This window comes from Glossina fuscipes, unplaced genomic scaffold (assembly GCF_014805625.2).
Source record: "Glossina fuscipes isolate IAEA_lab_2018 unplaced genomic scaffold, Yale_Gfus_2 86, whole genome shotgun sequence".
NCBI classification, from domain to species: domain Eukaryota; kingdom Metazoa; phylum Arthropoda; class Insecta; order Diptera; family Glossinidae; genus Glossina; species Glossina fuscipes.
In genome coordinates, this window is record NW_023998440.1 from 2,168,538 (window position 1) to 2,240,626 (window position 72,089).

Consider the following 72,089-nt stretch of genomic DNA (forward strand, 5'->3'; position numbering starts at 1 on the left):
ATATCACCAAAAATTTTGACCTGTAGGTTGAACACCAAAAATTTAATAGATAGACATCAGACGGACAAACGAGCGGATGGATGGACAATAATTTGCAATCGATCGGTATTGCTTTCGGAATCACTTTGTGTATCGACCGATATAATAAAAGGTAGATCTGTAGCAAGTCCATCTGGGTGTTACAAACGTCCGCACAAACTTGATATACCATGTACCACAAGTGATGCAACGTGTAACAAACTTAATAAATCCTCTGCGACAATATTCACAGCTTTTGGTATAAAACTTACTTTGAATTCGCTTGTTCGAAATTCTTTCGGGTGAAGCGTGGCAGAGTGTTTTTCCTTCTACTCTACCCTTGTTAATAAATAGCAAAATTTGTTTCGAAATGTCCGTATAACATTACTGACTAAATGTAAAGAAATAATTTTTTTTGTTATTTTTACCCTGCAACAATAAAGAAATTCATTAAGAGAGACCACAATTATATATGTAAATGATTCACTGCAACTTAGCAACACCATTTGTGTTCCTATACTATATGTTGAACAATTAACTATGTCTTATATTAATTAATAGCTGGGAAACATTTGTGGTTGGCTTTCAACGAATTTTTAACATTCGACAAATATATAGCCTGTCTTTTTAGATCAAGCACGGACAATAGCCCATTGTACAAACACGGTCCACTATTAAATAACCGACACATATCCAAAAGTTATTCATATAACTTGTTTTCAAAATAAGGAGTTGTGTGGGAAGTGGTCAAAAAATGCTTCGATCCGAACTATTTTCAATAGCATTTCGCCCTTGGGCCAAGACATATCCTTGTACGCGATTTCATCAAAATATCCCCAAAACTTGGGACACGTAGATTAAACTCAAAGACACAAAACGGGCAGATGGACAAACAAGCTCACTTTCTGAATCGATCAATGTAATAAAAAGTGAGACTATCTGAAGTCTTTATGTATACATCCGCACAAACTTAATACACTCTTGTTGTATCGAATTGTCAATAAGACGGTCAAATCTGAAAAACTTTTATGAAAAACACAGCAGAAGTAGAGAATGCTTCTAAATTCCAATGGTGACATCATTGTCAACTTTACGAAGGGCTAATAATAACATGGGTGAATTTTTTAAGGCATCATTATTATTAAAATATTATAAACATTTATGATTAATACTGAAAATGAAATTATAAATAATATCACAAAAAGGGAAGTCATTTTCTTCAACAGTGCAAAAGTAACTTTCGCATGTACGTAGACTCTTTGTCAAAATGAGAACGCAAATGTTGCACAACCCGCTAAATTATATACATAGCTAAGCCGTTCGAAATGCAAAGCGATTAGTTTACGCCTTAAACTGCAAAGACCTTTCTTTAATAATTCATCTTAAGATACTACATGATAACAGTTTTCGGGCCGTTGAATAATAAATGTTTTTTTCACAAGAGAGAGAAAGAGAGAGAAATGCATAAAAACTGCTCAACATATATATTCTGTCTCTTTCTTTTATCGTTTAATACCAGCCCATTTTAACGTGTTGTACGAATAACTTCATAATAAAGTAAATGCATATCATATTTCCGTCAAAAAAAAAAAACATAAAATCTAAATTTTTTTTCGGCGAGTATTATTTTAGCATACTCTCTTGCCATTTTGATGAAAGTAATATGTCGAAGAGAGAACACCCAAGGAACATTGCCATGTATAAATCGGAACAATATCAGATAGATACTTTCTTTTAAAATCGGACTAAATATAGATGTATTATTAATGATAAATTTCGGTCAAAACTGGTTACATAGAGTTTTTTCTTTATCGATATGTCGTATAATGGCCTTGATATCGTTCACCTTGAAATTTGTAATGCCTAAAGATAATTTCATTATATGTTCTGGTGAACGAATGCCTATCAGCTCTGTGTAACGAAACTAGTAACAAAGTTAGCGTAGTTTCAAGTGGTTAATTATTGAAAAAAATCTTTTTAAAAATGCTTATAAAGAAAAAATTTATGCATTTATAAAAACTAATTGCACGAGTTTTTTCTTACTGAGTTTTGCCGTTTATGTGCTTCTTTGAAAGTATCACTATAACTCTTGTAACAAACAATCATAAATTTAGCTTTAAACAACAGTCAAGCTCCACCATAATTTGTTATACTGATTTAAAGCTTCTTGTAAAATAATAAACGCAAAAAAAGAAACAAAACAAAATCGTATACGAAACGGAAAAAAATTGCACTAAACTCTTTCTATGTATAGAAAAATACTTCATTCTCTCTCTCTCTCTCTCTCTCTCTCTCTCTCTCTCTCTCTTTCTTTCTTGCTCGTTATGTATATGTGTGTACAGATGCAATTTGCAACATGAAATACACAGCCTATACTGAACTAAACAAACACGGCCACTATAGCTAGTGTATATATATATAGAGATATTGTGGCAAAAGTTAAATATGGCCGCCGTTATAGCCACCAACACCATTAAACAACTAACTAACCAACCAAACAACCAACAACAAAAGCTTTGTGCTGCGAAAACGATAAAAAAAAGAACAAGAAACAAGAAAAATAAAAGGAAAAGTAAAACATTGTAAAATAAAAATTGTGATAATAAATGTGTTTGCTGGCATTTTATAGTGTGATATAGTTGGAGTGAAAGAAAATAGCATACGAGTGAGTATATCCGTAAATGAACAAGTTTCCCATTTCTTTTTTTTCTTTTTGTTTCTATTTCAACTCTATTCATGGTCAAGCAACTAGGAATAGAAATAAAATAAGCTGTGCCAAGCATTTCCGGTTTAGGTGATATATGGGCAGAGTGTTTATTATAAAAAAAAAAAACGTACCGTACGCTCATACAACAAACTACAATATAATATGTAATGGGAAAATTGCATGTGTGTAACAAAAAAATTGTATATGAATGGTATATGAAATGCGTATATTTGTCGGTCCATTGTGTGGTGCAAGTCAGGGTCATTTATGTTCGTTATTTGCCATGTTTTTTTTTTTTTTTTTTAAACCGGAAATATTAAAGGATCACTTTTTTTTCTCTCTCTCTCTTTCTCTCTTGTTTTTTATTTTTTTTTTTTGAACGAAACAAAGTGGAATTACAAGCATTTCATTACTTACGTACAATTGATTTATATGAATGAGGGAAGACTTTGGAGGATTTCATCTGAAAGAAGAAAGAAATTGATAAACGTAATAATTGATACTAATTTGCTTTAAATTTTCATTGAAGTGTAAAAAGTTTATAAGTAGAAAAATAAGACTACAATACTAATAGTATGAACAAAAGGAGTAAATGAAAGTATTGCGGAGTTTGTGACAAAAGTTTTTCTCTCACGACTATCAATAACTTGATTGATTCATTTGGAGCCTACGTGCAATTCTTTTTCGCCATAACGAAGAAATCCATTCATACAAATAGAGTCGAGAGCAAAGAAATCGCACACCCCCTACGTTTTCACTTCCAACCTAAATACTTATTAAATTATATTTAGCTTGCAACCATATTAATATAATTAACCTAAAGTATACTCTGTTAGATTTTGAAAAATACTTAATACCTACCCTCCATCTACAAAGTCATTACAGCAGTGATAAAACAATACAAATACCTAAAATCAGCAGATATAGAAGGAAAAAGATTGATAGAGATGATGTCATTTGCATACTACCACGCTGTCTGAAAGATCCTTTGTCGAATACGAGACCTTTCAGAAGAAGAAAATCGAGGCCATACCGGTAGTAACGTCTCACGTGGTTGCACTAGTTGAGACTAGGCACAGCCAAAGCCAAGTGGCACGATAATTAAATTTAAGCCCACATGCTATTCGGCGTGTTTAGCAGTAAGTTTGCATAGATCATCGCCAGAACCATTCCAGGAGTGGAATGTTTTCTTTTCTTGACAAAATTTCGCGTGAGCATCTCATTAGAAAAGAGGCCGATGAGTGTCGAACAAGACATATCTCTCTATCCCTACTCTAAGACTCGCATTCGTTAACGACCGCGTTATAGTCAAGGTAAAATTACGCGATTATGGTTACGCCTCGTCCGATACGCAAGAAAACGATTGCGTGTACGACATCATCAAAATAGGCGGAGGACGCCTGCATAAAAATTTTTTATCACTGACCAGTCGACTATTACGCCGGCATTTCATTAACAGTCCTGATAATCTTTGTAGTTCCTCATGGTCTTTTTGTAAGTTTTCATGTTTAAATGGTCACCCCGGAATTCAAAATATAAATTGGGATCGAAATAGTGCTACAAAAATACGGTATGGAGGACATTGAAAGTTTCACCCTCTGCTTCGCCTTATGAGAAAACTAACTTTAGCCTATAAAGAATTTTGGGTAAATTTGACTTTTATAAATCATGACATCTCACCCTTATAAAGATTAAATATTTTCTCGTATCAATTAATTAATGTTTAAAATCATTGCTTGGAATTCCTTAACTACTAAAAATCGTGCGCTAATCCTCCTGTGAACCTTAAAGTGCTTATTAATTGAAAAGCGAAGAGTAATCATTGTTAAAAGCTTTATTTATTATTATTATTATTATTACTATATATTAATAAAATTTAATTTTCTTAATGGCTTTTCTTATCATACACTGTCGATATATTATTCGTCTTACTTTCACCTGGATTTCAATAGTTTGAAATTGGAAAATCTTAGTTAAGAATGAAATTCATTTAAACCTCTCTTCTTTTATTATAGAAATGTTTTGCCATTCATTCGACTCGACTTTCTTCACTTAACCTTTTATCCGGCGAATTCAGTAAAGTAGACAAATATTCATTGCATTGATATGAACGGAAGGTATGGATAAATAGCACGAATGCAATCATGTGCAATCGAAATTGTATACTGAGCTGTGTTGTATGGTTGAATTGCTTTATGCTGATAAAGCTTATTTTCATCTGCACACTTTCAGGCGTATAGATGTAAAAATTTTTTTTCTCTCCTTTTATAAAAATTGCTCGTTATTTTTTAAGAAATTTGAATACATTTTAGACGAACCAGACAGCCAGCCAGCCAGCAAGCCAGCCAGCTATTCAGTTAACTATAACAAATGACTAAACAAATTGTAAAAAAGATGAGTAAATACAAAATACGTCAATTTGATACGAATCATGGACACCCATCGCTTATAGAGACACACTAGAAGGCTCTCACTAGAGAAAAAATAAAAGACTCTCACTAGAAAAATATAGAAAATATCGATAACGTGAGATAGCAGGCAAGCAGAACGCCTTGTTTTCTAATAAGACATCAGTCAAACATTGTTTTTTTTAACACAACAGTTAACTTTAGAGCCTGTGCACAATTGATGTTAGTTGAGGTTCTCAAGGATGTGTGGACATCATTTTCATATTTGATTTATCTAGTTGGAAAAGAAATTGTTTTGGCAACGATTCATACATAGCCTTTCGCTTTCCACAAAAAGATTACACTCAAACCGCTTATTTTACACCTCTAAAGACGAAAATATTGGAAAAGCTGAAGAAGCTGCTCCTAGCGCTGTATATACCTCATTGTGCAAGCGCCTGCATATAAGCGAGGTACTTAGTATATGATTATGATTACGATTAGAGTATAGAATTACTATTATACTAAGCACTGCCACTCAAACGCAAGATAATCTTCTTTAGCATTTTTCTTCTCTTGCAGCTAATAAGCATTTGCATAAAATTGGTGGAAATATTGTCAAGAAAATTGTTGCTAAGCTTTGATTATATAGTAAATGGCTTATGAACTTAATCATGTATTAAAGTTTTTTTTATGAATAGATTTACTAAAAAAAAAAAAGGAAGAAAATTAATAAACACTACTTCTGAAAAGTTTTTTTTTATTGCGACTTCACTACGAGAGAACAATAGACAATCCTCCGGTGTTAAATGCAGAAAAGTAATAAAACAAATTTTTTTGCCTTCTCTTAATGACGCTTTTTATGCACAAAGTTTTACAATTATTCTTATTTCGCTGCGAACGTATATATTCATATTCATATATATTCGTGCAAGCGAGAATGAAATGCTATCTGTCCATTACTTGATTACCACAAAGTTTGTGTAATGTTTTACGTCTTCTCTTAAGAATATGTCACACTTAATAGTTTTCCTTTATTCATATTTGTTCCGACCTTAAAATAGGTATAACACATTCTTCTCTTCATCTCTCATCTTTCCTACACACCTCCCGGTAACAATTGTTTGCCAGTTTTAAACTTCCCAGCAATGACATAAATGTTTTAAGCAACGCAATAATCCAATTAAAAAGTTTTCCATTCAATTTAAAAGTTAAGAAATAGCAAAATAACAAAAAATTAAGAAAAATAAAAATATTATATAATTTCATTACGCCATCTATGTGGAAAGGAACATTCAAAGTTAAGGTAAGAACGGAAAACGGTCATTTAATTTCTTCTTACAATACACCATTAACCGAAGATCACTTTATTTTAAACAGTAACTGTCCATACTACAGCCAATGCAATCAAAGTGCATTAAAAATCAAAATATAGATAAAGCAGAAATATTTCTGCGTTGTCTTCTCTCGATACAAAGGTAACCATGACAATGAAATTCAACACTACGAGAATGATATACCAAAGGCTAATACCGAGTACTAAAGTAAACTTATGGGCATCTGTGTTTGCCAAAAAAATACAAATATCGCGTATCCTCATCGTGTGATATATATTATTTGCTTATTCATTTTACGTTGTTGTCCAAAATTAGTATTCTCGAAATCGTAAAAGTTTACGTAGGTATTTGCAAAATACCTTCTAACTGGACGGCGACTATGTTAAAAAACGTACGTATATACATACAAATAAGTTTTTACAGAAACAAAAATTTGCAACATCGCTTAAAAAATATATGCAGCAAAACTGTTTAAAACTTAAACAATTATTAATTTGAATGTTGTTTATAGTACAAAATTTCGTCAACGTGACTTTTATACTTATATTACGATTAGCAATCAATATCCCATATGGTCTAGTGGCTAGGATATCTGGCTTTCACCCAGAAGGCCCGGGTTCGATTCCCGGTATGGGAAGCTGTGTTTATTGCAAAATTTTTTTTTTTTTATGACGAAATTGTAGATAGATTAACAATTCGATCAGTGATAATAAATTTGTGCCGAAGATTTTGTTGCTGGGCTAACATTACTTTTAACAGCATTTTTAACAAAAACACAAAATATGTTTGCCAAGCATTTACTGTTATTAGATACCACATGTTCGTATCTACTATTTCTTATACCGTACATGATTGGTGGCACAAGGTAGATTAAGTATTTGTCGACGTACGTAACACTCAGAACGACTTGAAAGCTAGATCCGTCCTTTATTACATCCACTGATCAGTGTCATTTTCTGAATCGATCTAAGCTTGCTTCTCCCTCCGTCCGTCTGATGTATTTCCATGAGTTTTAGGGGTCAATCCACAAGTCGCAATTTTCGAGATATTTTTGCGAAGTCGTTAAATCGTTATTTGTGAAAATAGTGACGCAACAAACACTCAACCCATGACCATTATCCTAAAAAAGATAAAGAATAAATTTTCATTTTCTAGGACATAGAGTGGAGGCGGCTGGTTTTTTCTATTTTCAAAATAAAAGATTTTGTCGTATAGATGCGTAGGCGTTGCAAGGCCACTTTAATTCGGATAAACATTCATTTACAAATTTGTACCACAGATATTAAGCAGTTGCGCAGACAGACAGATCGACAGACGAACATATAGACGTATTTAGATGTATTCGAAATTTGAAATTAGCCAAGAATTTATATACTTTACTTGGATTTTGAAGCTTGTCCTTTCGCGTTGTAAAAGTGTTGGAACATAAATAAATTTTGATGCATTGTAACATTAAGTATACGTAGCCAATCAATGTGCGGTACTGTGGGCGTGTCCTTCGACCGATTTGGTCCATTTTCAATACGAGCGTCCATGCGAGAGTTTCGAATGCTTCTATCAAATTTAAAGGCTAGGAGAATTTTTACAACAGCCACTACACAGACGGACAGACGGACATGCTTAAATCGATTTAGAATTTGATACTGATCAACTGGTACTCTGTGGGGTCTCTGATGCTTCCTTCTGGGCGTTGCAATCGCTTTGAAAAAATGAATATACCTCTCATTATTCGCTGATGGCTATAAAAATATTCGATGACAAAAATACTAATTTACCTCAATTTTCAATATTATTAGTAATAAAGTCGAACTTTTGCTGCACTAACATTTGCTTGCCTACCATGTTTTTACATTCTAAATACAACTTAACACGGTCACCACCAATCTTAAAACTATTATTAATCTCGACATTTTGATGAAATTTGGTGGACTGACGTGTTTTGACCCAAGGACGATAGCTATTAAAAATCGTTCGGACCGGATCACTTTTTTCGCTCACTCCCCATATAACGCATTATTTTGATGACAAAAGTCCTTTAATCAAAGAAGGTCGGCATTCTAAATTGATATGAGAACTTTGGATCGAATGTGGCATTTTTTGACCCTCTTGCGTATAATCTTTTCTGCTGAAACTGAATGTTCATATGATGAGAAGTTCCGCTTTTCAATGCTTCTTGATGAAAGTTCGTTCATGACAATAATTTGACATGAAAATTAACATTATCAAATTTGGGCGACGTAGGTCTATTTTTTAAACCGCCACATATATAGGGGCTCTCATGAAAGCAAGCGTTTCTAAGGCGACAAAGTTTTACTTGGGCCTAGTTACGTGGTTTGCTGTGGAAAACAATTAAATCTCCAACGGGTAAATTAAGTTTCCTAATTTGGAACACGTTAGTTGACGTTTCGAGCATCTTCCAGTACGAGAGGTTTCATGAAACAATGTATAAGTTTTAGTGTATTTTAAGAAAATTAATAAATGACTGCATTCTTCAAGGTAAGGTCTCTATCGGCCTTACCCGACTATAGCGTTCTTACTTGTTACACTATACTGAAGTCGATGTTGTGTCGTTGTAGAAATTTTTTCTTCCTCTGTACTGTCTTCTCTAAGCCAAGCTACTACTGAGGCTCATTGAATAGAAAAGCCTAGCTTAGTGAGAGAAATAATTATAGGCGAAAAAGGTTTTTGCACTGAGCTTTTTTTGCGTATATAGTGATTTTCAATGAACACTGAACGTCAGGACACGTACCATCATTTATGTTAACATAAGGTCTAAAACTGAACGTTATGCTCTTGAATTGTTCCTCTAAATAGTCATTGGATAACGACATATAACTAGGCAATGGTTTTAAAAAGTCGCAATTGAAACCAAAATGACCTTCAAATTTGAAAAAGTTCGATGCAATCAAAAGGCTAGGAAAACATGAGGTTTATGAAATGAAAAGCAATTAATATATATACGCACGACTTTTTTTTTATACTCTTTTATCAATAAAGAGCGAAATATATGACATAGACGCAATCTGTTGAAGATTATTCTTATTCCACCACGTGCTGCTTAATGTAAACGCCTGTCGTTCAACTTAAATATGATTTTGCTGTTGATTCTTTTCGTGCTTATATTATCAATTGATGTTACCCTCCTGTCCATTTTTTTCCAAATTTTTACGTATGTATTTAGAAAAACAAGCTTCAAAAAAATAAGGAACGATAAAGTTCACGTGAAAACTCCCCGACGGGGAATTGAACCCCGGTCTCCCGCGTGACAGGCGGGGATACTAACCACTATACTATCGAGGATGTTGTACAATTTATTGCAATTATGGCTTAAAAGCATTTGTAAATAAAAAAAACTGTGCATTTTATATTATTTACTTATTTATTTTTTTATCCGCTAGCTATAAAATTTCTATAAATAATTATTTTCTTAATAGCATTATAGTGAACTTTGTTTCACGTTTTCACATACAAACAATTTTGCTTAGTACAACAAGATAACAAGTGTGCGTATAAATTATTTACATAACAGGACAGGATTTTATTTCAAACAGAGAACTTGAGTGGATGCTTGTGTGTGAACAGCATTTTCATTACGTTAATTACAAAATATAAATATGAGCAGTTTTTCAATGTAAACATTCACCATAACAACGTAGACTTAACAAACAAACAAATAAAACTCACCAGCACTTCAGTTAAACTCGAATTGTCCAAAAACGACACCTACAATAACAACGTAGCAGCAATTTTATTAAAGATTTACAATCCTCTGTAAAATGTGTACACAAAACTTGCTTCAGTTACGACTATTCGACAGAGTATTATACTACTGCATATGTGAAATAAAACAAGTAACAAGGTTTTAGATGTATAAGGCCGCCTTTTAAATACCCTACAACACTTTGTATAGTACAATTTTTCATTTGTTTTCATATTAAAATGCAAAAAAATTATGCTCTGTTTCCACATTTAAATCGCAGTTTTCAAGTGAACCCTTATGTGAGATCTAGTCCAAACATAGACCTGGTTCAAATTTGCTTCGGTTATTTTTTCATGTCAAATTACTATTATAGAGTAAGTTTTCCAATGACCAGGTTCCTTTAGATCTTTTTGTCACCTAAACGCTTTTGTTTCACATGGAAGTGTTCAAAGAATTGTTCTCTCCGGTGTACAATTTTCAAAATAGTACATCGCAAGACTATTGCTTAGCGCTTTAGGTTCAGAAATTTTAAAAATTGATGTAAATTTTTCATATAAACATTCCGTTGATTTTTCCAAACAAGACGTTACAGGAGGAGAAGTTGCAAAAGTAGTCCGATCTAAAGCAGTGTTCGTCCTTGCGTTCGTATATGCAGTTCGGATTAAACATAAAGATGCCTGGAGAGACCTCAGATGGGCAGGCAGACTTTGACTTAGAAAATTCTGCATTCTCGATCAATTGGTATAAGAAAAAAATAGATCTATGCGAGTTGCAAACATTCGCAAAAATTTAATATATTCTGTACCACAAGTGATGTAGAGTATAAATAGGGAATGAGCAGAAACATGCCGAAAATTCGACAAATTCGTATTGGTAGTAACCCAAAACAAAAGGCAAACCAAATAAGATAAAAGAAAAAATGGTCGGTTTTGCTGGTCGAGTGCATCGAAACTACATAAAATACACATACACGTACGTGAAAATAGACCTTTTGCTTTGCCTGAATTGGACAAATAGCAGATTTTCCATAAAATCGCACTCGCACGTCCATACATACGTATTAAATGAAATGAGCTTAGGTCTCATACAAATTTCTTCACTAAGTGCATATGCCCGTATCTGTACATGAGTATAAATTCAAACTAACAAAAGGACTTTAACTATAATAGCGCTGCTGGCGCTTGTGATACTACGACGTCAATGACGATGATAATGAGGACGATGATGATGATTATGATGATATACAAGCCAATGTTTAACAGGGTGTCAGTGCTGGGTAGAACAACTTTCAAAATTTGTTTTATATTGCACATAAAACATTTGACGAGCTTGAGCTTAAATCTTTTTCTTGCTCTCTCTTTCTCTCTCTCTCTCTCTCTCGCCCTTTTTTTATGTTCCTCTTTTTATCATCACATCGTTTTCTTTTCTCATTGCTAGTCTTTTTCATCCATGCTGTAGCTGTGGTAACCAATCGTTCGTTAGTTCCTACGTACAGAGCAACGCAATTCTACGAAAATATTAAAAAAAAAATGAATTTACATAAAAATCGCATTACACTTAACATCCACTTTGCTTAACGAAGCACGCAAAGTTTTCATTCTACTTATTCTCCTTTCCCGTCGAATACGGCTAATAGATAGGCTAGGACATCGTAGACAGATAGACCGACCAACGAACCAACCAACCAACCAACCAACCAACCGACCGACCATCAAACAGGCAAACAAACCGAGAGTCTGTCTATCTTTTGAAACCATTCAAACAGATTCAAAAATGGTTTATTTTAAACAGAAAAAGACAAAACGAAAAGAAAAACTCATGTAGTCTGAATTTACAGACGACTGTTATTACATATGGTATGAATGAACGCTAGTTTTTGCATACGCGCATATACGTAGCATTCAGAAAGTTCATACATTTATGTTGTTTGTATTTTGATAATTCCCCATAAAGAGGATTAATTTTGTGTTTTTATAATTAAAGTTAAAAGAATAAATCTCTTATAGACCGACTAGCAAGCCAACGAAAAACCAAGGCAATTGATATGTACCGCTTTTGATAATAAGATAAATCTGTTTGATTAACTAAAGCTTTCATTGTACTCACTGTTGGGCGAAATTAAAATGACTTTCATGTGCAGTCGATTGTTTTGGATTATCTCAGTTTGACATGGCATTCTACTTAGAGACTGCTCAGCTCAGTACACTTCTTAAAAAAAAAAACCTGGCCAAGGATATCTAACCTGAAGCAGAGACAGAGGCAATGTTAAAAATTTCTTCCGATCTTCTTGCGAGAGCTTGACCTGAAAGCAAATGCTGAGATCTTAGATTTCGAAATTGTTCAAATTATCGCGACATTAGTTAAGTAATTTATCAACTCGACCTTATAACTAACTTTGTCAAGACTTAAATCAATAATGGTTAAGAAAAACAAACGAAATTAACTTAAAATTTACTTATTTTTTTTGGGACTACACTACAATTATCAGATCCGGCCAATTGTCCCACGCACATGACTTGCGGTATTATATGGTATATTAAGTTTGTGCGGACGTTTATAACTCCCAGAAGGACTTGAGATAGGCTTCCCTTCTATCACATAAGCTTATTTGTCCATCTATCTGTCTGGCATTTGTCCATATACTCTTCCATTCAAGCTAGGGCAGTAGTTTTCGAGATATTTTGATGAAGTTCGGCACGGAATGCTACGGAAAGTAGTTTGAATCGGGCCACTTTTTCGATCGTTCCAATTTTTAAAATTCTGTAACAGAAATCACTTAGCAACAGTAATTCGGCATTTCTAAATTCAAGTGAAATCTCTAGGCCGGACGGCGCAATTTTTTGAACCTCTTGCCATAAAATCGTTGCTACGGAAACTGAAGTTTGCTATGAAAGCAGATCTAATTTTCAATACTCATTTATAATAATAATTTGACATAAAAATTAGCCTTATCAAACGGACCACGTAGGTCAATTTTTTGGATCCTAACCCACATAAGGATTCAAATAAAAAGTGGGCATTTAGATAACGCAAGGATGTAATTTTTAATGCTTTATGATGAAAATTGGTCCTTAGAAAATGAGATTGCATAGGTCTATTTTTCAGACATATACATGTATTGGCTCTCATAAAACATGCTCTTCTACGGCGAGAAGTGGGTTGTTATGTAACCCAATCACCGTTTAGAGTCTCCTCCAATATGAAGGCTTTCATACAATTATACATTTGCATAAAAATAATGTATAATAGTTGGTGTATTATTAAGAAAATAAGCGAATGGCTATATTAGGTGAAGTGTTGAAGGACTGGATGTATAGACCAAAAAATAGGGCTAAGCGGGCTAAACCAAAATATATCTCAATATGGTGTGTAACGCGCACTTTTGATTATTTGAAAGGAAATATTAGTCATTGAGACAGTACATAAGAATATTATATAATACAGTTGCTAACCTATTTATACCCGGCAGTATTATTGCTGCCGCCGAACTACTTAATTTTCTAATTCCTTTTGAAGCATCTTTAAATATCCGAATTCGATTGCTTATCAAGTTCGTGTTCCTATTTGTAACTAGACGCGCTAGTAAGTAAAGTGTATTAAACAGAATCGATGGGCCAAGTAATAGTAAGCCCAGTCCGTATTTTGGAATTGGAACAATACCGTTTCCTCCAAAGCTAAATTATTATTATAGAGTTTGCGAGTATTATTGCTTGATGATTTCATACGCATTTAAGATGGATAGACAAAGGCGGCCTAATATCTGACGAAAACGTTTCGTATAATGCCTTCAAAAGATCAATTATTAGAATTAGTCTAAACCAAAGTTGGTAGGAAATCAAAAATATCAATTTCCTATGATTTCAGGTCGTCATCTAAAAGTTTTTGAAAACATGTAATGAAATATCAAAATGCGGCTGTAAAATATTTTATTTCCAAATGAATTAGGACAGCTTCACGATCAACCAAGAATAGATATAAAAGCCCAAATTTTCTTCTTCTTTTTTTGACATACTGCCGGATTTTTTCTCATTTCTATTTGGACAATTATTTGAAGAGCTATGTAGGATTCCCACGCCGAAATGATTTCGTTACATATGAACCAAGACTGTTTGCAACAACTTAGTTCTTTATATTAAGTAGTATACACTAGATATTATATACTATATGTACACTGTATATGTACAATGTATATGTTAAGCAAGTGTAGCTATTTACTCACATATTATTTCCAGTATTTAAAAGTTTTCAGTTCAAATGTTCTTATTGATTCAATACGAAAAATATTTCTGTTTATAATAATAAATCTTTGACAGAAAAACCTTATGATAATAAATAAAAAACAAAGCTGAAATTTTAGTTTTATAAACAGAGCAATTCAAACGTTTATAAACACCCTACATTATTCATCCACTGTTTATAAACAGCCTACACATAATGTCTTCAAGGAGAGACCTCCTGAAAAGTACGTGCAGTACATATAGCACAACTGTCCTAGAACGTGCACCTGTTTTTAAATATTAGCGGGTTTGACCGTTGACTTGGTCCAGCTAGAACTGTTAAAAGTCGAAACCTATTAAGTAAAGGAAAAATTGATCTGAAATTTTCTATCAATCTTTGCACAAATCTTCAAAACTCTTGTCTAAAAATTATCAACTGTCCAACAATCGAATAAAAAAGTCTACATTTACTTGCTTTAGGCAGTTCTTCACAAAGCGTATATAACTTTTTGATGGTTCACGGGACTAGGAAGATTTATGAATACTTAATTAAATAATATAAGGAAAAAAATTAATTAATCAGAGACCCATTGTTCCCAAAGGGTTAATTTTAAAGTTTTATTTCCCAAAATCATATTGTAACTGAAATCAGACAACATTAATGGCAAGATGTATATATCTTGAGGTTCGCCACGAATGTGCATAAAAATATATCAAAAAAATTCCTTTCTTTAAAATGAAAATGGATCCACCGATTCAACTTTGTTTTGCTAGCCAACGATTCGCATGGTGGTCTTTTCTCGGCGTGTGAACGTTTGTTCAGTTTCTCTCTTGCGCCTAATTAATTGTAACCGCAACAAATTACGCACAAAATACGATAACAGCTGGGCATGAATGGAAACCGTTCAAATGGCACATGTTGAACTTTCTACTTTTCGTTTACAAAGTCAGAATAAAAAAAAATCTATTGATTCGATAAAAGTATTAATATTGTATTAATATTGTATAAAATCGGAAGAAGGGTTGAACCGAAAAGAAAAAAAATATATAAGCAGACTTATTTATCTGCAGCTTGAGGGCACTGATTAAAGCAAATTTAATGCAAAAGCCTTGAAAGATATATACAATCATTACCTGGTCATCACAAAGAGACATTTGTTAGGGTGGTGTTAGGAAGAGCAATTTCCAGTAAACCAAATGTTTTGTAAACACAATATAAACTATGTTGTTTGGTTGGCTTTCTTTTTCAAGCATAAATTTGTTTTCTAGTTTCGGGGAGTTTACGCAAAATTTATGTGTCTGGTTGCTACACCAAGAACACACGTATAGGCGACCAACCCCTCGGGTGCTTTCGTATATTATTATATAATGCAACAAAAACAAGAAAAGCAAAAAATAACGAACATTAAAAGTGAAGTTTGTAAACTAACACCAAACACCAAAAACATGAAAACGAAACATTAACCAGTGAACTATTGAAACAAGCGTATAAATCGTAGAGTTCATAGGTAAAAATACATTACGTATGGATGAATGACCAGATTGTATGAACATTGGAAAGGGAGACTTTATAAAAATGGGTTAAAGTAATGAGTTCGAGACAAGATGAGAATAGAATGTCGCCTATTGCTACTGCAGACGCCTACTTTGCCGATAACCCTTCCAATAAATGCGAACAAGATCTTAGTAGAAATGGCACTTAAAAGAAAAGTTTGTTTTTCTACTGCTACCTTGATGCCTACCTTGATGTGTAGCCAAACGCATGTAATCTATGCCAGCACCACTTACCTGTCAAAGTAGTTATTAGGTTGGCCGGAAAATAATTTTTTTCAGGTGTTTGCATGTATTTTGATCATATTTTTATTTGAATTTATTGGTAAAATAAAAATATTTTACATCATTTTCTCCAAATTTTTCCAGTCTTATCGAAAGAACGGTATTGGTTCGAAAAGCGATCCAAGCATCGACCCATTTTCGCTTTTCTCCATTATTTGGAAACCGCGCGCAGCATCAAAAAGCGCTACGTCTATGGCGAGTACGCTGTGTGCTGAAGAACTTTCCATTCGAGCTGCAACCGTGTACCCTTGACAGCTCCTGCAGGTGTTTTTTTGCAAAAAGATCGTTCAATTTAGTCAACAGGTGTCGTTAGACATCTGCAGCAACAGTTTCATTCGAGTTTAGCGGCTCGTAACACATTACACCTTACTCATCCCACCACATGTACAACAAAACTTTGTGACCATGAATATTCCACTTTGATGTTTATGTGGATGGCTTTGCTAAATTAATCCATGAATTTATGCACTTGGGACTGTCATAGTAGATTTACTCCTTATCGTCAATCACAATCCGCCACAGAAAACCATACTTTTTTTCCTGGGAGACAATGAAATGAAAATATGTCGACATGTTTAAATGGCGTTGTTAAGGTAAAGGGATACCTCACCAAATATTAATTTTTAATAATGTGCTGTTTTTTTCGTAGATAAAAATAACTCCAATATAAAAGACGATATGTTTTTTGAGTTCTTGAAGTTATTTAATTTTCTTGTCTACTGGAATAATTTTGCTTTTTTTAAATTTTAATAACATTAAAATGTATAATGTTATAATATAAAATAAGATAATGGATAATGGACTAGGTTTAACAAGCGCATATTTTTTTACGAGCAAAAGAACTCAATATTAATGGGACTCACTGTACATCGTTTTTCGGCTTCCCTCAAACACCGTAGACTCAACCTTTTAACCTATGATTGATAAAATTCCTCGCAAGACATCACTAACAATATATAACAGAATTAAGAACGCATAGCAATGAACTTTGGGTCAATTTCCTATCGTGCGCTTAGGGCTTTTAATCAGATTTATTAGTTTCCAGTTACTGTTAATCCGATTATATAATAAGTTTCGTCTATAGTCGCGACTATTATTTATAAACGAGTAAGGATGTTATGGTCGGGCAAAGTCGACCTTTAGATAGCCTGCACCACTTCGCCAAGTGCGATTATTCACTCGCTTTGGTAATAATGCACCAAAAATTACATGTAAAGACATAGTCTTCACGAAAGCGCGTATATTGGAGAATGCGCAAAACATCACACCACGTGATCCAAATTTAGAAAATATAAATTATTTCCCAAAAATTTATTTATTTTTCAGTTTTCGTCATAAAACACTAGGTATTTGACTAAACTAGGAATAGACTTTCTCTCTTTGTAAGGGCTTGCTTTTCATGACAACCCCTCAGCATCAGAGACCCCACAAAGTGTATATACTCTTGGCCAGTATCAAATCCTAAATCGATTTAAGCGTGTCTGTCAGTCCGTCTGGGTGATGTCTGTTGTAAATATTCTCCTGGCTAAAATAAAGCCATCGACTTCATATTTGGCAGAAACATTGGAAATTCTTGCACGCAGGTTGAAAATAGGACAAATTGGTCGAAGGACATGCCCGCGGCATCACATAAACTGAAAAAAGGATTGAAAATTGGTTTTTTGGCTTATTACTCATAAACTACTGCAAATAAATGTACAGAAAGATGAACGCACGTTCTATGGGCAAATGGAAAAAAATTGTTCACGCCCACGCAATATTATAATGTATCACACTTTAGTTGCCTTTTCGATACCTTTATAACCCGCAGAAACAAGCTTCAAAAACCACATAAAGTATACAAATTCTTGGCCCGTTTCAAATATGGAATACACCTAAACATGTCCGCCTGTTTGTCTGCCCATCTGTCTGTTTGCGCAACTGTGTGGTATTTATGGTAAACATTTTCCATTTAACGAAAAAGGAGACGTTGCCTATAAATGTGCAAAAGAATTTTAAATTGACCTAAATTTGTTCAAAGAACACGCTTTTCAACGCCCACATGCCTATGCGAGGAAAACTTTTATCTTGAAAATAGAAGAAATCAAGAGTGTGCCCACTCCATATTACAGAGCATGAAAATTTTGTTCTCTTACTTTTTTTGTCTTTTTTTAGGGTAAGCGGTAATGGGTATGGAAGATTCTGTAGCGATCGGATTTAACTTTCTTACTTGTTTTCTTTTTCACATAATGACCTTGGTTATTTATTACTGACGTATTTGTTGGATGAAGTTTAAGCTTTTCAACAAGAGATGCAATGCAGACAGATAGGTGGATGTTTACATGTGGACAAACTGACTCTGAATATTATGCTGGGAAAGGATGTATGACATCTTCGCTGTACACATCTTAGTGTTACCATTGAATTGGCAAATTCGATATAACGTTATAAGGGTAAGTGAGCAGCTGCTTGAATTTAGGTGACCTGAAGGTTATCTAAGTACATTAGTATTTTCATAATGTGTTGGTTTGCCGTTTGGTTTCCTATTAAATTTACGTATATGTATACTAACAACTTGCATTGCCTTTTTTCTATTCTCGATCAATACAAAAAACTTCATATTTGTCTACACTGTGTAGATGACATTAATGTTTAGTCAGTCAATTTAATATGACAGTCGAGAAAATGAAAAACAAAAAATCTTTTGGATGGGAGTCTATCTCTACAAGATCTTCGATATTCTGACTAAAGGACTACAGTTTCCTAAGTTTAGCGGGTTAGTAACGTACACGTGCGTTAGCGTTTACACACCAACCACAAAAAAAGTGCGGCCCACCGCACTGGGAACTAAACTCGGGTACGCACGGATCTTATCACCACTCCTCTCAATTGCTCGGCTATGGGTGAGCCCAACTATGGTTCCAATCAGCCCAACGATGCGTCCGCAATTAATGAAACCCTTCCCAATTCAAGTGCGTACCCGACATACAAGTTGAACTTCGTGACACTTTTAAATGTGCATGAAAGGGCGTATAAGTATCTATCACTAGTTGGTCGTCCGAGAAATCGACGAAATCGTGGTGAAATTGTTTGTAAACTTTCTCGTATTACATTAAATTAATATGAACGCATATGAACAACAGTTGAAAGCTGCAACAAATCATATATCAGATGTTGACCTGAAAATTAGTGCGTGTGTGTAAACGCCAAGTTTTTACGAGAACGCTTCAATTTCGCTGCCGACTTTTAAAAACTTGTAAATAAATCGACAAACGCGCGTGTACCCGTTGGGCTAGGCAGCGATCGGCCGAGCTGTTGTTTAACAACTGCTAACAAAAAAAAAAAAAAAAAAAACGAAAAACTCATTGGCGTTTATTTTTTCTTTTCTATGTAAATATTTTATTAGTTGCATTTAAATATTTCTACTGTTTGGTTTTTTATGAGTCTGCACTGCGTCATATTTAAATTACATATATATATGTATGTGTAAATGTAATAAATGTGAACGGATGGATATATGTGAGTGCGGTTACAGATTATCCAACGCCGTATTACATGGTTACAAAACAAACAGGGAAACTGAATTGCAGACAGACAGACATAGAGACAGACAATCAGACAAACAAACGAGTAAACAGATATTTTTCCATAGATAATAAGAGAGTTTTGCTTTTTTCCCGTCTGACGATTGCATTCAACATAAAAATATATATAGAGTATTTATATATAATATGTTCAGTGAGTGTATAGCAGTTCGTCGGTGTAGATTTTTATGAAATGTTTAAGCATTCACACATTCATTGTTGGAATGAGCTTTACTTTATTTTGTTTCCTTTTACACACAAGAGACATTTTTAGTCATATTACATATAACGACGTTTGCCCACAAAAATTAATGTTTGCCGATTTATATTCGCACACATGTTTAAATTCTTGCATGTGCGCAAGTATCAAGTACTGTTTGTATACAATAATAATATTTTATTTATATATTTAGTAAAATAGTTGTAGATCCGAAGGTAATCCGGATGAACATCCTATTTAGTATAATTCCATAGAATCATTGCGTTAACGTACCTTTTATGCATAATTACTTTGCATAGAAACATAAATAGGTGGCGAAAACAAATTTAATTTATCATGCCACCTTTCCGTAAACATCTTGATGCACCTAATTGGCTGATGCTCAAATTGGTTACGATCTCTGTAACGTTCAGATTCTACTGCGGGTAAATTTTTTCCTGTGACACAAAACCCAGGCTGCGGCCCCTGTTTGCGTGGACTCGGTGATGACCTGAACGGATCGTAAGCAGGAAGGGAGAAAATTTCCCTCTCGCCTCCGTTCATTTAAACTTGAATAGGCAGACGCCTTAAATGACTTACCCAGCGTATATATTCTTTAAGCGATCTAATTTCTATTTTTGTCCAGGAACATTTTCTTGTTATAGTGGCCAAGCCTAATCATAAGGATTGATTTACTGTTATTTACTTTCATTATCATTTTACCTTCATGTATTCAAACGTTTTCAGTCTATATTCCTTCTTCTAAGGCAATTCCGCATTTTTTTTATAATAAAGTGCAAAAATTACATTTTGTTCCTATCTGTCATCAAACTTTTCAAGAAAATCCTTATATGACAAGGAGCCCAAAATGTGATCTAAAGTATTAAAATTTATATTTTCTTGCCATATATGCAAATAATAGATTCATGTACTCCAAACTTCATTTACATCACTTTTATATCAATCTACTATTATGGAATAATTTCCAGTATAAAATATTAAAACTTAGACCTTAGAAGGATTACGTGGAAATATATTTAAGAACTTTGCCCATACGATCCGAAATTTTTCACATCAATTTAACAATTTCCGAAATGATTCTAGTAAGTAATTTATCTCAAGAAATATCGGACAAAGTCATATAATAGTTTTGCATAGGTAAAGGTGAGATTGAACCCCCTTACAATATGGTACGCAGTATGCACTATGCAGTATGCATTGTGTTTCACCAAAATATCTCAACAATTACGGCCTGTAGGTTGGACAAAAGAAAACAAGACGGACAGACAGACATATAGAATCACTTTCTGTGATTCTGCATAGCTCGGTATAATAAAAGATGGCTCTATCGGACGTTCTTCAGGGTGTAGGGTAAGGAAATTATATTTGTCCTTGGGGTGAGGATTTGACAACCATTACTTAAAATTTTTGCAAGTTTCTTCCAAGTATTGTTGTTTAAAATTACTTTAAAAATGCTTGCTGAACGCGTCTTTATAGACTACTTAGTCCCATTTGTGAACTGAGCTACTGGACGATGCTAGTTCAGAACAGAGTATGCTATCGGCTTTTTGCTTATTTATTGATTTTTGTTTATTTAGTTATTTATTCATCTCTCTAGCTACAATTACACATACAGCAACACTCTCAACGCTAAAGACAGCGGTTCCATTTCGCAGCGAAGTACTCTGTACATGTGTGTATAAATTTGTTCAATATATTAAACCATTTGTCGTTCACTTTAAGCGACATTTTAAAGATAGTTTTTCCGCCTAAATATTTTTTCCAGCGATTGTTACTCCAACGGCCCACAAAAGACGTCGTCATTTCTGTTAAATGGGAAGATGTAACAGAAAAGACGTCGTCTCAGATAAAAGGTTTAATTACGTTTCATACAATGCGTACTTATGAGTTAAGCGCTCGAGCTTGCAATGTATAACTTATATATAAGCGATAGACGTTCAGTTAAAATTCAGGTTACACCGGCAAGTATTATATTTTGATACCCATCACCGAAGGATGGGAAGTATATATTCATTTTGCCAAAACGTTTCCAACGCTGAGAAGGAGACTTCAGACACCGCAGAGAGCCGCGCCCATTCCGTATTATAGAGCATAGAAATTTAGTTCTTTTCCTTTTTTCAGTGTTTCTTCGGATCGCGATGACGAGTATCAAAGATTCGTTCACAACCGAATATAATTTTTTAATTAGTCTTTTTGAAAGCAATTGTCGTAGTCATGAAATTATCTGAATCTGTCTCAAATAAATTCGGATAGCATTGTATCGTGTCTTTTAAAAAAACAGTCATTTTTGTAATATTGCATCGCAGACTGCAATGCGACCTGGCTTACACTGGGCCTTGGTTTTTGTATATAACGTAATTATATGCGTATGCAAGCTCAAACTTTGGCGGGAAACAGCGCCAAGTATGCCCTACAGGAATTGCAGTCGATAAATTGGGTTCATTAACTGCTCCCGCACCTGTTCTTACATTATTCTTTTTAATACCCACCATCGAAGAATGAAGGAGATTCGTTTTGCAAAAAGCTTCGCAACGTGCAGAGACCCCATAAAATATATATATTCTTTATTAGCATCAAATTCTAAATCGATTTAACCGTGTCCATTTGTCCATCAGTACATATTTGTTGTAAATCAAATCAAAGATTGCATATATGAATCGTGTTTTATTTCATGTTTAAGCTTTCCAGGACAATTCGTGTGGCTTCACCGGTCGTCCTCTTATATGTCTATTTATTTATCTATTATGAGATATTACTTTCACTCATTATCTTTTCATATAAATCGTGAATGTTTTATTTTCAGCAAATATTTAGTTTTATTATAATTGAATACAAACTTCGAAAATATTTAAATCAATCTTATTAGAAGAGTTCTTAAATAAAAGTTGGAAAGTTCTTAAATAAACTCCCACTATTAAAGTCTACATTTAAGCCAATCATTACATTCTTAATAAAAAAAAGTAAATGAAGCGAAAATGGCTTTTAAAGGCTTTGAATAACACAATCGTATAGAGGATCATTAAAGTACAACAATATTTCCAGTTTCAAAGTAGACAAATTTTTGCTTAGAATACTTTTAGGCTTAAAGTATTAACAAGTTTTTGCTTATAATCGAAATGTTTGCGAGAGGTTTCCATTAGTTTCCAACATTGATCTTCAGTCATCAACTAAAAGAAGAGTACATCTTGTTATTTTTTTTTTCTTCCACTTTTATGACGATATGCAGTCTAATAATAGATTGGTCTAAAAACGGAAAAGCGAACAGACATAGCTATATAGAGTTACAACAACATACTAAACGAAATTATATTTTTGTTTCTGGATATTGGACTTATAGTAGTGGGCGAAAGCTTTTGAAAATGGTTCGGATCGGACCACTTTTTCGACCAACGTATTATTTTCAAAAATTGTTGTATGCTTGCTGCCCTTCTATTTAAATTGTATCCATGCTGAGCGAAAACGATTAAAATTGATTATATCATATAAGAAAAGAAAGTGTTGCTTAGTGCAGCTGGGCAGTACAGAATTCACGAAAGCGTTCACAACATTTAAACTCAGGTTTTTACGAAAATATTCTAAAAAGTTAGAGCGTATGGCAAAAACAAATGCACGTGACAGCCATTTAGCTAACTTTATTTTTATATTTATCAAATTGCATTTTATACACAACATCTGTTTTTTTAAGAATTTTTCTGCTTTGTTTTCTCTAATTACTGATAAGTATAAATTTTCAATAATTTTCAGGAAATTTTTTATAGACATGTAAACACCTTTATACTGCGGATTACATATTAGTTTGCTTTAAATACCGTAACTTTTGCTGCAATCATCACAGTTTGCAATCGGCTTACAACAGCAAAGGACGTTAAAAATAAAAATTAAAAGTTTAAATTAAAAACAAAAAAAGCTAAAGTCGAAATGAAATTCACATTCAGCATTGTATTATTGACCGCCTTCGTGTTCTTGGTAAATTTTTAAGAAAGAATGTCTATGGAAGCAAACAATTTAAAACTGTATTTTAGGCTGGCACCCAAGTTATGGCTGAGGATGGCAAACAAGCTGATCCAGCGGTAGCTGAGCAAAAGACTGTTGAGCCTCCTCCAACTGAGACCAGTGACGTGGCCGCATCACCAGCAACCTTAGCCGAGTTTGCCGATGCTACTACCAACGCAACTGAACCACAAAAACCAAAAGAAGAAAAACCAGCCGATAACAGCACCAAAACAAGCCGTCGTTAAGTTTTTTCTCCAAAAAATTCCTTTTAATTTTTTATCATTTTCCCAAAGAGAAAGCATTCCAAAAATGAAAAAAAAAATAAAAAATAATGTGAATGAAAAACATTTTAGTTGATGGATTAGTATAAGGAGTTTTAACGGTGTACGAGCGGTGAACTAATAAGAACCACAAAAATTATTCAATCAGTTATTCTTTTCTCACTACAACATTCACTCAGCCAAATTAAATAAAACTTTTAAGATTAAAGGCTTAAACGGCGAGATTACAGAGAATAACATCGATTAGGAGCAACAACAAAGCTCACAAATGCCACCAAAGGAACCACAAAAGAAAACGTTGCATTATTAACCCTATTCCGGCCAATATACATAAAATATAATAAATAAATGTTTTGATTATTTCATATTGGTTTTTCGAAAAGTACATATCTTGCTTGGATATCTAAATAACTTTAAACTATAAGGAAGTTCCCTCCTAAAGAACTGACAGTCACATCGTGGTACATTTCGTTGTTAAAGCATACGATGCCATTAGGATCAAAAAGACATTTGGACTAAAATATAAAAGAAGTGAGAAGAGCACATTCGGCCTCGACCGAACCTTTTACACCCATTATCGTTATCCCAAAAAAAAATACTTAAAAAAGAAAGAAGTTATATTTCTGGTTTTTTCCATTTTTGTACAAATGCTGGAGCATCTCCCATAGAATATTAATGAAAATTTTTGCCGCTGCATCTGTTATGTTTTATAAACTACTAGCAAAATAAAAAATTATTTTTATTTTTGAAAATAAAGGTGGTCTCCGGTTAGCTTGCATTACAGGCGTATTCTTAGACCGTATTTTTACAACCAGGAGAATATTTGCCGCAAACAAACGGATGAACGGACAGAAGGGCATTTAGAATTTCATGCTGGCCAAGAATGTATCTTACGAAGTCTCGGAAACTGCCTTCTGGGCGTTGCAAACATTTTGACAAAATGAATATACCCCTCACCCTTCGATGCTGGTATTAATCTCAATGAAAATAAAGCTCAATGTGTCTATAAAAACTCGCACGTTTCTCTCTCAGCCGCATCCGAATTAGGCAAAAAACCTCCAACCAATTGTTGCGATTAGTTCAAAACTTCTTACATATGTGGTTGATGTAATGTCTATTAACAATTGGTCCCAAAGAGAGTAGGACCTTCTTCTACCCGTTTCTAATGGCCTTATAAGACGATTTACTTGTAGTAACCGAGGTTATCTTTATCAAATTTCTTATTTTTTCTATCGAAAATTAATTGTGTTCTAAGGTATTCGTTGTTTACTCTTTACCACATCTGGCACAGAAGGCACTGATTTTGTGCGGACATATGTAACACCCCTAGGATGAATACGCCTTTATTATACCGAGCGATTCAGGAAATGGTTCAAACCTTGTCTGACGATTTGACGTCTGTCCATGTATACCTTCGTTCAACCAACAGATTGGAATTTTTGAGATATTTTGATGAAATTTGGTAGATTTATGTGCCTTGACCCAAAGGCGGACGCTACTGCAAATGGTTCGGATCGGTCCACTTTTCGGCCATTCGTCATTGCAATCTTCAAAATTTATCGAAGTTGAGTAATAATATTTCGAAATTCTAAACTGGTAGGAAAAATTTGGTTCGGCTGGGGTAATTAATTCAACCTCCTCTCTTATAAATGTTCGTAGGAAAACTGAGACTTTGTATATATCATGATGAAAATTAGTTCATAATAACAAGTTGACAAAAAATCAACCTTGTCGAATTTGAACTACGTAGGCCTATATTTTGGATAGCACAATATATAAGGATTCTCAGGATATGCGATCTTTTATATGCAAAAAAGGCTAATTGTTAATGTTTTATAATAAAAATTTATTCACGGAAGCAATTTGACATAAAAATTGATTGGTCTAACCACATGGATGTACTTCTTGGGCTCCACTTCATTTAAGTTTGCTCATGAATAGTCAGCCTTTCAGGAAATGGTTTAAGTTTCAATATTTTACGTTGACATTTAGCAAACACTAACGATAGAAGATTTGGATCATATAGATCTATTTCGTAGACTCTACGTTATATAGGGGCTGTCATGAAAACAAGCCCTTACAAAGAGAGAAAGTCTATTCCTAGTTTAGTCAAATACCTAGTGTTTTATGACGAAAACTGAAAAATAAATAAATTTTTGGAAAATAATTTATATTTTCTAAATTTGGATCACGTGGTGTGATGTTTTGCGCATTCTCCAATATACGCGCTTTCGTGAAGACTATGTCTTTACATGTAATTTTTGGTGCATTATTACCAAAGCGAGTGAATAATCGCACTTGGCGAAGTGGTGCAGGCTATCTAAAGGTCGACTTTGCCCGACCATAACATCCTTACTCGTTTATAAATAATAGTCGCGACTATAGACGAAACTTATTATATAATCGGATTAACAGTAACTGGAAACTAATAAATCTGATTAAAAGCCCTAAGCGCACGATAGGAAATTGACCCAAAGTTCATTGCTATGCGTTCTTAATTCTGTTATATATTGTTAGTGATGTCTTGCGAGGAATTTTATCAATCATAGGTTAAAAGGTTGAGTCTACGGTGTTTGAGGGAAGCCGAAAAACGATGTACAGTGAGTCCCATTAATATTGAGTTCTTTTGCTCGTAAAAAAATATGCGCTTGTTAAACCTAGTCCATTATCCATTATCTTATTTTATATTATAACATTATACATTTTAATGTTATTAAAATTTAAAAAAAGCAAAATTATTCCAGTAGACAAGAAAATTAAATAACTTCAAGAACTCAAAAAACATATCGTCTTTTATATTGGAGTTATTTTTATCTACGAAAAAAACAGCACATTATTAAAAATTAATATTTGGTGAGGTATCCCTTTACCTTAACAACGCCATTTAAACATGTCGACATATTTTCATTTCATTGTCTCCCAGGAAAAAAAGTATGGTTTTCTGTGGCGGATTGTGATTGACGATAAGGAGTAAATCTACTATGACAGTCCCAAGTGCATAAATTCATGGATTAATTTAGCAAAGCCATCCACATAAACATCAAAGTGGAATATTCATGGTCACAAAGTTTTGTTGTACATGTGGTGGGATGAGTAAGGTGTAATGTGTTACGAGCCGCTAAACTCGAATGAAACTGTTGCTGCAGATGTCTAACGACACCTGTTGACTAAATTGAACGATCTTTTTGCAAAAAAACACCTGCAGGAGCTGTAAAGGATACACGGTTGCAGCTCGAATGGAAAGTTCTTCAGCACACAGCGTACTCGCCATAGACGTAGCGCTTTTTGATGCTGCGCGCGGTTTCCAAATAATGGAGAAAAGCGAAAATGGGTCGATGCTTGGATCGCTTTTCGAACCAATACCGTTCTTTCGATAAGACTGGAAAAATTTGGAGAAAATGATGTAAAATATTTTTATTTTACCAATAAATTCAAATGAAAATATGATCAAAATACATGCAAACACCTGAAAAAAATTATTTTCCGGCCAACCTAATAACTACTTTGACAGGTAAGTGGTGCTGGCATAGATTACATGCGTTTGGCTACACATCAAGGTAGGCATCAAGGTAGCAGTAGAAAAACAAACTTTTCTTTTAAGTGCCATTTCTACTAAGATCTTGTTCGCATTTATTGGAAGGGTTATCGGCAAAGTAGGCGTCTGCAGTAGCAATAGGCGACATTCTATTCTCATCTTGACTTGAATTCATTACTTTAACCCATTTTTATAAAGTCTCCCTTTCCAATGTTCATACAATTTGGTCATTCATCCATACGTAATGGATTTTTACCTATGAACTCTACGATTTATACGCTTGTTTCAATAGTTCACTGGTTAATGTTTCGTTTTCATGTTTTTGGTGTTTGGTGTTAGTTTACAAACTGCAGGAGTTGTCAAGGGTACACGCTTATTCTTTAAAGGCACCAAATTTTATACAAATACATGCAAAATTATTGAAAAATGTAAACACACGTATACGCTTACTCTCACAGGGTTGGCATTTTTACAAATTATTGAGTGCATATACGCTATTTTCTCTAAAGCGCCGAGTTTTTATACATGCGACATACACAAACAAAATATGAAAATGTGAAATAAGCCGGCACTGTTAGAAGATTATCATCATATAGAAGAATATTTGGAAAATTTACAAAAAAGCGTTAAAAAACTGGGATCAATAACCAAACAATTAACTAAAAAAATTGAGTTCGGGGAGAAACTCTGTAAACCGGGAGAAGCTGATCGCAAGGATTTAAAGTAATTACAAAATTTTTATGCAACTTCGACTGTCTCGCTTTCGATTGTTTGCGAACATGATCTAAATTTTTATTTTCAAAACAAAGCTGGCTCTTGAAAACCATTCTTTGCGCCTCGATGCCACGTACGCTTCTAAAAATATCTCTATAAACAAGGCCTTAATAATTTTGATAAATCTCTAAAACTCAAACATTAAGCCATTTTTGCTTGGCTTCCGAATTTTTAGCAAGAAATATAGAAAACCGATGCGAAAATATTTAAAGTATATTATCTGTATTGAGTTTTTGCTTTCAATTGCATCGAGGGATGTTTTTTAGTGCTCTCTTGTAGCTTCTCATTGTATTAAAAAATCGTTGTTTATATAACTACTCAATAGCGTACATATAACCAAATCTTGCCTAGCTAGAAAAATTCCTATTCCATAAAGCATATAAGGCAAGTGTGGATAAATCACTTCGGGTAATTCATTAAATTATGAAAAGTATAACAATTACGTAAGGTTGAGTTTTCTTTTCCGGAAGATAAAGTTGCCGTTAAGGGTGGCATTGTTAGATTAAATTGAATAAATCAAATTCGTCTTCGGTTTTGCACAAGGGAGTGGTGTGATAATTTAAATTTGCCGCCCCCCTTAAGTAATCTAAAATTTTTGCGAATTTCTTCTTTCTTTTTCGCAACCATAACAGATGTTGTAAATAGCTGGTATGGTGCTAAATCATAATAGAAATTTTCTTTTGCAATAGTTTTTGGTAATGCCTATCAACCTTTTAATATGTTTGGCTTTAGTGTGCGATTTTGTCCAATTCAAACAACGTAATGTAATAATTATTTTTTTTTTTTTTTTGTTTTATCCATCCAAGCCATGAAGGCCAAAACGATATACGTGTACCGACTAGTATACTCAACAATTCATACATACCGATATATGTTAATTCATATGTGCAGCTAGTTATATACAGTACAAATCATGCCGCTCAACAATTACTAAATGCATAAAACAATTTAATTAATCTACAATTTTGAATAAATATTCCAAGTCCAGTACATCCGCCAAATCTATGCAATGCACAGCATTTAAGGTTTTACTAGAACCATATTTAGCCACGCCAGCCGTAGTCGAGTGCACTCCAAAGCTGCTTCCAACTTTTCCTTTAACTTCATTTTTAGCGTTAACTCCAGTTCGAAGTCACCCCAGTATATCCAATAGTAATCATGCGTGACTGCTCAAATAATACGTAAGTTTAAGATGAACGCGGAGATCATGAAGCAGACAGTTTCAGCAGCGAGTCACTCTCACCACAAACGGCTTCTCAAACCACAGTCTACAGATGTTTGGAATGTACACTTGAGGATTTCGAGGACAGCGCAAAAATCTAAATTTATCACATAACATAAAGGAAAGGCCAACATTATGAAACGTAATCAATTCATGTATTCCCTAACAGGACAACCCAGAAAACTTTGAACGTATAATGAGATATGGTCCCTGGCTTGATGTTACATACGGGGCTAGCATTATATATATATATATGTCGTAACCTATTTAGTGCAGCAAGAGCAGAGGTAGATTCAACCTCAAGGCTATAAACAATATGCGACATAAGAGGAGCATGAGCCAATTTTATCTAATGCGCGGAAATAGTTACATATTAGTATCGTAGATTATCCTTAGATTACTCCAAGCTCTACCAGATATTGTGTTCAGATGCTTACCAAACGAGAGATCCTCATCAATCATAACACCCAAATATTTATGATCCTAGATACACTCGATATCACTATCGCTAAAATTAAAACTAACCTCAGGGGCAAGATTGATAGCAAAAGTAAACGTAATTGCTTTACTCTCAGAAGCCATCTACACATCGCTCGTAGGCCTCATTCAAAGTACGATCAAAGTTGAACGATAAAAGCACCTCATCCCTGTGCAACCCCGCACACTCACAGTTGGCAGTCGTAGGTAAATGTGCCTAAAGCCCAGCAAACAAAATAATCGAACATCGTAAGAGCATTTTCTTATTCCTTTTATAAAACGGCAAAATGTGCGTATTGAAAACCCTAATGTGTAAGCAATGCTTCAGTCGTCTTGATAAGATAGAAAACTTAGGGGCTTCAATGTCTTATTCTTATTGTGTTCTTCGCAGTTAGAGGCTTTTTACCTAAAATAGTGACGAATCAATCTGCAAGCGTATACATACACATAAATTTACCTCAAATAATTGCAATCGCTTACGATCGGCTTAAGAAATTATTCGCTGTTAAAAATGCTAGGGTCAAGGACAGATCCGGAGGTCACAAAGCCTGATATGTAATTATAATGTCAGCAATTAAATTCCTTAACATATGGAGCTTCATGGTTATTCCACACATCTTCTGTAACCATAAGATTCACCTGAGTCCTAATTATCATTCACGACATGTGCTCTAAAGGTAAGCATGGAGTTCCTTTCAGAAAATCTTTCACATTTGGTCAAAAGAGAAGCAATCAAAAGGACACGACGAACTGCTAAAGGTGCAACGCAAACAAATTGCCAGATGTCCGCTATCGTGGCATCGATCTCCATTACAAGTATCAAAATATTTTAACTCAACGCAGCTTATAAAAATTTAAAAGTAAAAAGAAATTAAAATTAATAGAAATTTTTCAACTTATTTAGATAACAATTTTAACTTATATAAAAAATGATCAGCTTTCATCAATGAGAATTATTGATTTGAATCAAAGCTAAATAGAAGATTGTGTTGACGTATCTTTATGTAGATATAAACCAATATCAGGGTTGCCATGATCAATCATTTTGAGCAATTTCAAAAATGTTCGTGCACGAAGTTATCAAACCACACTATTTAATTTTGATAACATTTTGATTATATCATCAAAATATTTTCCATAATTTTGCTCTTTGTTAAAATGCATAATTAAATGGTTTGGTTGAACTTGTTATGGGAGGCAATTAAATGAAATTTTACCAGAGAGACGAGACACCTTAGTGATAATTTAATTTAAACGCCAGTTATTAATTACAAGGAAGTTAAGAGAGAAGTCAAAACGCTATTTTCGACTTAAAATGTGGTCACACTATTTACATAGAACATAAACACTTAATAAATTAGTCTAGAGAGAGTTTTTTTTTATTTCTATTTATTTATTAATTTTTTTGGCGCTTATATAACAATATTTATAGAAGAAGTGAGAGTGAGAAAAGTTAAAAATGTCAACAACAGTTGGTTAAATAACTTTTTTACTTTATAGTGACAGCACCATTAGTTTTAAAACTTAAATGTACAAAAATAAATAAATAAGAATTATTTACTAGCTGCTGTCGTATGCCTTCTGGGGACGGACGAAGAACAAGTAAGAAAACCATTAAGTTCGCTTAAAAAAGTTTTTTAGCGAAAAATTTTTATTGTTCTTGTTTTATCTTTTCCCTAAGATGTCATGAAACATACAAGACTCATTTTTGCTCATTTTCACAATTCCAGAAATCCGGTATTTTCTAAATATTTCGGACAGTGTTCATTTGCACGTCATCTTGCAGGAATTAACATAAAAAGCGGATATGAAATTAACAGGCACCGATTGAGCTTATAAGTGGCCAAGATCCGCCCGTAACCATGCCGGAAAAAGAACAATTAAGAAATTTATAATCGGTTGCGACAGAATCTTTTATACCCATCACCGTTGTTCTGTGCAAGATTGAAAAAAACATATATATTTCTTTCCATACTCCATAGTATTTGGTGGGCGTGACCGATATATTCTATTCATGTCGAACAATTCTGTGGAAATTTGTAGCGCGTATCTATTGTAGCTTATGAGCGACGAGCAAAAGACAGCGAAAGCAAAGATGTGACCAAAAAACTAACACCCGATAATAGATATTGATCTAGAATATTGTAAAAATATTTCGCACAATTCTCTAAATTTTAATGTAAAAATAATATCGATTAAACGTAAAGACAAATGCAAACACGATGGTGGGACAGGAAGGACCATTAAATACCCTACACTACTTCGCCTAATACAGCTATTTATATAATGGTTTTTCAAAATAAATTGAAAAATTGGTCCGATCCGGATTCTTTTCGATGGTGTTCGTCCGTGGGTCAAGAAGATATCGGTGTCTCGAATACTATGAGGTGTAGGTAGAACACAAGAACGGATCGACGGACAAACAGAAGGATAGATAAGCTTACGTATAATAAGCGGAGAGCCTATCACAAACCCCTCCGTTGTTGCATACCTTCGCCCAAGCGTAACGTTTTCTTGTATCATTAGTGGTGTAGGGTACAATTATATCGATTGGTGCTTACCCGCAATTAAGAGTCAAGTTTTTATATAGACTGATTTGACATAATCATTGTCTAGAGATCGCTGTCAGGACATATACATATAGCATTCTTTGCTTTTTACCTTTTAAGCTATCACATGGACACGAAATGTATGTTATCAATACAAAGTGAGTATATGTTTATTACGAGTACGTACTTAAGAAATCAATAACTTTTAGGTAGAAATTATTTGGATACATGACGATACATGGATTGCTCTGTTTCCTTAAACTATTACTTGTCCTTAGAAAAAATTAAAATTTTTTATTTATATTCAAAATGACTACATACCGAGTAGACTGTCTAGTTATGTCAACAGTAGTATTCGTTTATTCACTCAGTTGAAGTTATACTATGGCCAAGTGTTTGAATATGTAGGAGTAAAACTTTTAAAGGAATTGGAAAATATTGCATTTTCTTCCTTTAAAAACTGGGTCACACCGTCTTGTTCAGAAAAACCTTAGGCGCCCACTTATATACATGACTACTCTGTTGATTTTATACTGAATATGTCATGCATGAATTTATTTGACCAGTTGTTGATATTGTTGTTATTATGCTGCTGTCATTGTAAGAAGAAGAGTACATGTCATTTTTATACTTCAAGTATAATTGTTCAACAAGTACAATTCAACTGAAAAATATAAAATCTAGTTGTTAGTAGTTGTCGTTTAAAAGAAGACGAAAATTTCATAAGGTTTACCTCGAAATTATGACATTCGCTACTGGCACGATGACCTCTAATAACAAGTCTCTCAAAAACATTATTTTCAACATTACTTCTTAAACCGCTAGTGCCGTGACCTCATTTAAATTATTTTCAGCTTGGCAGTTTTCAGTGTATACTTTTAGTTGCCAAAATCAATTGAGCTGCGTGCCAAATAAATTTGGAAAAGCAACAAGTGTGCTCTGATAAAAGCAAATTAAAAAAATGAGTCACGCGGGTACAAGAAAATATATAACCTATTTAAGAGTTCTTCTTCGTCCTACCGCAAGCTGCTTGATAAAAGTATAATATGCATCGGTGCAGAATGCGCACGAAAAAATTGAGAAAAAGAAAAATGTTTGTACATCTTCTTTAAACAAATAAATAAATTGCATTGTTTTGTTAGAAGATAAATAAAAGAAAACAAAAAATTCTGAATACAACATTTTATCTTAGAGCGCTAAAGGAAAAAAGTGAAAAGTAGGTTTACGCCGAATCTTTAATAGCATTCTATCATTTTTTTTATATTTTACTTTGCCACATAAAGCAATACGGGAACTTGGCTTTTTAAACTCCACCGTTTAAAATTGAATTCAATTTACTTACGAGAAGGCCAGCCCATACTTAAAATGTGAAGATTAGAAATAGGCTTTGTAACATACATAAGTTGTTTAGTTACGGTATTCGATTGCCAAATAGAGTCAAAACACACTTGGCTAAGTCCAGCGCTTCATATATCGTTTGCACTGAATGTATCCCAGATCACATTTTTATAAAATTTGTAATGATTTGTGCTCTAAAAACTTATGTAAATTGAGGTTTAGGTTTTGGGAATTTTCGATCGAACCTTTCTTCTTTTTCCATCCGATTTGATTAATTTTTAAAGTTGGGCGGACATTAAGATTAAAAGAAATTTCAAAGGGAAGCTTAATTTTAAAAAAGGACCCTAAAAAGTCCAATACCATCGAACTATTTTTGTAATTTTCGAAGTCAGCCAGTGATAAGAGTTTTTTACATTTTTATATATGAATGAATTCTGCTGACTCTCATACAGACTAATGTCTCTAATGATTTTTAAAGTTTTGAAGAATCTTTTGAAGATATACAGATTTTCCAAAATTTTAAATCAAGGTTCTATTTAACTATTAATTTTACAATTGATTTTTAGAAATCATCTACAGGTGTTTCTGCTAAGTTTTTGTTACATTTTCAGGTCAGCTTATACACGTCTGATGTTCAACTATACTACAAGCCTCCCGAAGTAATTTCAATATTACGAACGAAAGGGAAGAATTGGTACGCTCTCACCTTTCAACAGTTGTTATGAAAACGATGTAGAAGACAAACTACATAACAATCATTAGTTAGCTTGTTAAAAAAAGCGACTTTAGGACATCTTTACGTTCGTTTCCCATTAATGTACAAAGAGATTTAACTTACGCATAAATGGTCCTTTGAGACTATACGTAAAATAAAAAAGCTGCTTTTCAAATATTTTTGTAGACTTTGTTTTAAATTTGGAAATGTTTAACAATAACAACAACAATAACAACATTAGTAAACAATTTGATTGGCTCAAATACGTATAGTATCTTGCCTCTTCTTAGACATACTTCGCGATACACGCTTGACGTTTGTCATTTTTTGTTTCCTCAGTTGTAAATTTATTATACGTGTTTTTCAGTTGGATTTCACTCCTCAGTTAACTAAAATAATTTCTATGTTTTGCTCGCATTTAAATTAATCCCAAGTGACTGTCTCTTATCACGGTTAATGCATTTCATTTGCGTTTTGTTATCCTGATACTTTTAAGGTCATAAAAAAGCCCACAAATAAACATCGCGAACACAGCTGGGGGGTTTGTCAAACAAACAAATCATTAAGTAAAAAGGATGACTGCACATACCACAAGACAGAAAAAAATGAAAACTTCAAGGATGCTACTACATAAACTTTCATTCAAAGAAAATATGCAAAGATTTAATCCAATGCGTCCACCTTCCATAATAAGACATCTCTTCATTAGGGATCGCGTTGATATAGTAAATCTATAATAAATAACTGCACAAATTGGATAAAAGAATTTCGAAAGTAACGCATTTTCGCCGCTGTTACGCCTTCTAAATTTAAAATTTCCATAACTTCTGTTTCTCTTTCGAGCAGAAAGCCAATCATCTTATTAAAATTAGGCTCGTAATTCACTTTGACATTAGTGCGGATTCTGGTTGAGTGCAATGTTGTCCAACATGTCAAACGACGCCGTTTGCCTCATCTACACAAACTATCAAGACTTTGACCAATCAATAGGAAGAGCCATGTGTTCTCTTAAACACAATATTTATAAATATTTTCATATTGCACAACTAACATTACATTTTTCATTTAACATCGGCTAATAATTCGTAAAAAAAATTACGAGACTTCCTTTCTTACCAAAAATCCACATTATTTGTAGATGGTAAAATTTCATATTTAAAAAATTTTTTTACGAGCTCCAGTGGTTTTCACAATGTCACTTATGTCACTTTTACAAAAAATAGAAATTTTTAAAACAATGCGTTGTTTAAATTTTGCTTTTTAATGGGAAAAAGCCAGCAGCAGCTTGAAAACAATTGTGACAATTTTCTGGCGAAAATCTTTCGATGGTTTGCAAATTATGAACGAACCTCTTATACATATAATAACATGTTTAAACATACATATATACGAGCGAGTCATTCATTTAGAAATTTATTTTGAGCTCATTCCTTTTTATTCAGTTTTATCGTTAACTGCTTGTACATAGAACATAATATTGCTTATGAATACAAAAGCTTACATTAATTTGCGAGTTTGCTGCCATTTGATAACAGTCCCGTATTGTCTAGTGGTTAGGATATCCGGCTCTCACCCGGAAGGCCCGGGTTCGATTCCCGGTACGGGAATGCCTAAGCGACATGGCATCCGCTTTTTTATTTCATTAGCAAAACCAACTATTTTTATTACGTATATTTATTTTTCATTTCAGCTACCAGAGTGCTTTAAATAATCTGGCATAGTTGTGTTACTTTTATTTTTTAATCGATATGTAACGATTTTTAAACCAATTTTGTCGCCCTAAGCTGCTTGAGATCGTCTTCAATCTCCTTACGTTCCTAAGCGTGACGGTGCTTCGTACGTGCTTCTTTTCTTGAAAAAAGTCCCACGGCCGACACAAACACCCGTATATGTTATCTCTAGCAAAAAATGCTTATTATCTTTGGAATGCAGCAAATGAACTGCAGTGGTTTTAGTAACGATAATGTTCTTATCTTCAAACTATGGAAAAATTCGGAGCTCAGCTTTGAAACACTACTGTCTTCTCTTGTCGAAAACAACAATCTGTCAGTTGTTTTCGTATTTTCAATATTTTGTGTAAAGTTGAAACTTTAGAAAGTTGTTTCCCAAATTGGTATCATCTGTGTTTAGAGTGCCCACCCATCCTATTTTGCCGACTTACCACTGCCATCAGGTTGCAAATCTGAAAAGTACGACTGGACACATCCTTTCATAAACCAAGCATGCAAATATTAGAGAAAAGTTGGACTCATCGTCATTCTATCAGTCTTGACGGCGAGTGTTTCTTTTTATTTTACTCATGTATTAGGAAGAAGAAGGATAGCAAAAAGCTTTGTATGGACAAATTCAAATCGGGCGACTGAGTTATTTTGAAACACGTCGTTCTCGGGTGATTTTCGAAACAAAATATTATAATAAAAGCGATGCTTTAATATAATCTACACATTACCACTAATCATTTATGATAGTAAACCAAACTTTTTTTTACGGATTGAAAATTTTGAGTTCAGAAATTGATGTTAATAATAACATGAGTTAATTAAATGAAATAATTTCTACAACACTTACGGTGTGCGGAAGAATGCAACAGCCAGTACTAGTTGATTGAGTATCTCTCTCTGATTCGATTCAAGATTGTCTGTCCGTCTTAATTTCTTGCGCGCAACATAAAGGACACAATTTTTGAGATATTTTAACGAAGTTCAATACATTGACTTGTTTTGTCCCAAAGTGGAGCGGTATTGAAAAAGTTCAAAGCACGTCACCTTGTTACCCACTTGCCGTACATCGTCCCAAGTCACACGATTGCCTGTAAAATGATGTGGGGCACTTAATAGTGAGCCATGGTCCTTTATAACGTTCTTATCAGTTTAAGTTGTAAAATGAAAGATAACTCTGTCTTCATGATTGTTCGGGTCTACTCAAGATTACGTAAAAGTCATTTTATACGATATTCGTAAGTTCTTAAGAAATGAGTGTCGATCATAACTCAGGTAAACAAATTGTCAGGTAAATGATACATAAAAACGAATTTATGCATTTTAAGGTTAAAATAATAATCCAAATGTAAAAAATTTCTCGCACCCTATTCCGAAGCTTGACTGAAACACCTTTTTCATTCGTTTGTTTTGGTAATAGTACACCAAAAAGTACACATTATTTCCATGTAAAATCGCAATTGTCATAAAAGCCTGCATATTGGAAAATTAGCCTTTCTCTACATATAAGAGCTTGTTTTTCGTGATACCGCCTGTATATGTTAGGATCCAAATGTGATCCTTACCGTTAATTTTATTGCTCAATCGCTACTATGAATTAATTTTCGCTATAAAATATTAAAAATTATATCTTTTTCCGAGGCGCTCATTATTCATTAAATTTTATATGAATTGTTATAAATTCCTATAAATTCTTATAGGGAGTGGCAATCCCATGCTCATGTAGTTTAAAGTTGGTCTACTTAATTTTTATGCCAAGTAACTATGAAGAACAAATTTTCATTATAAAATATTAACAACTAGACCCTTTTGGCATATGGGCATCTACATTTCCTGAGGATCGTTATATGCTGTGGTATCGAAAGAACAGACCTCAGCCATTTTCTTCTATATAACGAGTTTTGAAAATGAGGCATTATATGGAGAGTGGTCGAGATTCAAACCCTTTTCAGTAACGTTCGTCCTTGGGTCAAATTATTAATCAAAAATCACGGTCTGTGGCTTGAACACAAACCTGCACGGATAGACGGACAGACAGGCTTAATATAATAAAAGATGAGTCTATTTTCAGCCCTTCTGCGCATTACATACGTTCGCACTAAGTTAATATACTCTGCACCTCAAGCGGCGTAGGGTGTAAAAAGTAAAGATAAAATTGAGAGCACGGGATTGCAGAGCAGATTGTTCTCCTATCCTAGAGTAGGATATATGTCGTTTTCAACAGCATTGCTGCAAATTGCGTTCAGGACACAAGCACCTTGTATTTAAAGGTCTATCTAACCTATTGAAAACATTTCCTTTTAATCTTCGCTTTTCATCAGAACTGAACCTTACTAGGTATCTTCACTTATTTTTAAATTCGCTTTAAATTGTATAAAAATCATAAAATGAATTTTTTATGATGCTCCTTAAAAAATTTTCTTTTCAATATTGAGAAAGAGTAGATAAAGGAGAATAACGAAAATTATTCGTTTAAACGGGAAACGAAAATACTAGCTCTAGTTTAGTAATTAACAAAACATGAATTGAAGTTGGTTTTTATAGCTTTGGTTTGGTTTTATTTTGCTCGTTTTTTGATAACATAATTGTTTTGTCATGTCACATCCAAACATCCGCTTATAGTATCCGTTTCCGCAAAACGTTTCAACTAAATACACACTCGTATACAAACGATAGCTCGAAATGCGAGTTCTTTGTTATAGTAGATGTGGTGTACGGTTTAGGGTACGTAAAATTCACGTTGGAAAATACTAGCCGATATATATGGGGCCTACACACAAAAAAACAAAGCATTTTTATTGCAGTGCCAAATCCAAAATTTGCAATGTACCAAATTAGGTAAAATTGCTAAAGGAAAACTTATATAATTGCAAACAAGGCGGTTAAATTTTTCCTGTCTTTTTATATACATATTTTGGAAAATGCACAGAAATTTTTGTTGCTTTAAAAGTAAAAATATTTTCCTTTTTTTTTTTTGTTGGGAAAACAAAACGAAAATAACGTCCAGTTACGCTTCAGGCCATTTATATAAACAACAACAATGCTAAAACGAAAACGACAATTTAAAAAAAAATGTCTGAATGTCTGTCTACTTAGAATTTTTCAAGTGTGTCAAGCCTTTTGTTGTCCTTGTTGCTTCCCCAACAACAAAACAAAAACCAAATTCTAGTAGTTTTTTTTTTTTTTTTGGCAAATAACAAAAACTTTTTTGCCTGCTTTATATATGTATGGGCATTAAAATGGCCAGGGCGTAACATGTCTTAAACAAATACAAAACACTCATGTGCTGGCTGGTCTCTGGATGATAAAATTTTATTTTCCTTTTATCGAGAACACCAAGAAACAAACTTTTATGCATCATGCATTTTTATAGCACCAAAAAAAAAAGAAAAGAACGGCTGGTTAGCAGGAATATTCTAGTACCAAAGGAATTTACTGCAAGCACTTTGTTTTTTTTTTTATTAATTACAGTTGTGAGATTGTGTTATGCTAATATGGGCTATACTTTGTGAAAATAATTTCAACAATAATTACATAAACTTGAAACTTTTCGTTGGTGTTTAAAAAAAAAAAAAAATAAATAAATAAATAAAATCAAAAACAATTTTTTCGACAGTAGCAAGAATATAACTGGTTGAATAAGGAGACTTACTTGCGATTTGTCAAAAAGACAAAAATATTTCGAAGATGACAATAAAAATAAGCAAGTGAAATGGCTGAGGTTGCTTTCTGACAAATCTCGGTTTCGTTAAAAAAATTCGATTTCAAGAAAGCATCCGAGCAAAGAAGAAAAAGAAGAAGCAAAATATATAATCAATTCGCAATTCTTCAATTCTTTTATAAGATACATACATACGCACACGTTACATCTCACACAACGGAATTCAATTTGTAATCATTTGCAAAGTTTAGAAAATAAAATAAAATAAAAAAATTAATTGGAACTTGGAAAAGATCACTTCCTGCAAAATGATTTAGTTAAGTGGCAGACGTCATAACACGGAAAATATATATGTATTAAGTGTTTGCAAAAATTTTGATCATATTTTCACTTGAAAAAGCCATTTATTGTGGAAAATAGGCGGGAAAATATATTAATCAAGAAGAGTTTCCACAACATTTTACATTGTTTTTGGCAACACGAAGATACCATGTCGAAAGAAATTATATTGGTTTGGCAGCGATCCACCAATCGACTCATTTTTGCATTTCTTCAACTTTGCGGACCCGCGTGCCAGCCAATCCATGGTTCCCTGATCTGGACAAAAGGTAATCAGGAGGAACCATGTCTGGTCAATATGCTGGACGTGACAGAACTTCCCTTCCGAGGTGGAACATTCTATCCTAGGCAACTCTTGCAACAAATGATCAAAAAATTGCATTCTCAGTCAGTTCGTGTCGCCGCTTTTAAAACGTTGAATCGGAAACTGACAATTGGGATATGATGGACCAGCATCACAACCCCTGAATGTGTTTGCTGTGCTTCGGCTGCAGATTTGTACAAATTAAACAACAAAAGTAATGAACTTGGAAGAAGGAGAATTTTGACCGCTACATAATTACCCTTGGCGTGCGCTGAATAAATCAATAATATTTATAATTAGATGAAATATTTCTAATTTGTTAAAATATAGATTGAAAGAAATTGAATATAAAAGTTCGTAAATCGTAAACAAAAAAATTTACAAACCTTTTCGACACTTTATGCGAGATTTGTATCAAAAGTGATTTTTTGTCGGATGACAATGGCTGCTGCAATACAAATTAACTCAAATTGAAAAATTGAGGAAACAACTAAAAACTACATTAAGGAAAGTTTAATAAATTGTTTGCTTAAGAAGTCCAAATGCTTCTTCTAAATCTCCAATTCAAACTTCCTAACTTCCACATAAATTTTCAATTTTTCCTTTTCCATTCCTGCGGGTCACTCGTTAGTGTTAATTTCAATTGTTAGTTGATAGCAATCTTGCGTGCGAAAGAAATATGAGACTTTACCTTCGATATCGAAAAAAAATTTATATGTTAGCGAATTCCTTATTGCCGCTGCTCGCTTCAGACTATATGTTATCTAAATCTATCGTCTAAACATTAAAAATTACGTTCGACTTCTCTCGATATTGAAGGCAGAAGTTCGACCCAAGATTATATGTATCACAAAGCTTGGATGTCGATGATATTCCCAATCGAATTTTAAATCTATGATTTATTAAATGAATACTAGCTAACGTTAATAATAATAGAGGCGAACTTCTTGGATAGAACCGGTATAGCCTTCATGACATGCTTTAAATTTTTTCAAATTACTAAGCAGTATCCAAAACTAAAAATCGTTTTCTCTTCTCACTGCACAAAACAAATTCTCTGTCAATATTTGTGATTGCTAACATCTAAAAACATCTATTACGTGCAAAACAAAGTGTGAACAGAACTTTTGTACTACTCCTTTAAAGCTTATTAGCTCTGGGTTTTTGTGTCAGGAGAATGATTTTAAAGCAAAAAAATGCGTTTTTTTCATGTTAAGAGAACAACTCAGAAATTTATTATTTTGGTCAAATCAATCTGCTATTTATGTGTGCGAAGGATACGTATAGTTTAGAAATATTTTTGGACAAAAGTAAACTAATTGATTACAATATATGTGAACGCACCAGCTTGACTCAATTATAGTAAAACTAACATATTGCAAACTAAAACATTGTTAAATTACCCGTTACATACATCACATAAATCTACTATTCACGTACAAGCGCACGTCTACCTAAATAGAGTATACTTAAAAATATACGTTAAGTTAGCTATATTTGCTAACGGAATCCGCATCCCATATGGTCTAGTGGCTAGGATATCTGGCTTTCACCCAGAAGGCCCGGGTTCGATTCCCGGTATGGGAAACTTTTTTTTTTCTTTGAAAACAATTAACTCAATAATTTTATGTTACAAAACGCATATAATTCTCAGCGAGTTTGTATTTCGTTAATAATAAGTGCCTAAGCTTGCCGTAGAATAATTTGTCATTAGTAGCGGTGCGAACTGACGTTCTACCCTATTAATAAGGCCGTATGATGTTTCAGGATTATGATTCTATTTTGTGATTAGAATCGCTCCCACTGTTCCGATGGGGTTGCTCCTATTTGGAATTTGTGGCTGAACTGACGGTCCCATATATAATCAATATTATTAGTATTTTGAGTTAACAGTAAAGTGCGTCATTGCGGCCGCTAGCTCGATCGCCCGTATTGCGATTGCTCAGAAATTTTCTTGTTTTGTTTAATCATTTTAAACATTTTAATGGCAGGCCGGGGGGTGTGTTAGTAGTTTTATAGCCGTAAATGTATAAAGTATGGGTAAATTCTGTAGGTTACACGTGACATGTCGTTGCGCGGTAATGGATAATATAAAAAGTACAACGCGAATATTAGAATTGCTGTTTTTTTCATTCATAAAGATTAAGTGATGTTTAAGAGAGAGAAAAAGCCGGAGCGCTGTTCTTGATATAAAAAAGCGTATTTCTCATATCCGAATATCGATCCAAATTTGATAGCTTCTCTGGGTTTTACATCAATTTATTACAATGGACCATCTTTCACCAAAAAATATCAGAAATTAGGCTTATCTGTGATCCAAAAATAAACCCAAATTGTGTAATGTTAATTGCTGTGGCAAATTGCTGTTATGACCCAAATGTCACAATAAAATGTTGAGAAGTAGCTCTTCTTACTTACCGGTTTTGGTGAGAACGGTTAGATGAGAAAAGATTCATAATGAAATACTATGAAATACTCAGAGAATTTTGTCAAAGAATTTTGCAAATAGCCATTGCTTTTTTAGATAAGAACTTTTCGCAATCAGCGTTTACGTGGGGAGTGGTCAAAAAAATAGTCTGGTCACGTCTATTTTCGATAGGCTTTGTTCGTAACCCAAAACATGTTGATGTATTTAATACCAACAAAGTATTTCAAAAGTTGCGATCTGGAGGCTGAACAGATAAATTCATGGACAAATTTAAGATAGACAGATGAACGGACAAGCTTAGAATTAATTTCTGAAGTGATTGTCATAATAAAAGATGTACCTACGCAAATTTAATATATCCTGTGGCGTAAGTGCTGCAGAGTATAAAAAGTGAAAAGGCAAAAATGAAGCAAACAAGGAAATGCATTGAAGAGTTTAAATATTTAGGAAGTAAATGAAATAATCGTAAAGTGATGAGTTTTGATACACAAAAAAATGGATTTTCATTGATGAAATGGGGTGAAAATGGGAAAAAAATTGATTAGTTCCATAATGTGAAAAAAAGTTTTTCCCGTACCGGGAATCGAACCCGGGCCTTCCGGGTGAGAGCCGGATATCCTAACCACTAGACAATACGGGACTGATGACATGATGCTTTATTTAATGATTTTGTTTCTGCGATATCAAATATATATCTTATATATGTAAAGACTACGCGTTAATGAAAGAACGTTGGATTGAAAGCAAAGTTTATATCAGAAATGTATGCCGACCATTAAGAGAATTTATTTTAAAACGTTATATTTCGTAATATGTAACTAAAAAACTTACAGTGCCTTTATGAAGTTTTCTTTATCCCAGATTTGTAGAAGTTTTAAAGTAAATTATATCTATAATTTTTCATGAGATGAAAATAATTGTAACGCTACACATTTATAATAGAAGTCGATCTGTCTACATATAAGCGCTTTTCGATGCAATAACTAATCTTATGCCCTTATTTATTATTTAGTGGGCATAGTAAAAAATTCGGTTCTATTCTGTTCTTTAAAAGAGATTCACGTTAGGACTTCGAAGCTTTCTTTTATATCTTGAAAAGACTTCGAGCTTTCCTTCATAAATTCTTTCGCAATAATGATTGCATCAAAGTCCTGTATACGGGTTCATGCGTTACAGTGAAGTTTCCAAATTTGCTCAAGGTAGAACGAGGATATTCCAATTTTCGATTTTGTCGATGTTATTTTCTTTCGACAACGCTGGTAACAGACAAGTGTGGCTAGGCTTTTCAATTACTTCGTAGTGGTCGAATTTAATTTTTTACGTCTCTGGAATTGGTGTGTTTATCCACACCGTACGACTTTTCTGATTCGGTAAAAAAATTCTATGGCTTTTTTGATAATATAAGTTATAAAAGTTACTTTCAACGATTCGCGTAGGTAAAATTTATGTAAGTAATATTTTTTTAATTATGTTATTGGGTTCAATGTTGCTCCGTTAAACATTCGCATAAAATTTCAAGCCAATACTTTGTCAATTATTAATAAATGTACTTGAATTTTTTGAGATTTCTGTTAGCGTGCTTACAAGCAGACCACTTTTCATAGCAAGATTTTCGAATGGAATTTATTGGAATACAAATGTTTGTTTGCAAATTTTTGTCTCACGCTGTTTATGCATACTGAAAGCTTCAATCATAATGGAATCGTATTCCTTGCTATTACGACATGAATAAAAAAATTATTGTACCTTCTTATTTTAGTAATGGATATAAAAAATTTTCACTTAACTGCATGAAGCAAAACAAATGCTATGGCATGCATAGTCGTCGTTAAAGTCACTGTAATTTTCTGTTTATGAGAATAAAAAAAAAAAAGTTCTGCTTAAAATAAATAGGTTAAAGGATGACTTCCACTCGCTACTTTACACACACGCACAACAACGATGTGTGGTTAAGGGTATATTTGCATTAGATTTTTAAACAAGTAGGTGGTAATATGGCGACCACAATACGGCTTCGTATCATTATTACGCTGGATAATATATTTGTTTTAACAGCTGTTGTTGTTTATTTAACTATACGTTAAGTGCATGACGGCGCGTTTATTGTGTGAACATGTCGAATGTAAATGTCGAAAGTCAAAAGCATTTTTTTGTTCAATTCTTTGCTCGCACTGTTAATAGCCGAAAAGCATGTTTATAAGTTTTTTGTTTTAACACAAGTTTTTCTGTTTCTACTTTTCTTCTTTTTTTCAGTCCAACAACAATAACAACAACTTGTACGTGTGTGTGTTAAATGATAAGAGTATTAAATAATTTTCTATTAAAAAAATAAATAATGTGAAAATTTGGAATACGTTATAAAGTATGGTTGCATGGTGTAATGGTAATATGACAGAATGTAAGGCAACAAGACAGAATAACTTATTTCATAATTTAAAAAATGTCATAAAGACAGCATTAACATAACACTGAGCAAGTCCCGTATAGTCTAGTGGTTAGGATATCCGGCTCTCACCCGGAAGGCCCGGGTTCGATTCCCGGTACGGGAACTGAGCAGTGCGACTTCCGAGTTTTTTATTTCATTGGTAAACTAACTATTTTTATCACGTGTATTTATTTTTCATTTACTTTCCAGGTACCAGGGCGTTTTAAATAATCTGGCATTTTTGTGTTGCTTTTATTTGTTAATCGATATGTAACGATTTTTAAACCAATTTTGTTGTCCTAAGCTGATTCATAATCATCGAAGTCGTCTTCAACCTCCTTACGTTCCTAAACGTGACGGTGCTTCGCACCTACTTCTTCTGTTCAAATATGAAGGCAGAAATCTAACATTGTAATTCCCGCGGCCGACACATACATACGTAGATTTTGTCTGTTAAAAACTGCAGTGGTGTTAGTAACGATGCTTTTCCTATTTTCGAAGTATAGAAAAATGTGAAGCAAGAGCGTTGACTACAGATTGCTTCAGGCTCAGCCATAAAGCACTACTGTCTTCTCTTGTCGAGAACAACAATCTGTCAGTTGTTGTCATATTTTCAGTGATTTGGCACGGGTGGCAATGCTCTCGAGCTCAATGGTCGTTTGAAATTCTTGGCATGGTTCTTGATATAATCGAAAAGTGATGTTGACATAAATAGCATTCTGAAGATATCGAAAGGCTAGGTCTGCACTATTTTGTGTGCAAGTTGCGGCTTTAAAAAGTTGTTTCCCAAATGCAGCGGTGTTTTTTTTTTTATTTTTAAATTTAATTATAAATTTTTTTCATTTAACACAGTTTACTTTGATACCTTTTGCTTTTTGATTCAGCTTACCTTGTCACCCTTATCCGTGAAGTGATAACTTTAAGGTACAAGCTTGGAGTTTTAATAGTGTGCAAATGGCTGTGGACTGACTGTTTAGATGTTAATATGTTTTTAAGAATTTGAACAACGGGTGTACAATATTGCATTCATCTTGCATACGTATATATATGTACAAGTTGTTAGTTGACATGCTAACTTATTTTCACGATACCTGATTTGTAATTGCATGTGCACTTTTAAACAAGACACGGAAGCATGTGGGTCAAAACGTTCGCAACAGCCAGAAGAAAGCTGCAAAGATCCCGTAAAGCATATATTTTCTTGTTCATTAACGCACTCTAAGCATCCCCGTCTGCCTGTCTGTTTGTTTATGGTACGCCTGTGATTAGCATTAAAACTCATGTATCGTCTTCAAATCGAGAACAACTCCGCTTCCAAAGGCAAAAAAAGGTTGGGTTTCTTGCTCATTGCTTATAAATCACACAGTGAGAGAGACAATAGTGTGTACACTATTGTGTATGTTGTGTAACTAATTCTCAAGCACATAGCCAAAAATGAAAATGATCGGCAGCGCTATCCCCCTATTATAGAGTATTACAGTTTGTTGCTTTTATCAAAATTCTTGCAAAATCCTAAAACAAACCCTTTTAGATATATATATTATCGACGTGTAAGTTGTTGCACCCAGGTTGGTATTGAAAATGGGACAATTCGATGAAGGAACACGCTCGCCGGATAAAGCAAAGTAAGAACACCTTTATTATTAAAAACAAAAAAACGGGTTCTACTCATGAACTACAGCAATAAACATTTGCATAGTGTGTTTTAATACAAAGATTGCGAATGTGTAAGCTTCGGTCATGATGGAATAAAATATTCTGGTCTTTTTGATAGTTAATTGGGTTTTTCTTTTTAAGCGTAGGGTGTAGTCAGATAAAAACTTGCTGGTGAAGCAAGTACTAAAAGCGCTGAGGATGGATTAGTACATAAAGAATTGGATTGTGAGAATAAAGCGTGTAGCGGAAAGAATATGGAGATCAGCCAATATATTGGCAAACAATGCCGTTGAAAAATATATTAGTTTGGGGAAAAACAAATCCATTATTTTTTCGGTAGATGGCTGCACTGATAGATTTCTCGTAAAGTATCGATCAAACAATTTCATATTTATGCTCGTTGGAAAGGTGACATTTCGCAGTAAAAAAAATTCTTTTGCTGTTTTTTGTTTGGTGCATTCAGTTGTGAGTTACAGCGTGTTAAAAATGGAAGTGAACAAAGAGAAAATTCGGTACATTTTACAGTTTTTCTTTGACAAAGGCGAAAATGCAAGCCAGGCGGCTAAAATTGTGAATGGTGTTTATGGTTCCGATACGGTAACAGCCAATTATGTGCAATTTTGGTTTCGTAGATTCCGTTCAGAAATTTTTGATGTTAAAGATGCACCTCGCACAGGTGGATCGGTCGTCGAAAATGTCGATAAAATCGGAGAAATGATCGAAGTTGACCGGTATGTTAGCAGTCGTAACATCGCCCAGGAGCTAAAAATCGACCATAAAACAGTTTTAAACCATTTACACAAAGCTGGGTTCAAAAAGAAGCTCGATGTTTGGGTGCCACACCAATTAACAGAAAAAAACATGATGGATCGAATTTCCATCTGCGAAGCCTTGGCCAAACGGAATGAGATAGACCCATTTCTTAAACGGATGGTGACTGGAGATCAGAAATGGATCACATACGATAACCCTGTGCGAAAACGATCGTGGTCAAAGAGCGGTGAAGCACCTCAAACGGCCAGGAAGGTTTTGCTAAGCATTTGGTGGGACTGGAAGGGGATTATTTATTATGAGTTGCTTCCATATGGCCAAACGCCAAATTCTGATCTCTATTGTCAACAACTGGACCGTTTGAAGATAGCGATTGACCAGAAACGGCCAGAATTGCCCAACAGGAGAGGTGTCGTGGTCCACCAGGACAACGCTAGGCCACACACATCTACAGTGACTCGCCAGAAACTTCGGGAGCTTGGTTGGGAAGTTTTAATGCATCCGCCATACAGTCCGGACTTGGCACCAAGCGATTATCATCTTTTTATTGCATTGCAAAATTTCTTTAATGATAAAAAATTGGAATCTAAGGAGGATTGTGAAAATCGACTACTAGAGTTTTTTTGCTGATAGAGACCAGGACTTCTATGAGAGAGGGATTTTGAAATTACCTTTAAAATGGCAACAAATCATACAACAACAAAACGGTGCATATTTGACCCAAATCGGACAATCCGAAGCATGTTAAATAAAATCCTGAAGTTCATATAAAAATAATGGATTTCTTTTTCCCCAGACTAATATTTATAATTTAAACGTGGAAAAAATTGAAATACGGTTCGTTAAAGTGACAAGAAAGTATGATTAAATACTGATGTTGCTCTTCATAACCGCTTATGATTAGGTTATAAGAAATTTACTTTGTATTATATTTTACTATTAATTCATCAAGTTCTACGCTTTTAAAGAGATACATAATTACATACATAGTTACAATAACTCAAAATGTGCAGACATTGTTTTTAGTTTATATGATCGTTTGCGGGCTAGAAAGCTTTGCAAAAAATTGCAAGCAATGTTTTACACTTTATAGAAAACACTCCGAGCTTGAGAGCATTTGGGTACAATTTTATTTTGTTATTATGCGTAATTGTCTAGAGTTACGTGTCTCTCAGAGCAACGAAGTGAAGTGCGAACGCACAATCCTCCGAGTTTTGCGGCGGAATTGGTAACAAGTAATGGTTTTCATTGAGAAATGCTCGCTGGTGATGAAACGAGGCTTTACCAAACAAACCGAGACGTTATAGGAAAGGCAGTTACGACTACAACGGAAATCCACCTTTCGATTATATTATCGATCACTTTCTTAACGAATGAATCAAAGGCATAAAAATGAAGGGCCGTAATGCTGACAGTTTATTTTAAGTATGAATTTGAAAATAGCATCGGCGAATGGCGCGTGTAGTGCAGATTTACTGAAGTTGTAACGAAACGATTTAGTTTATAAGATTAATTAATATTGGCTGCGTGGACAAGATTGTGGCAAGTTACAAAGTTTCGGTTTTCTTCCCCAAGGAATAGCACCTTTTTGTTTAACACGCTGGCGGCCAGAAAGAAGAAATGAAGAAAGGGGAACATATGGGAAGGTGGCAGCAAGCTAGAACATCTATGTGTCCAATTGATAAGCGTTATGTCTTTACCGACTGAACATTCACTGTAGCTACGGGGGAAATAAACTCTACCGCATTGACATTTTATACAACCGGGAGGGTAGACAAAACCGATCTATCGACCCTTTTTGAGAAAAATGTAAACGAACTTTTAACAATCGTTTTTGCCATTTTGCTCTTATCCTCGTCCTAGTTGTATTAGTGGTCGGTTGTAGAATATTCTCGTGATTACCTTATGCGGTTGGAATAAATCGTAATACACCACTACCACTTCTGCTTTGTCTGCATCATGCTTACGCATCCACTCTTGATCATTTATGAGGATATAGTAACACTTGAATCCTTCGAGTTAAGCAGAAAAACAAAGTTTTTCGCAAATAGCGTTTTTTCCCCGCATAGAATTGCATCTATTGGAAGCAAAAAAAGGCTATATTCTGTACGTTTTAGTTGCGGATAGCTTGAGGATAGCACTTTTCAGCTTGCAATGCTACTTACACTCGCTTTTAAAAATAAGGGACAGAAGCCATACTTACATAACCCCAAAAGACATGTGTTATTTGACGGGTCAAAACTTTTCCGCAAATTTCTATCCAAACAACAACCGATCGCTTGTATTATATTTCAATTCTGCTAGCACTTTTAAATTCTTAAAAGTAATATCCCCAACTTCCGTTAGTAATCGGAAAAGTAGTGCAATTCCAAGCATTTTCAATAGCGATCGTCCTTGGGTCAAAGAACATCATTGTAGCAAATTTCGTCTATATATTTGAAAAATTGCGACTTTTAGGTTGAACACAAATTCATACGAAGAGCCGCCAGATGGACAGACACACTGACAGACACACGAACAGGCAATTTTAGACAGACAGAATCGTCCTCTGAATCAATTGATATCATTAAAGGCGGTTCTAACTTAAACCCTTCTACGTGTTACATACATCCGCACAAACGCAATATATATTCGGTACCACAATTGGTGCGCCCTCTCCTTTGGTAGGAATAAAAAAAGAAAATTGTTTTAAATTCACTGCATTTTAAATACATGTCGCCTTTATGTGGTCGGGTTTTTTTTTTCGTTTCCTTTTCCCTTCCTACTACAAATTGGGTTTTAACTTTACTTATCACTTTTATACAAACAATGACAGCGTTATGCATATACCTTGTGTTTGGAACTATTTTGAGCTGACACAATGAAAAAGATTTAAATAAGTAAACATGAGTGTGTGAGTAGATGTGATTTGCACATATCCATCGCGTATCACACAATACCCAAAACGCTTAATAACTTTGATGAAAATTCATATACATTTTTTTTTACACAAAAAAAAAAAAAAAAAAAAATTCACATAAAAGTGCTTTTTCGTGTTTATTTTTGGAGAACTGTTGTAGTTTTGCTCTCACGAAATACATGCATAAAATATATATAGTGTTTGTGGTATTATTTGAGGATTAATGCGATGTTGGAGATTTGGCTTTTTTCCTCTTTTTTTTTTTTAATATAAAAAAACTTTGAAAATAAACTTTCAGATATAAAACGTGAGTAAAATTTTGAAAAATAGTTATCGGTAACTATATTGTACTCTTTGGACAATATCATAATTTCTACTGAATTGAAATCATTTCAATTTTTTTTCTTTTTAATAAGGAGACTTTCATTCTACACGTTATCGGTATCATTAAAATCGTATTGTTTGTTGTAATTGCATTAAATCAAGGTAAAAAGGAAAAAAGAAATCAAGTACGTTGTGTAAAATCAAGTATACGTATGCCATCATATATGTATAAACGCGACCTTCTACTTATATATGCATATATGTGTATGTATATGAAAATCCAATTTTCCAATGATTGATCAGACATGTCCACATATCAAGTTCGTGGTTTGTTTGCGTTTTAAGTTAAGCAAATAATAATCATCATAATTGCAATGATTGTCTGTATAGCCGCAAGGGTGGGTATCAGTCGTATTGTATTCACTGGGCATGCCCTTAATGTGTTGATATATATATATATATATATATATATATATATGGATATGATGGGATTTTGGAAAAACGCAGAGAAAATTTGATTTTTAGTTAAAATTTAAATTTCTCATGTATTTAATCCATTTAATCCATTTCCTTTAAGTTAGTCGTTCAAAGGGAAAAACTCTGCATTAGTAGTTTAATAAAGTTGACGTCAAGGGAGCTTACTTGAAGTAGAGCTTAAAGCTCAAGACTACATTTTTGTAAATAATTATGTTGATAGTTGTGAAGATGAACAGCATTGGGTTGGCCGAACAATCATAACCAGAATGAGTAAGAATATTATGGTTTTCAGAGGGAATTACACTACTTTTTATGTCTACATGAAGTCATATTGATTTGATTATTCCAATTTAGCTTGCAACAAGTAGAGCTACGGCCCGGCTTTTTTTTGCATCGCAAAATATAAGCCGGAAGTTTAAAACCACCCGCATCCGCTCTTCGTAGCATTCAAAATATGAAATTTGAACTTTGTTAAGTAAAGCATAATTAAAAAAGTGTCGATGAAAAGAAGAAAAAATTTTAGATTTTATAAATTTATTATGGCAAAGTTGTTGACATTTCGCTATTGGATATAAACGAATCTAGAACATGCCATGACTCTCTTTTAGCCGAGAATTGCGCTTAGGAAAAGATTATCACCTAGAGAAGGACTTATTCACGGTTTGATGACAATTTCGTCAATTTCAGTAATAACCTGAACCGGGCTACATTCGATTATTTACAATTTTTCCTTAGCAAAATTGAGCGCTAAAATGTTTAGCATAAATTTTTAAAAATAGCCACGCTTATCAGCTACAATAGTGCAAGTAGATGATTCCAATGGAAGCGAAAATCGAACAATTCGGTCGATCTTAATGGCAAACTTGAAATTGCTTCGAATTCAAAAACGTGATGTTCAGGTTCAAAATAATATACCGTCGCAAAGTTATGCTAAAACAAATAAAACACTATAGTGGCCACAATTGAATACCTTACACCAACCTACGTAATATGGGAAGTGGTCGGAAAACTAGTCCGATTCGAACCATTGTGAACAGCTTTCGTGCTTGAGCCGAAAGACGTTAATGTATCAATTTGCACAAAAATATCTCAAAAATTTGCCACCCGCCCAGCCAGCCTTAAATCACATCGGTAAATGATTCTCAATCGATCGGTATAGAGCTGCGTTTATCCCAAATCCCGCTGGGTGTTGCGTGCATCCGCGCAAACTTAATGCCACAAGCTGTGTAGGGTACAAAAATGATTGATAAATTAGAAAACAGTTCTGATTACTACTGTACCTTTTTCCTCCAAGGAGGGGTGAAGGGCTTCATAGCGTGCAAGACGAAATTTCTATAAGGCACTAAAACAGTGAATTGCAAAAGTTTAGTTAATTAATAGATTTTTTATAAAGAAATATTAAACTGAAATAACGGCTTAACAGACAAAGTGTCACACTCGGTATTGTCCAAGAGCAGCATAGAGATTAATGCTATGGGTGGTGTAGACGGGGCGCAAATAATGCATAAAACACTGCTGTGGAATAATTTACAGATTAACTGCATGGACAGGTGGACTTTTTGAACTGTAAACCGACCCCAAATAAAAAAAGATACTGGAATGTCGTGTTGCCGTACTTGTTATACTGAATGGACATAGAGGAAGAATTGATAGTGTGTAGATCTGTAAGGTCTGGAGATGTGATAAGATCTGATAATAATGTATTTGAAAACTATTAATGCAATCGATTTCGTTACTCACTTAACGTTCAAATCTTTATATATGGGCTACATGTAATCCAACCATTTGATATACACCACTTGTGATGCAACGATACACTAAACATGTACTACTAGAGATAGACGGAAATTTTATTATACCGATCGAGGTCAAAATCACTTTCTGCATTGATTTAAGCGTGCATATCCGTCTGTCCGTTTTGTACTCTTATGTCGAATCGGACCGCTAGTTCGACTACTTCCACTACGCTATAATGCCTTTATTTGGCTCTTTTTCCAGTTTATAAAGTAAACAAGAAAATATATATTTGACAACTTGTTGAGAAGTCTAACAATGAAAACTCGATCTGTTAACATAATGTACAAATTATATTTACTTTCATTAAAGTAAAATTTATTTGGAAAATTTATGTTTTTTTTTCTAACACATTCTTATGCTTGGCAATACGGTTAATCAAGAGACGAGAAGCAAACCCTAGATTGCGGTCTTTACGTAAATTTTTAATCAACCATAACCAAAATAATTTGAATTAACATTTACCTCCAATTGTTTAACATTTTCTTAAATCAAATATAATACGTACTCTGGACATACACCTTTCTCACTTATATAATATGTGAATGTACACGACATTCGCAATTGGGAATGTGTAGAAGGAATAAATCATTTTCATGTGTGACATGCGCGATATATTAAATTAATCGTAAGCAATACATGTATGTGTATATGTATGTATATAGATATCGACATCATTCAAAAATTCATACGATATATGAATAATACTAGCGTTTAAACGAAATTTCAAGACGTTCCAGCCATTAGCTTGCAAGTTGCAGTTGTTTCCGTGACGCTACCTTTGCTTTTGTAAAACATTAGAGAAATCTGACTCGCGCGGTTCGGAATATCTGCATGGATCTATTTGTGTTCACCTGCTAATCTGTTTATCACAATAAAAAATCGCAAAAAAAAAAAACAGTTCGATAATTTCTCTAAAGTTCTTACATTTGATTATATCATCCCTTAAGTAAAAGTCCCTTCCGAAAACAAGGTACATTGTTCGATTGACGAGTCCATAGTTAGCAAGGAATCGGTAAAGTTTTATTTTTTGTTTCAATATAATCTAAAATTTTGCTTAAATCATTAAATTTCTTCAAGGTTTCACCCAATTTTGGAGAGGAGCTATACATAAGTAAGGTTCTCATGTCTATGATACGTAATTTTTAGGTTGTACAGGTACTTACGAAATGCTGCCGTTTACCTGATATCAAAAAATCTCATATGTTGACGATATTTTTGGTAACATACGAGCTTCGATATAGCTTGCAACAAGTTATCGCACCAAACATATATCGCGTTAACGACAACAGCGATAACATTACGCAAACTACTTCTAAACTACTACTAAACTTTTTATATGTGAAAGGTAGAAAAAATTCGAATAAAACTGAATATAAGTACGCATCTTGTTTGTTTTCCTACATATCTACATACAATATATGAGTGTAAGTGGCATTGGCGATTTTAACTGAATTTTCTCTATTTTGTTTAGCACTCAAGCGGAAATGGACATGTGGCCATCAAGTATATAATGCATGTGTACATGGATATACCATACATAACGATATACAGAACGAAAAAACAAAAAAGGCAACGTTAGTTATATTATTCGAATCTAGTAAGAGTTAAGTCGCTTGTGTCTTTGTGTGCTTTAAACTGTTGTCGTTTTCGTAAAATAAAGCAAAAGGTTGAAAAGTATAGCGCAAATGTTCATGTCTATGAATAGCTGTACGTATAGGTAGGTGAATGTCAGTAGCTTTTGTTTATATGGCTGCACATTTATCTATATTTATATTTGCGTCTGTGTTTGATTTCATATATATATATATATATATGTATATGTGCATAGTCATATACACTTAATATACACAAATATCCGCACCCATACAACTTGCATATTATGCGGGTTGTCAATATTTCTGACCATACTCACTGAAAAGTTTATATAATGGCTGACATGTGTATTTGTTTACTATTTATATGACATGTGGGTGACTACAGACCTGTGAGCGTGGAGTTTTTATTTGTTTAGTCAGTATATTGCACAAATTATGCTCGTACGTATGTATGTATGCACATATGTAAGATTGAAAAACTTGAATATGCAATGCATGTCTAGTGGATGCGCTGGCGAGTGGGGAATAAAGAGATAGATGTTGTGAACAACATCATTGACAACAACAACAATAACGACAACAAGAACAACGTTTGTTATCACCACCATCATCATTATTGCTGTTATAATCAATGTGGATAATAGCATAATAGTACGCTCATGCAAAAGGGACCCCCTTTTTAATTGCTACGTTAAAGTATGTCCGTAAATTCAAAATGTAAATATTTAGATTTCTGTTAATTGAGTACAAATTCTCCATTTCACTGCTCTTTATCTCCTATACGCTCTCACTCCGACATGAATGCGTTTATACCAAATAAGTTCAAATTTAACCTGACATTATGCAACTAACGACAAAAAAAAAAAAAAAAAACAAATAAACAAAAAACATTGTTTAAATGATTCAGATGATAATTTTAGTGAACTTTTGTTTTGACTTTGTTGGTTTCCGTTAGAATGAAAGCAACTATCCCTTTCTCTCTTCCGTATCTCTTTCGCAATTTGTCTTCAGCTTGGCCTTGATTGTGTGGGAAAAATTTTACCAAAACAAATATTTACATTTGTCTCCATTCTCGCGAAGTAAACATACAAATTAATTCGTTGAAATATTTTGTTAAAAATTTTTTTGTTTTCGTTTAATTTTCTGAGCACAGAAACGATTAAAAATTCATCAACACTTTGATTTCTTTTTGTCGGATTGTTTAAAAAATAAAATCAACGCACCCACACATTCGGGCACACTTCGAATACATGTCTATAATATATTTTTAAATATATATGTATATATTTACCTGTATACATATTTACACTTTCTCCTTCTGTTACTTGTTTTCATTTGCTTTGCTTCGTTGCTCTCTGCTTTTCATTTCACTCTTTACTCGCTTTTTTTGGTTTGGTTAAGAAAAACTGCCCTTAGTATGGTATCCAAAGTAAACATGTGTCGGATTACATCGAGTGTGAAAAAAATCAGGAATTTTTAAATGGATTTATGTCTGTCTGCGTTGTTTGATTTAAATAAACAAACAAACGACACAATGACAACTGTTTGTGATTGATTAACATGCTGCAAAAAGGTCATGAGATATATATCAGGGTTGCATGTAAGAAAGTTCCTACGAAAATGTTCAAATTTTGAATAAAGTTTTTAAATATTGTTAAGGCGTGCACTACCAACCAACACATACATGTGGCAGAGCCGATTCTTACCGCAGGACGTGTTGAACAAAATTGTTAAGTTCTAAAGCGTCAAAAGCTTATTAGGACTAAGATCACCCATTATGGAGTCCCCTTTTGGAAAATTTCTACCAGGATGTATTTAAACTAAGATTTGATAGAAACAAAATGTTTGTTTAAGGACGTTTTATTTCTGTTGTTGACATAATTCCAGACATCAAGATCGGTAAATAACAGTTCACAGTACAAAAGTTTAGAATCAGTACAAAGTATTTTACAATACAAATTTCTTTATAACAACAGGGTGAAAACGATTTTACAGGTCTCGATAACATGTGCGATTTTCTTAGTGTAAAATGAAAAAGTCACAACCCAGTGGCACATAATTGGACCAGTTTTAAAGAAGAATTATTTGATTTTTTCAGAACACTCTTAATGATGTCAACAAGCGAGTGGTTTACACAACCTTACTGCAACGGAGACGCTATTTTTTGTCTCTCAAAGACGACGCATAATCCGACTTTCGGGTCTTGATGAAAAATCGCTTTGTTAATGAAGTCGTAGCGTCATCTTGAAAAGCAAGCCTGGTCTGAATTTGTCGGCAATCTGCCGAAATGATTTCGTTGGCGGTAATGCCGAAAGCACTGAATATGCAAACGAGACGGTTACAGCAGAAAACATCGAAAACAGAATTCTAAAAATTAGTTTCGATAATTCAAAAGTCAAGTTACAAGAATCAATTGATATCCTAAGGGTAATAAAATATAAATTGTGTTCATTTATTATATCTTCGACCACTCAGGGTACACGCGCAGGCATAGAAACTCGGAAGTACTCGAGAAGCGCCCACCTTTTATTCTGCCCATCGATTCAGAGTCACTTTCTGCATCGTTCTAAGTTCGTACCTTCGCCTGTCCGTCCCATATTCCTGTGATCAACATTTTTGATGGAGTTTAGTACACTGGTGTATTTTGGCTCAAGAACGTGCGCTATTAAAAATGGTACGGATCGGACCAATTTTTCGACTGCTGTTCTTTTGGAGAGCTATTATATGAACAACTCCATTAAGCGACGTGATATACGGCAGTTAATGGAGGGCCGTGGTCCGCTAAAATGCTTTTACATGCTTACATTGATTAATACCAGAGCTGGTTTTCAAATGAACGTCATATTTATTCACAACGAGAAAACGGGAAAAAGGGAGAAAATTGCATCGAAATATTTTGGTCGCTTTGGACCGATTGTGTGCCTCTAGAAACATATTCGGGTTGATGGGGGTAAAGTCCGCAATTTGCGCAGGTGAGGAATGTCTGTCGATAATCTAGAAGATTGTAAGCAGAAGCCCAATGAGGGTACGTTTATAATTGCTTCTTCCCTTTGAACAAATCCGTACTCTGAAGAACATTGTACTCCATTTGCAAAAGTGGGGCGCTCTACGATATAAATATTTTATTTAACTTTTTTGCTCTCACTATTGTATTACTTTGGGGGAGGGGAGGACATTAGACAACGTTTTTCACAGATTGTTTAGTTGGGAGAGCTTGGCAGGAAGGTTGTGCATATAGCGGTGCAGGGACCTAGCCACGTCTTGGTTTATTTATTTATTTTTTGATTTCTGGCCTCATTTAATCGAATTCAGTAGAACGATTAGGCAGTCCGGAAATTTCTTGCGATTTCTGCCGATGCCACATTAAAATAACTTTTTTCAGGTGGACAGACAGATGATAAGGGTTGAAGGTACATATACTAGAGTAGGCTTACGCTTAGTTTGAAAAAACACTTTCAAAATGATCGGTTGCGTTATTGTAGCGAGACGTAAAAGCAAAGTGAACATATAAGAATACTTTACTGTTTTATTTTAAAACAAGTGAGTACATGACAGTCGGGCAAGGCCGACAATTAAACATCCTACATCAGATTGTCTAACACAATACTTATTTTTCTATGAAATTGCTGTTATGCGTAAATTTTCATCATAACATAGTAAAACTTAGACTTTTCTACTCTACAAAGGATTAATTTTCCTGAAAATCACTACTATGGTAGGATGCAAAAACCAGGACGAGATTATCCAAATTTGATGCAGTTAATTTGTTTATGTTAAATTATTATTAGGGCTTAATTTTCATCATGAAGTATTGAAAATTATACCTTATTGTCGTATGAACTTCTGTTTTTGCTACATGAAAGGGGGTTCAAAAGTTGCCTCAGCCAATCCAAAATTTTCATACCAATTTAGAATGCCAAATACTACATTTGCCGAGAAATTTTGAAATTTTGCAATTTATTTCCATATAACGATTTTTCAGAAGAAGGCGTTATAAGGGGAGTAGTCGAAAAAGTGGACCAATCCGAACCATTTTCAATTGCGTTCGTCTTTGGGTCGAAGCATGTTATCGTACAAAATTATATCAAAATATCTCAAAAATTGCGAGCTGTAGTTAGAACATAAATATACATGGACAGACATTAGAATGGCAGACGGACAGGCGTACTTAGATTAATTAAGATTATGATTCTAGATCCAAAGTTAACAAACTCAATTTACTTGCGAAAAATTGTAGTAATTTGAAGTGTTTGCTGCTCATGAGAACCCCTTTACATAGTTTGGTCTAAATAGAAGACCGATTTGAACTGAATTTTAGATGATATTATTCTTATTAATTTTCGTCATCGAATATCAAAAATTGGACATTTCTGTCATATAATGGCCTATTTTCCTTTAGAGATTTATACGGCATGGAATCCAAAAAACAGGCCTACCTTGTTTAATTCCGGTAAAATTAATTTTTATGTTAAAATACCGTTAAGCACAAAGTTTCAAGAAATATTGAAAATTAGGTATTTTTACCATAGCAGCATTCAGTTTCCCTAGGAACGGTTATATGGCAGCGGATTCAAAAAGTGGCCCCATTTGATCCTAATATTTCACACAAATTTACATTGCTGAAATGCTACCATTGAAGGTATAATAAGGCCAAAAAAGTTGTCCGATTCAAACAATAATCAATAGCGTTCGTCCTTGCGCTAAAACATGTTAGTGTAGCATATTTCATCAAAATATCTCAAAAAATTCGACCTGTAAATAGAATAGGGCATTAGACGTGCAAATGAGAAGACAAGCTTAGATGGATTCAGACAGTGGTTGGGAGTGTGGCGTAATGCAAGCCGGGTTTATCTCAACTACTTCTGGATGTTAGATACGTCCCCACAATCGTAATATGCCTTTATGAAAAAAAGGTGTAGGGTGTAAAAATGTATGGATGTATGAAGGAGTTCGGAAGTACGAGCTGGAAATTGAAAATAGACCAAAATTTTAACTTCGCTTAAGCATCAGGCATGAAACTCCTGTAATACCCATAAATTATTATACTTGAAATTTAATTTAAAAAATCTGCCATAGGACAAAAGCCATCATTATGTTATTGTGAGCTAAGAAACAATTAAAGAATAATAAGACTAACAAGTTGCTGTCTCAATTATTTATTTTTTATTCTTATTAACTTGGATAAAACATCATGTTTTCCGTTGTAAGATTTATGAATTTTACCAAAAAAGGAAAGAGAAAACAAAGAAAAAAAGAAAAATTTAATATAAGGATGACTAGTGAAGTGGAAAAATCAGAAAAATTATGTACGAATAAAAACTCCAGCAACAACAGCGATAATAATAAATGACAATGAATCAACGGTAAATTGTGTAAACAAGATTTGAAACGTTTTTCTCTTTTTTTTCTGTTTTCATTTCATTTCCTTTCGACATTGACTTTAATGTTTGAAAAATTAACAAGACTTTCATACCTTATACTTTTATACATAAGAACGGGAAAGGCACTGAAAAGAAAACTGCAAAGTTCTTCAAGTGTAACCTCCATAATTTTCAACACAGTTGAAGGCATGATTAATTACATTTTGACATTGTTCGGATACAGAATTGCTACGCCGGCTTACTGGTGATGATATAATAACTTGTTTATTCAGTTTGTAACGCTTTGAAAGGTAAATCCGAGAGCGTTTTAATCAAGGCAGTAAAACTGCTATGAAAATTATTGAACGATTTTTGTCGCGAAATTCTAAAAATTAGAATATGTTTTCTTGCAGCAACTTCTCAAAACACGGCGTTATATGGAGAATGGTCGAAGAAGTTGGTCTGACGCAAACTATTTTCAATACCATTTGGCCTTGGCTCAAATCATGTCAGTACACCAAATTTTATCAAAATAATTAAAAAATTGCGATCTGAAGATTGAACATGAGAAGATTAGAAGCATTTTTTGAATCGGTCACTGTAATAAAGGTGGACTCATCTTTAGCTGTTCTGGGTGTTGCGTACGTCCGCATAAATTTAGCATACCCTGCACTAGAGCTTGTGTAGTGTATAAACATTCTTTTAATCGTTCTAAGGGGAAAAAGGCATTTACGATTGTTTAAAGACGTGTATCCAAGATTCGATCGAAGACGAACTCTTTTCTACTTTTTTTCCTTTTTGCTTGAAATAACACGTTTTCTCGAATAAGAAAAAAATTTTTTTTATAAATGAGAAATCATTCAATACGAGAATATGTACAGGATTTTTCTTGCATACATTTTACAAAAAAAAAAAAATTCAAAAATAAATAATAAATAGGTCTGCGGCAAGGAGAGTCTAAGTGCAATAAGATCGTTACTCCTTTAATTCAGGGAATTGTCTAAGCATTAAATTAACTTAAGTTAAATTTAAAATAAAAGTTTTGTTTATACTAATGATTTGACTAGTAAAACGTAATATTAAATAACGAATGTAAGGGGAGAAGAATGTCACAATGTTTGCTTTTCGTTTAGTGAATTGTTCTCGCAAACATCTAAAAAATGTCGCAAAGTTAATCTTAGATTTCTTCGTACAAAACTTTATGCGTTTCCTTTATCCTTTGTTAAGCTGTCGTTTTTTGTCTAATGTCAGCATCTGTCGAGTATTTCATCATTTTTTCCATTTATATTCAGTAACGCATGCAAAAATTCATAAAATTAAAAAAAAAAAAGAAATTCATTTCCGTTTTACGGTCTAATTAAATTCCATTTTTTGCTTTTATTCTTATGGAATTATTTCTATGGGTTTGGATTTTCCATAAAATTTGCAGATAAACCGATTTAGTTGCAAGGCGATCAGTTTTCCTTCATTACGCATCAAAGATGTTATCAAACCTCTTGAGTGAACCTTGCTTAAATAGAAAATCAATATATGGTTCTACTTATACCGTTATGGATGTCAAAAAAGAAGGATTTAGTTTAGAGCGATCCGCGTTTATCGAAGTAAGCAAATTTGAAAATCGGTTAAGTTTAATCAAATTATTAGCTAAAAAGCTATTTGTGCCCTAATTGACAATAGTGGGTGAGAGGGAAAGCAGTAACGCCCTAAATAACATCCCGCGATGTCATCTTCTTAACTATGCGTGTTATGTATGTTTCGAGTAATTTTTATTGAGCGCTGCCTTCGACGGTAAGCAATGCTGTCTAGTGAGTCTATATTAGTTGGCTGCTGTCGACCCCAATCAAGTTTTTTGGTTGAAATACTGCTATTAAGCGATTTTTGCCACGAAATTCTAAAAATTGTGGGGAGTGATAGAAAGAGTTGATCTGTCTTGGTTGGGCTCGGCTGGTCTGAACTTGCGACCTGGATATAGGCAGACACCCACGCTTAGAATTATTTTTTGAATCAATCGGTATTATTTATTTATTTATTTATTTTATTCCACCTATACTAGGAACTCAACTAAACAAATAACAGTCGAGTTCAATAGGCTCTTAATGCAAAACTAATATTAATTAACAATAAAGTTGAGTATAAGCATAATAAAACAAATAAGAAGAAAAAAAAAGAAAAAGAAAAAAGCATGTACACTATCAGCATAGGAGCACACTTACAACCGGTACAGGACCAAATTGCAAATGAACCCTTAAGCCATCGCAAACATGCATAAGCCTGGCAACCGATAATAAATTGACAATAATTCACTTTCGAATCGTAATGACTTTTTATGGTGAAAAGTTAGTTTAAGTACGACATAGGTAGATCGCGCGTATTAAGCAATGTTGCTTTAATGGACTTTAAAGAGTCCGATAACGAGAATAAGTGGTAGACGTCATTTAGGTTCTTGCAAACGACTCTGAGCGGATTGAACAGCTCATAATTAAATTTACACTGATTAAGCTTAACCAAGATAAAATGCCTAGAGAAGCGGTTAGGGACATTAAAACTTATTTCACCAAGTAATGAAGGCGAGTCCATAGCACCATTTATTACTTTAATTAGAAAGGACAAGAACAAATCTACGTTTCTCAAGAGACGGTAGGGACAGCAGAAGCAACCTATTTTCATACGGAGGAAGAGAGGCAATCGGATACCAACCCAAATTTCTAAGGGCAAACAGCAAGAATTGCTTTTGAACAGATTCAATTGAATCTACGTAGCACCTATATGAAGAAGACCACACAACTGAGGCATACTCGAGTATGGGTCTAACCAAACACATGTACAGCCTTTTCGTAATGTAGGGATCATCAAGCTCTTTGGACCACCTTTTTATAAAACCAAGCGCGGACCTAGCTTTGCTAATCGAGTGCTCAATATGCAAGTTAAAACGTAACCTATGGTCAAATAGAACGCCTAAATCTGTAATCGAATCGACGTCCTCCAACTTATGCGAATCTATGAAATAGTGAGTAATGAATGACTTTCTTCTTGAGAATGAAAGCTTCTTACATTTACTCAGATTTAGTTTCAGGAGATTCAAAGAGCACCATGCAATAAAATTATCCAAATCACCTTGAAGCTGATGTGATTGCGATTCAACAGAGAAGGAAGAAAACAGTTTCACATCATCAGCATACATTAAGATCTGGCTGGAATTAACCACCGATGGGAGATCGTTAATGTATAAACTAAATAAAATGGGACCTAAGTGACTTCCTTGAGGTACGCCAGACGTAACGGGGAATTCATCCGAGCTAATGGAGTTAAACAAAACTCTGAAGGATCTATTGCGCAGATAAGAGCTTATCCATTTCACTAAGTAGGGTGGGAAACCAGAGGCTTGGAGTTTAAAGATAAGTAGGCTGTGGTCAAATGCTTTGCTTAAATCAGTGTAAATAACATCTTTGCGAGAGCCGCTAGAAAAAGCCTTGAAAACATGACAGGTAAACTCTAACAAGTTGGTGACTGTAGATCGCCCTTTACGAAAGCCGTGCTGGTGCGGAGAAATATACGAATTAATGGCAAAGGCCAAATGCTGAGTCACAATACGTTCGAACAACTTGGGCAAGACACTCAACTTGGCTATGTCTCTGTAGTTCTCAACAAATTGTCCACTCTTGTGGATAGGAATAAGGAAACTACTCTTCCAACATGAAGGGAAAACACCTGAATACAAGGACATGTAAAAAATCTTTGAGATCACACCACACCACTCGACAGCGCAAGATTTAAGTACACATGATGGAATTCCATCAGGTCCAGGCGAACAACTGTATTTTAGAGAACTTAACCCTTTGAAAACATCATCTTCCGAAATAACCAAGTTAGGTATTGAAACCGAGTTAGTTATAGGATATGGGTACTTTGCTGATAAATCGAAATTAGCAATCGAAAAGTTTCGTCGGAACTACTCAGTAACTCCACCTTAAGCTAGGTATATGTCTGCAAAGAAAAAACAGAAGTGGTGTAAGGTGTAATAACACCCAATGCATTGCTGTTTTTCTTCGTTTCTCTTGCTTTTCTCAAGATTGTTTTAGGCATCCTAAGCGCTAGTTTTTAACTTTGGTCTTGTTCATAAAACGTGGGAAGATTCCATAAACGTATGAGATATAAAAAAAGGTACTTTTGTGGGGTCTTCAGAAATGAAGACGCAAGTTGCTGTCTGATTAATAAAAAAGGAAACAATCGATGATTCTTAATCGATTTTGGACCAGGATGTCAAGGAACAGTATGACTTATTGGACAATCACCTGCCGAAAGCTGGCTTCCTGCTTAGCCATAAGCACATATTAGTACTAATATTGCACCAAGAACTTATGTATTTATTTAATTAATTAAATTCCGCTACAGAACAAGTCATTAGCCGAACGTAGGCTGCAAAATAACTTAAAATGTAGTGTAAAGAAGAAAAGATAACCAAAAAAAATAAGAGATCAACATATCCTACACAACAAATCTCAGCCCTATATTAAGATGTTGGGATATTTACTAATAAATGAATGTGAGTTCTACACATTATTAATAATAACAAATGAGGAAAAATCAAATGTAAACGAGTATTTTGATTCACTTTACGTATATTTGTGCAGAAGTCACAAATGTTTAGCAGTTAGTTATGCAACATAACGCTTTTCGCCTTTCTAACGGACAAAACGGGCAGATCAAGTAAGTGGTAATGATCGTTGAACATTTTACACACTACACAAAACGAACTGAACTACTCATAGTTGGTACGGCATTGGGACAGTTTCAAGAGCACAAAATGTCTTGAGATCCTACTATGGATGCGAATACGAATAAGTTCTAATAAAGCCGGAGAATAAACATCACCTTTTATTAGCTTAAAGAAGAAGGTTACACCCAGCATTTCATGCCTCTTTTCAAGGGTAATCAAACCAATAAGCTTCTATCTACTATTACATGGTGGAAGAGATAGGGCAGGATATCATCCGAAACCTCGCAAAGCAAACATAAAGAAGTCGCGTTGAACAGAATTCAAGATATCCCCATGATATCTATGACTAAGAAGCCAAACTACTGACGAGTATTCAAGAGTCGTTCTAACTAAAGAAGTGTAAAAGCACTTCGTGAGGTATTAGTTCGTTTAGATCATCTTTTTATAAACCTTAAAAGAGTTTAGGCTTTATTAACTGATATTTCTATACGAGTTTTGAATCGAGAACAACTCCTAAGCCTTTGCAATTGAAAACATTTTCCAGGATGTAATTGTCAATACGATAATAAAAGGGCGTAGTAGTACACTATGTAAAAGACATCTTGTTGAATTTTTCGAATTCGATACCGAATTTCAAGCATACCGTTGATTGCATACCATGAGCACAGGTTCTCAAGATCAAGCAGAAGAGTCGTAGTCCATGTCGTGAGTCAAAGGAGAGGAAGAGTTTAACGTCGTCTGCAAACATTAAAACACGGGAATGTTGAATGCACTCCGGAATGCAATTCACGTATAAAATAAATAAAAGCGGGCTAAGATAACTGCCGAGAAGTGACGTCATTTACTCTGGATTGATAAGAATGCAGCACTACGCGTTGGATGCGGCCAGAGAGATAGCTATTGAACCAGGCAATCATACTGTTCGGAAAACCAAGATGATATAATTTGCAGACTAACAACCTGTGGGGAGCTCTGTCGAAACTTTTGGAAAAGTTCATGAAAATAACATCAGTTTGTTTATGGGTTAATTGGGTTACAAAACTCCAAATCGTTAGTAGCAGTTGATCTTCGTTTTTAAAAACCGTGCCAGTGCGATATAATTGACCATAAAACCCTTTTGCTACCTGTGATTCAAACAGTTTGGGCAGCCCACTAAGTTTGACAATTCCCCTAGATTTTCGAGAATCTCCATTAATAGAGACGTAAAATAAAGCTACTGTTCCGAACCGATGGAAAGTAATCTTTTTTCAAACAAATAATAAAAATATGTGTAAGGGGAGAGCATAGTAAATCAGCACAATGTTGGAGACTATTAGACGGAACGTCATCAGGACCAGGGAAATAACAAGGTTTCACCGTTGACAATGCTAGTAATATTTCTTCTTCAGAGATGGACGTAGACGGAAAAATATCAAAGGAGCTAATCGAATACGGATAATTATCAGACGAAATATTTAAACATAGACAGACTTTCATTTTTTACAGACGCATCGGATGATTCAAAATTTGCGAACCTCATGACAGAAGGAAATCCTTCTACTTTTCGCCTAGAATTTATGACTGTAAAGAAGCCTCTAGGATTTTTAAGAAGTTTCCATCCGGTTGCATGAATAAAATTAGAATAACTAGGGACTTATCTCGTCTTGCGCTAAGGTACAAAATAGAATCTTTAATCAAAACACACCCTCCGCAAATGCTTGGTATACCGAATAAGGGACTCTGAAATATGACAAAATTTAAACGGTACCGAAAGGGAAATTAAAGAAAAAGGGTATCTTCATATAAAGGGTAACGAATCATCATTATCTTCAGAGCGCATGTCCCAGTCAAAGCCACTCAGCAAGTTCCCAAGTTTAACGTAACGCGTTTTAGGAAGTAAACGTCCATCATTACTGATCGTTATCCAATATTAACAAGGAACTCGTACGCTAACTCAAAGCCATTACCGTCCAACATCGAATCAAAACTCAGACACTGCGTTAACATCGCTAAAGAGCTCAAGAATGTATATTTGATGTGTATAACAATGGATACACAAGTATTTCACATTAATAAGCGCGCACAGAAAAATCATCAACTGATCCAAAGTAGAGTTGTCAGAGCAAAAAATAGATTAGAACTGATTTTTCGTACAAAATTAAAATTTTATTTTCCACGTTTCGACTTTTGACAACTTCTAAATAAGAAAAAAGTATTTAGAGACGAAGTTACTCAGAGGAAGAGTACCGTTAAGGGTGATTTTACCTATGCTTGACTTTGTTTCGTTCGTCTCTAAATGTTCAATGTAATCCTAACTTGCCACGTTCTTAATAGTTTTTTTTATATGCCTCATCGAAGAAGGATGAAGGATATATTCATTTTGTTAAAACGTTTGCAACGCCCAGAAGTAAGCTCCAGACACCCCGAGAAAATACATGCATTCTTTATCAGCAGCAAATTCTTAATCGATATAAGCATGTCCGTCTGTGTGCTGCTATCATCTTCAAATTTAGCAGAAGCATTGGAAGTTCTTGAATTCAAGTTGGTATTGAAAATGGGCCCTATCGGGCGAAGGACACGCCCACAGCACCGCGTAAGCTGAAAGCACCTCTGTTTTTCAAGAGGTACAAAAAAGTGGTTTTTCGCTCATTACTCATAAACTATGGGCGATGCGGTAGCATCTGTACAAAAAAACATTGATCACGCCTATCCAATATTATAGTGCATCAACTCATTGTCTTCATAACGCGCAGAAATAAGCTTCAAAAATTCCACAAAGTACACAAATTCTTGGTCAGTTTCAAATTTGGAACACATCTAAACATGTCCGCCTGCCCGTCTGTCTGTTTGCGCAACTGTGCAGTAAACCTTCTCCATTTAACGAAAATGGAGATATTGCCTACAAATGTGCAAAAGAATTTGGCATGGATCTAAACTTTTCGAAGAACACGCCTACAACGTCCACATGCCTATACAACGAAAACTGTTATTTCGAAAATAAAAGAAATCAGCTGTGTCCACTCCATGTTATAGAGAACGAAAATTTTGTTTGTCTACGGTGATGGGTATAAAACACTTGGTCCCAAATAAATTTAATTTTCTTATTTTTAGTTTTTTTTTTAATATCAATGTTCTTTATACGTGTAACGTCTTGTTGTTGTCTGGAGTGGCGCCGAACGTAGTGGGTGTGTGCATAATCGGCCAATATTTACCGTCTAGGGACTCACCGTAGCTACAATCAAGCGTGATTAAGTCGCACTGAAATTGTAGCTGATTCGGTTATCGTGACCTACCATTTGGTTTGTGGCAACCCGGTTGAGCAAGTTCTTGTTGTTCTATTCGGAAAATTTTTTAATCTATTGTCCATCCATCTGTAGCTCAATGTGAACATAAAGGGTTTCTTTGAACGTTAGTGAAGTCGGCTGTTAGCTTGCATATATGTATACAGATGTTTTGGGTTTTATCACTTCCACCAACAGTTTGCGGGAGGTACTCTTTCCCAAGCTTTTCAATTATTTTTTCACGGTATTTTGATATCAATATGTTCGGGGGTGATAGTAATAGCATGAATTTTGAAAAGCACTGCTTAGGCAATATCTATGTATCAGTCCTGGAATATATTGACCGACGTGTTTTATTTTAGGTAATAGAAGAAATGAAGACCATGAAGCGATTTTATTGTTTACAATGTTAGGTCGAAAAGCAATGACAAAGAAAACCAAAAATAGAGGCAAACATTCGTTTCAACTGCAAGCGTTCTTTAATGGAAATCGAATTATAAACCGCTTTCTATAAATATCAAAATGGTATAGAGAGTCGAAAATTTTTACTAGCCTAGCTTAAAATATATATAAATTCTATGTATTTTGTCTTTCTGCAGACATGATTGCTAGACATTTATCGCCCATATGAATGAGCTGCGTCCGAATTTCAGCTGGACTAAAGCTTTCATCGCTTTCATAATTTCTTTGAGAAAGACTGCTTGCTTCTATCATATAAGCAAGAGTATGAACTCAATTGAACCTAAGATTGCTAAGACAAGTTTCATATGCAATATATGTTTAAAGAAACCGCTATTCGACTGATTGGATTCACATAACTGACACTCTTCAAAATTAAAAATTTCCTATTTTTATTTTATTAGTGCTTCCGTCCTAAAGTTAAACAAAACGAGCTCAAGAATTAATTTCGCTATAAAAATAACATAACATAAGTTTTAGCTCGGTAGTAAACACATTAATTACACATTAATTTTAAATATCTTGTGATCGGATGACAATAGAAATAAATAGCTTTTTTTTCATGTTTTCTCTTTCAACTTAACGACTTCACTATATGCCATTTATCGCACTACTAGTGTAAGTATTTGTAAGGTGGTTTTCTTTTTGTTGAACTGAATTTTATGGATTTGGCAAATTGTGGTGTAACCAGCATTTGCAGTTTGTCTCCAGCTAGTTGGTGTGATAAAGCTTGTTTACTCCACAAAGTACCTGATGGCATAATATCTATGAATATATGCATTTAAGGGAAAAAATTTATAGCCAACACAATAACAGCTGCTTTGTCTGCCGTTAGAGTGAAAGAGAGAGACAAGAGAACATTGGTGTGTTCGTTAAGAGGTCGCCCGTCTAGTTTTATTGCCACAAATCGAAACTTTGTGTTCGTTGGCTTTTAAGCATTCAATACAATTGAGCTGCCATTTTAATGTTTATAAATGTGATTATTTGTTAGAGATATTTATGTGCATACACGTGAATCTACAGTTATATGCATACATGTATGTACAGAGAGAAGTGTTATAAATGTTTTCCATATACATGCCGTCTCCGTATGCCATTGCAGTTAGACTCGAAGTTTAATGGTATCATACGGATATCCCCATGAACTGTTACCTGATGCGGGTAAATGTATGTCTTGTTATCAATATCGCACTGTACAAGTTCACAGAGCTTAAATAACACGAACGGCAATTGAGACGTCTGCAAACTTTCCACCTTAAATTTCTCTCTATTGTGTGCTCTATAAACTAAAATAACACGTATGGTATAGTCCGGTATATTTGTGAGATTATGCGAAAGTATCGAATGCCATTCATTTTATGTTGTTCAGGATAGCGTAGTATATGCAACAGTTCGGTAAAAGAGGAAAAAGTTTCAAACGCGTAATCTTAAACATGTATACTATATACAGCAACTTTTGAAATATGAAATATACTTAATCAATTTGTGGGCAACGGAAAATTTGGAGTATTCTCAAAGACCATAAAAGCCAAAAATATATTCGATAACAAACTAAGTTTTATGTAACCTTGGAAACTTTTAATTTTATTTACACTTAAAAGTTACGTTTCTTATTTAAAAACAATGCTTCAAACTGTATCGAGAAAACTTTGACACGAATTTATTGAGCAGGAATAATAAAAGATGCCTGCAAGTATTTTGATCAGCGATATTGCTGGGAAGAAGAATCAAGTAATGCGAGTTATCAATGTACGTAACGATCAAATTCGATTCCCTATATAAAACAACAGTTTTCTATTTAGTATCGTTGAGTTATCCAGTGTATAGAGACGGCAATCATGGAACGCTCAAAATTACATTTTCGACATTCGTAATTTTTGTTGTTTGAGTGATTGTAGAAATGTGCTGCCAAAACTCATCAAACACTTTTAGAAACTTATGGTGATGCGGTTCCATCATATCCCGTTTGTCGGTATCGGAAAACCCAGTGCAAATTCAAACAACTTTCGAAGAGCTTAACAGTTGATGAATGAGCTATTTGTAGACGTTTCCATGCGATGGAAAGGATCCAAAAGAAAAGAAAATGACTGCAAATCCCGCCTCGAACCGTTTCAATCTCGCGGTCTCATTGCTTGCCAAGCAAAAAAGGAACAGTCTTCTGTAGCGTATTGCGACCGACGATCAAAAGTGGATATACTACGATAATCTCAAGTGCAAAAAGTTATGGGTTAGTCCAAGAGAGCCGTCCACATCGACCAAAGCGAAATATTCATGGCCATAAAATTTTTCTGTACCTGTGATGAAGTCATAGTTTCAAATTTGAAGTTATCGTTATAGTAATTACCTTGGCTCATATAATTTGGTCGCAAAGCAAAAACGTTATCACAGTAGCGCCGATCGTGACAGGTTTCCAGGGAATGTGAAAAGTATTTCCTCTTTCTTTCTGGTTCGACCTGTGTACTACGTAAGTGCTGATTCTTTGGATTCCGACCGACTTGTAGACGTCAGCAGCCAATAAACTTAGGAATTTGTTGAGTATTAAGGGATCCAGGCGAATATCTGAGACATAAATAAGACTGTGAAGATATTTATATAAATTCTTTTAATCTCTAGGTGAAATATTGAAAAAGAGAAATGGCGGTGGGAAATGTTCGCTCTTTTCAAATTGAACAATGGAGTGCATACTTTTGCTCCAAGTTAGTCGAAACGAATACTTGATGGTGGCGTCGCTTGCTTCATTGCTACTACGTTAAATGCTTTAAAGTCTGATGGACTTGTTAGATACCGAGCAAGATGTAATGATTATTATTTTTTCATTTCCAGACCACAACTCCTTGTATTAATAGCAACATATATCGAAGCGCGTTCGCAACCACATTAGTTAGTTCAAATTTATAGGTGGTTGTCGGCAGATTTCTTTTGAAAAATTAAACATTGTTTCTTTAAAATGACGATATTTTTTGAAAGTCAAAATTTTTAAAAAATCTCAAGTGTTTTATTGGGGAATTTTATCACAAAAATAGGGAAGAA

The 72,089-nt window shown here is 34.2% G+C and overlaps 6 non-coding genes across 6 annotated transcripts; 4 read left to right on the plus strand and 2 right to left on the minus strand.

The window, feature by feature from the left end:
- The first annotated feature begins 7,014 nt into the window (after positions 1 to 7,014).
- On the plus strand, positions 7,015 to 7,086 carry Trnae-uuc. The gene has a single exon. It is a non-coding gene; the product is annotated as a tRNA-Glu (tRNA).
- Positions 7,087 to 9,677: 2,591 nt separating this feature from the next.
- Positions 9,678 to 9,749, minus strand: Trnad-guc. The gene has a single exon. It is a non-coding gene; the product is annotated as a tRNA-Asp (tRNA).
- A 26,655-nt stretch (positions 9,750 to 36,404) lies between these two features.
- On the plus strand, positions 36,405 to 36,476 carry Trnae-cuc. Its single transcript has one exon. It is a non-coding gene; the product is annotated as a tRNA-Glu (tRNA).
- Positions 36,477 to 42,406: 5,930 nt separating this feature from the next.
- Trnae-uuc lies at positions 42,407 to 42,478 on the plus strand. The gene has a single exon. It is a non-coding gene; the product is annotated as a tRNA-Glu (tRNA).
- A 1,409-nt stretch (positions 42,479 to 43,887) lies between these two features.
- Positions 43,888 to 43,959, minus strand: Trnae-cuc. Its single transcript has one exon. It is a non-coding gene; the product is annotated as a tRNA-Glu (tRNA).
- Positions 43,960 to 45,796: 1,837 nt separating this feature from the next.
- Trnae-cuc lies at positions 45,797 to 45,868 on the plus strand. The gene has a single exon. It is a non-coding gene; the product is annotated as a tRNA-Glu (tRNA).
- Positions 45,869 to 72,089: the final 26,221 nt, after the last annotated feature.